General features: G+C 42.2%; 1 protein-coding gene and 1 pseudogene across 2 annotated transcripts; both read right to left on the bottom strand.

Moving 5' to 3' along the window:
- Positions 1–37,557: 37,557 nt before the first annotated feature.
- Positions 37,558–47,925, bottom strand: LOC100997485 (aldo-keto reductase family 1 member C15-like). Of its 2 annotated transcripts, XM_031652549.1 has the most exons (4): positions 45,997–47,925; positions 40,761–40,870; positions 39,807–39,972; positions 37,558–37,933 (listed from the first exon to the last, which is right to left on the bottom strand). In XM_031652549.1, exons 1-4 carry the CDS (start codon positions 46,165–46,167, stop codon positions 37,847–37,849), a joined length of 534 nt encoding a protein of 177 aa, XP_031508409.1. In that variant the 5' UTR covers positions 46,168–47,925; the 3' UTR covers positions 37,558–37,846. The 2 variants fall into 2 exon arrangements, with proteins under 2 accessions (XP_031508409.1, XP_031508408.1); XM_031652548.1 differs by lacking the exon at positions 37,558–37,933 and having other exon boundaries at positions 37,941–39,972.
- Positions 47,926–65,886: 17,961 nt separating this feature from the next.
- On the bottom strand, positions 65,887–69,563 carry LOC110744067 (annotated as a pseudogene).
- Positions 69,564–72,089: the final 2,526 nt, after the last annotated feature.

Here is a 72,089-nt window from a genome sequence, read left to right as displayed (position 1 = left end):
CGGAATTAAAGAAACGATCAAGTAAAACCGGAAACTAAATAAAGAAATCCTAAAACTAAATCAATAATGCCAGCTAATCGTAATCCGGAAATCGTAATCCGGAAAACTAAATCGCGTAATCTGGCTCTAGAAATCAGCAATCAGGCTCAATCAATGAATGGGAACTGATAATGGAAACTAAATCTATGGCGTCATCGCATCGAAAGCCAAATCGAGATCGTCAGCCAATCGCGAGATCGGCATCGAAATGGGTCATCGAAAATCCCGAATCAGGCTCGGTCATCGTCTCGGGTCGTCAGAAAATGCGAAGTCATAAATCATCAAAACCAGGCTCATCGAAATCGAACAAAGTAAAGGAAAAGAAATCGAAACTAAAACAGACCATAAATCCCGTAAAACAAAGATCAAGAAAAAGAAAAACAAAAACTCGCTCATCAAACAACTCAAAAAACTTTCAATCATGGGGGAGAGCAGAGGAGGCAGGCATTGATCTGAGGAGGGAGGTGGTCGGAGGGAAGCGTGGGTCTGTGAAGGACATGGGCTTAAATGGATTAAATTTCTATTCCAAAAGCAAATCAATTGGCAGAATAGATTTTTTAAATATAGGATCAAACTATATAATCTAGAAGAAACTCAAAATTTTAGGACAAGTAGTTTAAAAGTAGATAGTCCATGGAAATATACAAACACACCAAAAAAAATAGTAACTGTGGATATGAAAGACAAAGCCACAGTCAAAGGAAAAACTGAAAATGGCAAAAGTCACATTTTCACTGTCACTAATTCAATCATGCATCACATCACACCTGGGCTCTCTTCTGAAAGAGGCTTTATTAGGCAATTACATCTCTCTTTGTACAAACATGAGGGAGTATAATTACATGAACCTGGATGGCATAGCTTACTATACATTAAAGGTATGATATAGAATATGGGGCCAGACACGGTGGTTCACGCCTGTAATCCCAGCACTTTGGGAGGCCGAGGCAAGCAGATCACTTGAGGTCAGGAGTTTGAGACCAGCCTGGCCAACATGGTGAAACCCTGTCTCTACTAAAAATACAAGAATTAGCCAGGCATGGTGATACATGCCTATAATCCCAGCTACTTGAGAGGCCGAGGCAGGAGAATTGCTTGAACCAGGGAGGTTGCAGTGAGCCAAGATGACACCTCTGCACTCCAGCCTGGGCAACAGAGCGAGACTCTGACTCAAAAAAGAAATTTGTAAAATAAAAATATGGGTCCCAGGCTACAGACCTGTACAGCACGGTCCTGCACTGAATACCATGGGCAAGTATAGCACAATGGATAGTATTTACATATCCAAATATATTTTAACATGGAAATGGTACAATAAAATAAGCTATTATGAAACTGCTGTTGTACATGTGATCTGTCATTGACCAAAATATTGTTATGTGTGCTGAGTAGGGAGGTGGGGCTGAGGCGGGTCCAGGTGAGGGCCGTGGGGCTGAGTGGGGAGGTGGGGCTGAGTGGGGAGATGGGGCTGAGGCGGGTCCAGGTGAGGGCCATGGGGCTGGTGGGGAGGTGGGGCTGAGTGGGGAGGTGGGGCTGAGGTGGGTCCAGGTGAGGGCCGTGGGGCCCAGAAGGCGGGTCTGAGTGGGGAGGCGGGGCTGAGATGGGAGGCGGGGCTAGGATGGGTCCAGGTGAGGGTTGAAATCAATTTCTTCCAAAACTGCCAATAACGTTAGTATTTGGCCCTCATCCCATGAATCGTAGATGTTTCTAATGGCATTAAACCCTCCCAGATTTTCAATTTACTTTGTCTACATTCTTTGTAGGAATCACTATGGCAGCTATAGCTTTATTAAATATATTTTGTGAACAGCAAGACTAGAAAAAAAATCAAAATTACCCCACAATCCGTGGGACGCAAAACGGATGTTGTGTTGGCAGGTAGAGGCACAACAGTAATCTCTGTATACATCTCCAACAAAGCTCTTGGGATATCAGGTGCACTGTCAACAAGCAACAAGCAATATTTTCATAGAAATCTGTATTTTCTGAGCAGTGGGTCTTAACAAAGGAATTAAAATATTCAGTGAGCTATTATTTAAAGAGATACACTGATATCCAAGCTTTCTTGCTCCATTTACAGAACACTTGCAGGATAGACTTAGCTTAAATCTTAAGGGCCCTAGGATTGGTGGAATGGTAAATGAGCACTGGCTTCTCCGAACATCACCATCTGCACTGTCTCCTAACAAGAGAGTCAGCCTGTCCTTTAAAGATTTGAAACCAGCTATTGACTTCTCTCTAGCTATAAAGGTCCTAGACGCCATCCTCTTTCAATAGAAGGGTATCTTTTCTACGCTGAGAATCTATAGTGTAGCTACATGATCTTGGTAAGTCTGGATAACTTGCTGCTTCACCTGTCATTTGTTATGGAGATGGCTTCTTTCCTTCAACCTCGTAAACCAATCTCTGCTAGATTCCATGTTTTCCTCTGCAGCTTCCTCATCTCTATCAACCTTCACACACTAGTAGAGTGTTAGGCTGTGCTCTGGATTAGGCTTGTGGTGGAAGAGAATGTTGTGGCTGGTTGACCCACACCATCAAAACTTTCTCCATATCAACAATAAGGCTGTGTTTTGTTGCTTTCTAATCATTTGTGTGTTTACTGAGGTAGTATTTGAATTTTCAAGAACGTTTCCTTTGCATTCATGATTTGGCTAAAAATTAGTGCAACAGACAGGGTGTGGTGGCTCACACCTGTAATCCCAGCACTTTGGGAGGCCAAGATGGGCAGATCACAAGGTCAGGAGTTCGAGACCAGCCTGACCAACATGGTGAAACCCTGTCTCTACTAAAAATATAAAAATTAGCTGGCTATGATGGTACGTGCCTGTAATCCCAGCTACCCAGGGCTTCAGAAGCAGAATTACTCCCGGACGCCGAGGCAAAAAGGTTGCAGTGAGCTGAGATCATACTGTACTCTAGCCTGGGAGACGGTAGGGCTGTCTCAAAGAAAAAAAAAGAATCTGGAAGCTCTGCCTGTTGCACTATCTCAACTGCTATACCTTCCTCAGTAAGCTTAATCATTTCTAGCTTTTTGTTTTCAAGCTAGAGATGTGCAATTCTCCTTTCACTTGAACACCTGAGGCTGTTTGTAGGATTGCCTAGTGGCCTAATTTCAATATTGTTGTTGTTTCTCAGGGAGCAGGGGAGGGAGGGCACAGTGCTGTGAAGAGAGAAAGAGACTGGAAAACCACCAGTCAGTGGAACATTCAGAAAATACTTATCGAATGTTCGTCATGTTATCTGGTCACAGTTCATGGCTCCCAAAAACAATTATAATAACATCAAAGATCGCTGATGACAGACCAGCAAAACAGGTAAAATAATAAAGTATGAAATATTGTAAGAATTAGCAAGATTTGACCCAAGGACATGAAGTGAGCGTGTGCTGCTGGAAAAATGCACCCGTGAACTTGCTGCAAAGGGATGTCACCAACCTTGAATTTGTAAAAAATGTAATATTTGCAAAAGTACAATAAAGTGAGGAATAAAATGAGGTAATCCTTTCTTGATAAATGGGTCAAATCATGAAAAATATAACATGTGTAATGGTTCATTTTAGGTGTCAACTGGATTGCATTAAGTAGTACCTCGACTGCTGGTAAAGCATTTTGTGGTGTATCTGAGGATAATCCTGGAAGATACTAGGATTTGAATCAGTGATTCAGGAAGTGCCACCACTATGGGCAGGCACAATCCTACTGGCTGAGGGCCCAGATAGAAGAAAGCAGAGGAAAGGTGAATTTGGTCTCTTTCTCTTTTATGGAGCTGGGACACCACTTTCTTTTCTCCCTTTTGACATCAGAGCCCCAATTTCAGTGGTCTTTGAACCCTAGGACGTTCACCAGTGGCTCCTGGGCTGCAGGCTTTCAGCTTCAGGCTGAGAGAATATATTGGCTCTCAGGGCTACATGTATGGACTGAGCCATGCTACTGCCTCCTGTTCTCCAGCTTGTAAATGGCATATGGTGGTACTTCTCAGCCTCTATAATTACACGAGCTAATGCTCCTGATAAATCCTCTCACATACACACACACACAGGTTCTGTTTTTCAGAACCCTAATAGATTTTGGTAACAGGAGTAGTTCTAGAGGAACAGGAATCTAAGTATAAGTTTTCTGAGCTGGTTGATTGGTTGTGGGGTTTCTAGATTTTCTCCCTAAGATTAGACTTGAAAACATTGAGGACTATTTTCAGTAATACAGAGAACAATGATAGTCCATGGCAATTATTTATAGAGATGTACAGGACATCTGCAATCACACTCTACTCAATGACCCATAGGTAGCGAGGAAATTGGTGACTCTGCATATGATACTTTTGAACATTAGTGGAAAACTAAAGAATATAATTAGTTGATTGGTGGCACCTAATATTGCCAGACAGTGTTAAGGAAAGAAAAGGATGAGCTCATGGGTGAAATTCCAGGATCAAGCAATGCATGGGTGTGTTGGGAGGGAGAATCTTATGTCCTGTAGCCCCAGGGCTAAAATTGCTGAAAATCAAACACAAGTGACACAAGAAGCACCACGAAAGGAGAAAAACGATAGATAAATTGGACTTCATAAAAATTGAAACATTTTTGCATCAAAAGAAACTACAAGGAGAATCAGAAAGCAACCCACAGAATGAGGAAAATATTTGCTAGTCCTATTTCTGATTAAGCCAAATTCGACGGAATTCCATAAAATAGTTTATTGGATTATATACATGGGAAGGCCAAGACATTAGACTTAATTCCAAGTTGTCTTCAAAAACGTCTTTGCTTGTATCTCTGCATTTTATAGCTTGCTTTATTTTTGTCCCAGCATTTACATTGGTAGAAAATATGACCATGGGACAGTTCAAGACTCAAGGTCATTAATACACGAAGTTCTCTAGACCTTCTGATATCCACTGAGTAGGGGGACTGAAAAGAACATTGACTGACACTGTTATGCTTTTATCTGCCTTTGGACCATCACGTGTCCAAAGGTATAAGAAACGGGTTGTCTACCCTGGGTCAAAACTGCAACCCAGTATTGCTGAACTTTAAGGTCAGGTAACCACTGCCTTTCCCAGTGAAAAGGAGCATTTCCACAAAGCAACATACAGGGGGCAGGAAAAAGTAACTTAAGTCAACTAGGAGACCCCATAAGAGATTGGTATTTATTAGTACATATAATAGATGCAAGGTGTTAGAATTGTCTTTAGAAGACAGGTTTATCTACGATTCCATATGTAAAACACTTTGCAAACACCAGTATCTGAATCATTGCACCACTTTCCTGATGAGGGTTTAATATCCCAGGCCTACATTTACCTGGGAATATGGCTATAGGTGGGGACATCGATTTGTGATGCTGGTAAAACCACCGCTTCAAGTAGTGTCGTTAGTCTGTTCCAAGTGTGTTATTGGCCCTTCGATTTCCCACAGTGGAGTCGAGTTTCAGATGTAGCTTTTAATAAGAATTTAAAGATAGTCAAGCCTATAATCCCAGCACTTTGGGAGGCCGAGACGGGCGGATGCGAGTCAGAGATCCCGAGAGACCATCCTGGCTGCAGTGAAACCGGAAATCTCTACTAAAATACAAATAAAACTAGCGGGCAGGTGGTAGCCTGTAGTCCCAGCTACTCCGGAGGCTGGAGACAGGAGAATGGCCCTAAACCTGGGGCCGGAGCTTGCAGTGAGAGCTGAGATCGGCCACTGCACTCCCAGCTACAAGGTGACAGAGCCAGACTCCGTCTCAAAACAAATAAATAAATAAATAAAATAAAAATAAAAATAAAAAAAAGAATTTAAAGATAGTTTGGAGAATCACAAAGTAAGAACAAACCAGAAAAAGAACTTAAAACTACCCAATGTGGCCATGCTCAGAGCTCAGTTTCCCTCACTTCACAAATATTTACTGAGCACTGACTATGCATTAGGTAGTGCATTAATTTAATGGGTGAGCAATTGGGTGGAAGTGACCTGTCTTGGCCTACTGCACTGAGTGCTTGAGGACATGTTTCAACAGACGGTTGGGGTTAGTGTGTGTCATCCCATTCAGTGGGGAGTTAAGAAGGCAGGATTGCCTTGCTGGAGCTGTGTGGTCTTCAAGTGAGAGTTGCAGGCAATAGAACTACTTTCCTTTTTGTGAAAAAGGAGGAATTCATTTTCAGCAGCCATAAGAAAAGCAGGTTTTTTGTTTTAGTTTTCCAGGGTGGCTGGCAAAATGGCCGAATAGTAACAGCTCCAGTCTGGAGCTCCCAGTGAGATCAACGCACAAGGCGGGTGATTTCCACATTCCCAGCTGAGGTACGTGGCTCATCTCATCGGACTGGTTGAACCCACAGTGGAGTTGCAGCCCACAGAGGAGGCAAGCCAAGCGGGGTGGAGTTGTGCCTCCCTTACACCAGGAGTGCAAAGTCAAGTGAACTCCGCTTCCTAGCCAAAGGGAAGCGGGAGGACTGTACTGTGAAGAATGGTACATTCTGGCCCAGATACTACACTTTTCCCATGGTCTTTGCAACCCACAGACCAGGAGATTCTCTTGGGTGCCTACCACACTAGGGCCCAGGGTTTCAAGCACAGTCCTGGGCAGCCAATTGGGCAGACATCAAACTAGCTGCCGTTTTTTTCATACCTCAGTGGTGCCTACAACACCAGCGAGACCGAACCAGTTCACTCCTCTGGAAAGGGGGCTGAAGACAGGGAGCCAAGTGGTCTACCTCAGCAGATCCCACCCCCTGCCAAGAGCCCAACAAGCCACTGGCTTGAAATTCTTACTGCCAGCACAGCAGTCTGAAGTCAACCTAGGAAGCTCTGGTGGAAGGAGGGGCATCCACCATTACTGAGGCTTGAGTAGGCAGTTAACCCCTCACAGTGTAAACAAAGCCACTGGGAAGTTTGAACTGGACAGAGCCCACCACAGCTCAGCAAAGCCACTAGAGCCAGACTGCCTCTCTAAGATTGCTCCTCTCTGGGTAGGGCATCTCTGAAAGGCAGCAACCCAGTTAGGGAGCTCATAGATAAACTCCCATCTCCCCACTGGGAGACAGAGACCCTGAGGAAAGGGGCAGTTGTGAGCACAGTTTCAGCAGACTTAAAAGTTCCTGCCTGCCAGCTCTGAAGAGAGCAGATCTCCCAGCACAGCGCTTGAGCTCTAAGGGTCAGAGACTGCCTCCTCGAGTGGGTCCCTGACTCCTGGTGCCTCCTGACTGGGAGACACCTCCCAGCAGAGGCTAACAAACACCTCATACAGGAAGAGCTCTGGCTGGCATCTGGTGGGTGCCCCTCTGGGACGAAGCTTCCAGAGGAAGGAACAGGCAGCAATCTTTGCTGTTCTGCAGCCTATGCTGGTGAAACCCGGCAAACAGGGTCTGGATTAGACCCTCCAGCAGACCTGCAGCAGAGCATTCTGACTGTTAGAAGAAAAACTAGCAAACAGAAGGGAATAGCATCAACATCAACAAAAAGGATGCCCACACAAAAACCCCATCCAAAAGTCACCAGCATCAAAGACCAAAGACAGATAAATCCACAAAGATGAGTAACAAAGAAAAAAAAAAACAGAGCAAAAAGACTAAAAATTTCATAAACCAGAATGCCTCTTCTCCTCCAGAGGAACACAACCCCTTGCCAGCAAATGAACAAAACTGGATGGAGAATGAGTTTGATGAATTAACAGAAGTAGGCATCAGAAGGTGCGTAATAGAAAACTCCTCCAAGCTAAAGGAACATGTTCTAACCCAACACAAGGAAGCTAAGAATCTTGGAAAAAGGTTAGAGGAATTGCTAACTAGAACAGTTTAGAGGAGAACATAAATAACCTCATGGAGCTGAAAAACAGCATGAGAACTTCATGAAGCATATACAAGTATCAATAGCTGAATTGATCAAGCAGAGGAAAGGATATCAGGGATTGAAGATCAACGTCATGAAATAAAGTGTGAAGACAAGATTAGAGAAAAAATGAAAAGGAACAAAGCCTCCAAGAAATATGGGATCATGTGAAAGACCAAACCTAGGTTTGATTGGTATGCCTGAAAGTGACTGGCAGAATGGAAACAAGTTAGAAAACATTCTTCAGGATATTATCCAGGAGAGTCTCCAGCCTAGCAAGACAGGCCAACATTCAAATTCAGGAAATACAGAGAACACCACAAAGATACTCCTTGAGAAGAACAAGCCTGAGACATAATCATCAGATTCATCCAGGTTGAAACTAAAGAAAAAATGTTAAGGGCAGCCATAGAGAAAGGCCAGGTTACCCACAAAGGGAAGCTCATCAAAACTAACAGTGGATCTCTCTGCAGAAACCCTACAAGCCAGAAGAGACTGGGGGCCAATATTCAACATTCTTAAAGCAAAGAATTTTCAACCCTGAATTTCATATCCCGCCAAACTAAGCTTCATAAGTTAAGGAGAAATAAAATTGTTTACAGAGAAGCAAATGCTGAGATTTTGTCACTGCCAGGCCTGCCTTACAAGAGCTCCTGAAGGAAGCACTAAATATGGAAAGGAAAAACCAGTACACCAGTCACTGCAGAAACATACCAGATTGTAAAGACCACCAATACTATGAAGAAACTGCATCAACTAATGGGCAAAATAACCAGCTAGCATTATAATGACAGGATGAAATTCACACATAATAATATTAACCTTAAATGTAAACAGGCTAAATGCATGAATTGAAAGAAAGAACACAGAGTGTAAATTGGATAAAAGAGTCAAAGACCTATCAATTGTACTGTATTCAGAAGACCCATCTCAAGTGCAAAGACACACATAGGCTCAAAATAAAGAGATGGAAGAATATTTACCAAGCAAATGAAAAGAAAAAAAAAAAAAAAAGGAGCAGGGGTTGCAATCATAGCCTCTAATAAACGAGACTTTAAACCAATAAAAATCAAAAAAGACAAATAAGGGCATTACATAGTGTTCAAGGGATCAATGCAACAAGAACTAACTATCCTAAATATATAGGCACCCAATACAGGAGCACCCGGATCCATAAAACAAGCTCTTAGAGACCATCAAAGAGACTTAAGACTCACACACAATAATAATGGGAGACTTTAACACCCCACTGTCAATATTAGACAGATCGACGAGACAGAAAATTAACAAGGATATTCAGGACTTGAACTCAGTTCTGGACCAAGCAGACCTAATACACATCTACCAAACTCTCTACCCCAAATCAACAGAATATACATTCTTCTCAGCACCATATCATGTTTATTCTAAAATTGACCACATAACCGGAAATAAAAGACTCTCAGTAAATGCAAAAGAATGGAAATCATAACAGTCTCTCAGACCACGAATTTAATCAAATTACAACTCAGGACTAAAACTCCTCCAAAACTGCTTTTAACTACGCCAGAGTAAACAACCTGTTTCTGGTGACTGCTAGATTAAATAATAACGAAATTAAGGCTAAAATAAATTAAGTTCTTTGAAACCTATGTGAATGAAGACACAATGTACCAGAATCTCTGGGACACAGCTAAAAGCAATCTTCAGAGGCAGATTTATAGCACTAAATGACCACAGAAGCAGGAAAGATCTAAAATTGACACCATAACATCACAATTCAAAGAACTAGAAGAAACAAACAAATTTAAAAGCTATGAAGACAAGAAATAAGATTAGGCAGAACTGACAGAGGACGGGGACAAGAAAACTGCCCCACCTGAAAGCAAATTACAGAAAAACAAACAAAAATGAATCGGAGCTGCTTTTGAAAAGATCCAACAAAATAGACAACTAGCCAAACTAATAAGAAAAATCAGATAGATACAATAAAAAATGACCAAGGATATACTTACACTGATCCCACAGAAATACAAACTACCATCAGAGAATACGATAAACACTTCTATGCAAACTAGAAAACCTAGAAGAAATGAATAAATTTCTGGACGTACACACCCTCCCAAGACCAAACAAGAAAGAAATTGAACCCCTGAATAGACCAGTAAGTTCTGAAATTGAGGCAATAATAGCCTACCAACCAAAAAAAGACCAGGACAAGACAGATTCACAGCCAAGTTCTACCAGAGGAACAAAGAGGAACTGGCACCATTCCTTCTGAAACTATTCCAAACAGTAGAGAAAGAGGGACTCCTCCCTAATTCATTTTAGGAGGCCAGCATCATGCTGATACCAAAACCTGGCAGAGACATGACAAAAAATTCAGGCCAATATCCCTGATGAACATCGATGCAAAAATCCTCAATAAAACACTGGCAAACCAAATTCAGCAGCACATCAAAAAGCTTATCCACCACGATCAAGTTGGCTTCATCCCTGAAATACAAGACTGGTTTAACATATGCAAATCAATAAACGTAATCCATCAAATAAACAACCAATGACAAAAACCACATTTTCATCTCAAATAGATGCAGAAAAGGCCTTCAATAAAATTCAAGAGTGCTGCATGCTAAAAACTCTCACTAAACTGGGTATTGATGGAACATCTCAAAATAATAAGAGCTATTTATGACAAACCCACAGCCAATATCACACTGAATGGGCAAAAGCTGGAAGCATTCCTTTTGAAAACTGGCACAAGACAAGGATCCCTTCTCTCACCACTCCTGTTCAACATAGTATTGGAAGTTCTGGCCAGGGCAATCAGGCAAGAGAAAGCAGTCAAGGATATTCAAATAGGAAGAGGGGAAGTCAAATTATCTGTTTGCTGCTGACATGATTTATATTAAGAAAAGCCATTGTCTCGCCCAAAATCTCCTTAAGCTGATAAGCAACTTCAGCAAAGTCTCAGGATACAAAATCAATGTGCAGAAATCACAAGCATTCTTATACACCAATAATAGGCAGAGCCAAATCATGAGTGAACTCCCATTCATAATTGATACAAAGAATAAAATACATAGGAATACATTTAAAAGGGATGTGAGAGACCTCTTCAAGGAGAACTACAAACCACTGCTCAAAGGAAATCAGAAGGGCTGGCCTTAAACAAATGGAAAAACATTCCATGCTCATGGATAGGAAGAATCAGTATCATGAAAATGTCCACACTGCCCAAAGTAATTTATAGATTCACTGCTATCCCCATCAAGCTACCACTGACTTTCTTCACAGAATTAGAAAAAACTACTTTAAATTTCATATGGAACCAAAAAAGAGCCTGTATAGCCAAGACAATCCTAAGCAAAAAGAACAAAGCTGGAGGCATCACACTACCTGACTTCAAACTATACAAGGCTACAGTAAGTAAAACAGCATGGTACTGGTATCAAAACATATATAGACCAAAGGAACAGAACAGAGGCCTGAGAAATAACACCACACATCTACAATCATCTGGTCTTTGACAAACCTGACAAAAAGAAGTGGGGAAAGGAATCCCTATTTAATAAATGGTGTTGGGAAAACTGGCTATATGCAGAAAACAAACTGGACCCCTTCCTTATACCTTATACAAAAATTAACTCAAGATGGATTAAAGACTTAAACATAAGACCTAAAACCATACAACTCTAGAAGAAAACCTAGGCAATACCATTCAGGAGAGGCACAGGCAAACACTTCGTGACTAAAACACCAAAAGCAATGGCAACAAAAGCCAAAATTGACAAATAAGATCCGATTAAACTAAAGAGCTTCTGCACAGCCAGAGAAACTATCAGAGTGAACTAGCGACCTGCAGAATAGGAGAAAATTTTTGTGATCTATCCATCTGACAAAGGGCTAATACCCAGAATCTACAAGGAACTTAAATTTACAAGAAAAAAAAAGTCATCAAAAAGTGGACAAAGGATATGAACGGACATTTCTCAAAAGACTACATTTATGCAGTCAAACATGAAAAAAAGCTCAACAATACTCATTAGAGATATGCAAATCAAAACCACAATGAGATGCCATCTCATGCCAGTTAGAATGGCAATCATTAAAGTCAGGAAATCACAGATGATGGAGAGGATGTGGAGAAATAGAAATGCTTTTACACTGTTGGTGGTAGTGTAAATTAGTTCAACCATTGTGGAAGACAGTGTGACGATTCATCGAGGATCCAGAACCAGAAATACCATTTGACTCAGCAATCCCATTACCAAGTATATACCTGAAAGATTGTAAATCATTCTAAGACGCATGCACACGTATGTTTTACTGTGGCACTATTCACAATAGCAAAGACTTGGAACCAACCCAAATGTCCATCAGTGATAGACCGGATAAAGAAAATGTGGCACATATACATCATGGAATACTATGCAGCCATAAAAAGGATGAGTTCACGTCCTTTGCAGGGACATGGATAAAGCTGGAAACCATCATTCTGAGCAAAACATTGCAAGGACAGAAAAACCAACCACCACATGTTCTCACTCATAGGTGGGAATTGAACAATGAGAACACATGGACACAAGGCGGGGAACATCACACACCAGGACCTGTTGTAGGGTGGGGGGCTGGAGAAGGGATAGCATTAGGAGAAATACATAATGTAGATGGATTGATGGGACAGCAAAACCACCATGGCACTTGTATATCTATGTATCAAATCTGCACGTTCAGAACGCATATCCCAGAACTTAAATTTTTAAAAATGTGGTTTTCGCATTGTTGGAATTTGCTGTGTGATACTAGAATACATTGTTAAATATTATGTATCATTTTAATGCGCATTTCTCACTATGTATTTTACTAGTGACTTACTACTTGCTGTTTATTTTGTTTTAGACTAGAAATTATATTAGTCAAAAAGCAAATTCAAGTGATTTTCTTATTCAAATATAAAATGGTTTGTAAAGCAGCAGAAACACACAACATCAAAACTCATTTAGCCCAGGAACTGATAACTAATATACAGTGCAGTGGTGGTTTAAGAAGTTCTGCAAAGACAAGAGTCTTGGAGATGTAGTGGCCGGCCATCAGAAGCCGACAACTACCAATTGAGAGCAATCAAAGCTGATCGTCTTACAAGAAGTTGCCAAAGAACTCAACATCGACCATTCTACAGACATTTAGCATTTGAAGCAAATTGAAAAGGTGAAATAAGTGGTACCTCATGAGCTGAGCAAAAACTCAAAAGAACCATGATTTTGAAGTTTCGTTTTCTCTTATCCTATGCAACAACAATGAACCATTTCATGATTTGATTGTGACATGCAACAAAAAGTGAGGGTTTTTTTTGATATTTTTTTTTTGTATGCTTTTCTTTTTTATTATACTTTAAGTTCTAGGGTACATGTGTATAATGTGCAGGTTTGTTACATATGTATACTTGTGCCATGTTGGTGTAACGCACATCAAACCTGTCGCGCCCATCAACTCATCATTTACATCAGGTATAACTCCCAATACCAATCCCTCCCCCTCCTCCTCCCGTGATAGGCCCCAGTGTGTGATGTTCCCCTTCCAGTCCAAAGTGATCTCATTGTTCCAGTTCCATTATGGTGAGGAATATGCAGTGTTGGTTCTGTTCTTGCGATAGTTTGCTGAGAATGATGGTTTCCAGCTGCATCCATGTTCCACCACAAAGGACACAAACTCATCCTTTTTATGGCTGCATAGTATTCCATGAATTATTGCCAATATTGCCACATTTCTTAATCCAGTCTGTCACTGATGGACATTTGGGTTGATTCCAAGTCTTGCTATTGTGAATAATAGTGCTGCATGGTACTGGCGCAAAACAGAGATACAGACCAATGGAACAGAACAAGAGTCCTCAGAAATAATACCACATCTACAGCCATCTGATCTTTGATAAACCACAAGGAAAACAAGAAATGGGGAAGGATTCCTTATTTAATAAGTAGTTGCTGGAAAATCGGCTAACCATGAAGTAGAAAGCTGAAACTGGTCCTTTCCTTACTCCTTACTCTGAAAATTAATTCAAGATGGATTACAGACTTAAATGTTAGACCTAATACCATAAAACCCTAGATGAAAACCTAAGGTAATACCATTCAGGACATAGGCATGGGCAAGGACTTCATGTCTAAACACAAAAGCAATGGCAACAAAAGTCAAAATTGACAAATGGGATCTAATTAAACTAAAAGAGCTTCTCCCACAGCAAAAGAAACTATCCAGAGTGAACAGGCAGCCTACAGAATGGGGAAAATTTTTGCAATCTACTCATCTGACAAAGGGCTAATATCCAGAATCTACAAAGAACTCAAACAGATTTACAGGAAAAAACAAGCAACCCCACCAAAAGTGGGCAAAGGATATGAACAGACATTTTCTCAAAAGAGGACATTCATACAGCAGCCAACAGACAGGGTGAAAAAATGCTCATCATCACTGGCCATCAGAAATGCAAATCAAAACCACAATGAGATACCATCTCATACCAGTTAGAATGGCAATCATTAAAAGTCAGGAAACAACAGGTGCTGGAGAGGATGTTGGAGAAATAGGAACTGCACACACTGTTGGTGGGATTGTAAACTAGTTCAACCATTATGGAGAAAACAGTATGGCGATTCCTCAAGGATCTAGAACTAGAAGTACCATATGACCCAACCATCCCATTGCTGGGTATATACCAAAGAGTTATAAATCATGCTGCTATAAAGACACATGCATTATGTTTTAAAGTGAGTTTACGACAACTGACGAGGACCAGCTCAATGGTTGGACCGAGAAGCTCAAAGCACTTCCCAAGCCAATTTGCACCAAAAGGTCGTGGTCACTGTTTGGTAGTCTGCTGCTGGTCTGATCCTACAGCTTTCTGAATCCCAGCAAAACCATCACATCTGAGAAGTATGTGCTCAACAGACCTATGAGATCTTCAAGAAACTGCAATGCCTATAGCGAGGGCACTGGTCAGCAAAGAAATGGCCCATTTTTTCTCCACGTGCTCAATGCATACGTCGCTACAACCAGCACTTCAAAATGTAGAGATTGTGCTAGGTTTTGATTCATTAGCCATATTCACCTGACTTCGCCAACCAACGAGCACTTTTGGGCGTCTTGACAACTTTTGCGGAAAAATGCTTCCACAACCAGCTTGATACAGAAAATGCTTTCCACGAGTTCACAGAATCCTGAAGCATGGATTTTTATGTTACAGGAACAAACGTATTTCTCATTGGCAAAAATGTGTTGGTTGTAATTGTTCCTCTTTTGATTAACAAGAGGTGTTTAATACTAGAATTTTCTCGAAATTGTGGTAGTTTAGTTAGAGTTGGAAAAGTCAGAAACTAGTTATGAAAACACTATGAAATAAGTAGATAAATCAAATAATTACTAATGGTGACGAATTCTTAGAAATGAAACAAAAGGGTTGACAAGGGGAGCAGATAATGGGGACAGGAGGCGTGAACAAAGAGTGACACAGGGATGAAGACCTCATAAAGATGAGACTGAAGCTAAGAACTAAATGATGAGATAGAGGGGGTGACATGGTGCTCTAGGGAACTTCTGCTCAGACAGGTACAATCCTTGGTGTGACTCAAGTACTTTCCTAAAGGAGAACTTGGCAAGGACATGGTCATATTGTTGTGGGGGGAGGGGGAGTGAGTCTCAGGAGACCCCATTTAGGGCAGTGGCACTCCTGTGGACTCCACAGGGACACGGGAGAATGATAAAACAGGGAGGCAGGGCAGGCAGTGTGACTGGGTGCCCATGCTCTTAACCATGACACCTGCTTCTGGTTCCAGAAATGTAGTGTCACACTTAAATGTGCTCGCCCCCTATACATTACACCTAAAAACAGTAAAAGTCCCCTACCATTACACTTGCCAGGCACTGGTCAACAGAAATGGCCCATTTTTCTCCACAATGCTCAATGCTTACGTGCTGTGTACTTCAAAAATGTAAGGAATTGTGCTACAAAGTTTGATTCATTAGCCATATTCACCTGACTTCTAGAAAACCAGCAGAGCACTTTTGAGCGTCTTGACAACTTTTTGCAGGAAAAATGCTTCCATAACCAACATTTGAAAATGCTTTCCACAGTTCACAGATCCTGAAGCATAGATTTTTATGTTACAGGAACAAACGTATTTCTCATTGGCAAAAATGTGTTGGTTGTAATTGTTCCTCTTTTGATTAACAAAGAGTGTGTTTATTACTAGGGAGCTTTTCTCGGTGTGGTAGTTAGAGTTGGAAGAATTAGAAACTAATTATGAAAACACACTATGAAATAAGTGAATAAATCAAATAATTACTAATAGTGACAATTCTTAAACTGAAACAAAGGGTTGACAAGGAGACAGATAATGGGGACTGGGAAGCTACGTTGAACAGAGTGACAGGGATGAAGACCTCACAAAGATGAGACTGAAGCTAAGAACCAAATGATAGAGGGGGTGACATGGTGCTCTGAGACCTCTGCTCAGACGATTTCAATCCTTGGTATGACTCAGAATTACTTTCCTAAGAGGAACTTGCTTGAGACATGGTCATATTGTTGTGGGGGGAGGGGGAGTGAGTCTCAGGAGACCCCATTTGGAGCCAGTGCCTCTGCTGGACTTCTCCCAGGACCTGGGAGAAGTAATCCAGAGCCAAGAGATGAGACTTAGCAGTGTGACTTAGATTTGCCCACCCTCTTAACCATGACACCTGCTTCTGGTTCCAGAAATGTAGTGTAACACTTAAATGTGCTCCCCCTCTACACATTACATCTAAAAACAGTAAAAGTCTGAAATGTTGAGAAAAGAAAGTAAGTTGTCTAGGGACCTAGACCCCAGGACTCAGGAGATGACTAGGCAGTGAGTCCTCTGGATCTTTTTGCCTCCTGTGTGTCCTGGACTGGGAACTGAGGAGGCTCATGACCTAGAAACCACGGTGGGCACAGTCAGCAAAACAAAGCAAACAAAGGTGGAAAAACAGGATGAGGTGGCTCTCTCTGGGCAGGAGTCATCAAACATGGTTAATGAAAAATGTAAGATGGTGCAGCCACATTGAAAAACAGTGAGGCAGTTTAACAAGTTAAACATACATTTATCCTAGGTTCCAGAAGTTGCATTCCTAGACAACTATCCAAAAGAAAACTGTAGGTTCACAGAGACTCCTACACAAGTGTTCATTGTACCATTGCTACTCATAGTAGCCAAAAACTAGAAACAATCTAAATTCCATTTACTGGTGGAAAAACAGAATGTGGTACATCCATACAATGGAATAAATACTTCTCAATAAGAAGGAGCAAACTATTGGTACAGGCAGGAACAAAACTTAACCACAAATATTTTATCAAAGTGAAAGTCAAATATTTAAAAAATTGTTTGACTGGATTTTTATAAGATTTCTGGAAGAGGTGAAGCTTTATAGACAAAGTAGGTTAGAGGTTACTTAGAGCTGGTATTGGGAGCAGGGATTGCCTGCAGATGGGCAGAATTTTTTTTGGGGTGATGAAAGTGTTTCAAAACGAGATTGTGGTTATAGGGCCAAAAAGGGAAACCTTACCTCTTTATCCTTTGAAGTTTCGCTAAAAATGAACAACAAAAACACACTATGAGAGAAAAGGGATATAAATTTATTTTATGTGTATAGCATGGAAGAATTGCAGAAGAATCATGACCCAATAACCCAGGTGAGGTCCAGGTGCTTATACACCTCACTTCACGGGAGAAAGGGAGCTGGGGAAATAGGCGGTATGGGAGTCAATGGTTTTCAGGACCTGGGAGGCAGAGACCATCCTGTAGTCTCTTTACTTTGGATGTTGGGAGCACAGAACAAATAACAATTTGGGACTAAGTTGGTTTAGGCTGTAGATGTTGGTGTTTAAGTTTCAGTCTCTTCCTCTGTCTATTCTGCGTGGTCCGAATCTCCTTTGTTAATGAGGTACAGGGGAGATTGAGAAGCAGTGGGTTCCTCTTTGTGAGTCTAGTTTCTAGGTAGATTAGGAAACTTCAGAAAAGAGCCTAATCCTGCACTTTCTTGGGAGACAAAGGAAGGAGAGGTGGGAGGGAGACAGAAGGAGAGGTGGGAGGAGGAGAGGGGTACGGTAGGGGAGACCCTGAGGCTGCTGTCTGAGTTCCAGCTGTCAAAGCACCCTACCTTGGGGTATCATTTTCCACTTTGTAAGATTTTCTGAGCCTTAACATAGGGATGATTGCAGAACTCTACACATTTGCTAAAACTCATTGAACTGTATGTTAAAACTTGAAGTTCATGATATGTAAATTGCTTCAGTAAAGCTGCTGGCAAACAGCAGTAAGTATTCTTGTTATTGTTCCAATAGCCTCAGCATTTGTCTAACTTCCTGCGGCATGAAAACCAGGAATGCAGATAATTTTAGGCATGAGGAGCTGCATGGCAGATTTCATTCGGTCTCGGGGATAGGGGTTGGGGGTGGAGGGTGCCCTGGGGCTGAGAGAAGGATCTGCTCATGTCTTGAGTGGGTCCCAATTACTCCCAACTGCTCTCTTGGATGCTAGGTGTCTCCTCTTTTCCTACAGTTCACACACTTAGAACACCCAAGGTTAGGAGAGGAGAAAACTAGGGGTGCTGGCAGTGAGCTTTTCAGTATTAAAGGGCAGCTGTGTTCTCTGAAGTTGGAGTATCTTCAGCTGTGGCTTATCCCCCTTCAGCAAGCACAGGTCCCATGGCATGGATTCTGAGGAAGACCTTGGTGAAGAATGCACACTCCTAGCTCAGGCCAAACTCTGCAACCTTAGCAAAGCTGGATATTCAATCTCTTGCACTCTTCTCATGTGTTACAACCTACAAATGGCAGAGCTGTTGGCACTCAAACACCTGATGATTTTCCCTGGTGTAATCCATGCCCCAGACAGGAAATTCTCCCTTGGACTTCTAGGCCAGTTTGGGAAGCCGTTTACCCCTGGGACCAGGGTCTTCACAATTCAGCAATAATTACTGATATAATTTCGATATTTGTGCATTCCAAATCCCAGGCAGAAATGTCATCCCCAGTGCTGGAGGCAGGGCCTGGTGGAAGGTGATTGGGTCATGGATGGGATCCCTCATTAATGGCTCAGCCATCCCCTTGTGATTAGTTCTCGCTGTGAGTTCATGGGCAATCTGGCTATGTCAAGTGTGGCACATGCCCCCTCACTCTGTCTTGCTCCCACTCTTGTGGTGTGAGACACGGGCTCCCCCCTTACCTTCCGCTATCACTGTAAGCTCCCTGTGGCCCTCCCAAATGATACCAGCACCGTAGCTGTGTCAACCTGCAGACCATGGGCCAATTGAACCCCCTTTTTTAATCAATTACCCAAGTCTCAGGTATTCTTTCATCATGATGCAATTACCCTAACTGCATCACTCCCATGTCCTAGTTTCCAAAACTGCTCTTTAGTCCCAGCCCAGGGAAACATGTGAAGATATAGCCTCACAAAGTCAATGTGAACTCTTACTTATTCTTACATGCCTGACTTAAAAAAAAGTGTAAAAAGTAAAGTTTCCTCTTCAAAGTTTTCCTTGTGAAATAAATCATAAATGTTAGAAATGATAGTTTCTTTTAAAGACTAACTTCCTTCAAGCCTACTTGCTTTATGCTAATAACTTTAAGCCCTATGCTCTACAGCTGTTAGACATGCTCACAGGCATGTAATACATCCTATGTCTTGTACCTTAACCAAGATATGTGTGTTGGACATGCTCATAGGCATGTCAAGCTCTGTATTTGGGAATATTATTACTTTTCTATCTATTTTTAAAAGTTTGAAATTAGCCAATCAGGTTTTAATTCAGATTGTGAGGTCTGGCTCCAGCCAGTGGAGAAAGGATACAGCAATAGGAACCTCATGCATAAGGAATAAATATTCTGATGTCTCTTTATTCTACGTGTGCCGCCCTCACCATTGTTCCATCCGCCAAGGGGTACCCTTTCTGCAGAAGTAAAAATTGCCCTGCTGAGAACACTTTGGTCTGAATACTGATTTTTCCTTGCGGCATGAAAGAACAAAACATTTTGCATTTCTAACACTAGGACACTGATTTCCACATAAAGGATACTCAGTAAATATTTCTGGAACTGAATTTCAGGTAGGTGGTAATCTAACCTCTGGCAAAGGTGAGAAACTCAATCTTGTGAATGCTTAAGCCTTAATGAGATTTAAGAATTTTCCCAGGAACAAATACTGTTTTTCATGTGTTCAGTTTCCGCCTCAGTGAACACCATGACAATTACATAACCCAGCGTTCCGCCCCATCAGCCTGAACTACAGAAGGCTGTGGATTTCATTCATAGCCCACCGAGGACGGGGGCCAGGATCAGCCTGACAAACTCTTGTCTGCTCAGTGCCCCTCCTGCTCTGCTGTAGAGCCCAGGAGGGCAGCCCTCTTCAGCCCTGGGTACTGCCTTCTCACCTGCTGCCTTCCAGCTGGGCTTGACTACTTTGAGGCACTGCTGAGAGCAGAAAGGGAAGCTGGAGTCTGCGTGCCTTTCTTCCCTTCTCTGGGGGACACAGCAGCTTCCATCCCTGCAGTCATCCTGGCTGCCTCTCTCAGGCCCTCCATAGTTGCTGCTTCCTCCAGGGTGCCCGGGCTCTGCCCCCAGCACTCTCTGCCTCTAGCTACCTGGGAGGGGAGCGGCTTCCTGGGTTTAAAAGCCTCTGGGTTGCTTCATTGTTCCCTACTGGCTTCGAGGTATTCCCACCATCTGATGACACATCTTCTGTTCGAATAAGAAGCATGGATATTTATATCCTGGTTCATGACTGATGCTGTTCCCCTCAAGATGTCTAGTCACCTCTGAACTCTCAGGGCTGCCACCCTGCACCTGTACCCAAGCGACCAAGCATGAACTCTCCCTGTGGCCACCCTGCCGGCCTGCTGTGTTCTGTAACTAGAGTGTTTGTCACTCAGCTGGGCATAGCTATACTCTGCTGAGGAAGGCCCTGCTGTTAGTCCCAGCCCCAAGGGGATGGATGACGAATGCTTTGCTGCTGTTTGAGTGCCAGCATGGGCCTCTCAGTTTCCCCACTGCAAAAACAGTTTTGGATGCAACTTTAATAAGGATTTAGAAACAGTTTGGAAATCACAGAAAGTAACAGCACAGAAGAACTTAAAAACCCCACTGTGTCCATGCTTAGAGCTCAATTTCATTCATTCCACAAATATTTATTGAGCACTGACCACGTACTAGGGAGCTTTTCTAGGTGTGGTGATTGGTGTTGGAAGCCAGTCAATAAATATGAAAATACACCACAAATGGTGAACATTCAGGCAATTGCTCTGGTCTGGTGTTCTGAAGAAACTAAAACAGAGGGTGAGATGGAGAGACAGTGGGGGACAGGAGCTGCAGTGGGAGTGACACAGGGACAAGACATCACCAGAAGGTGAGACTGAAGTCAAAGCAATGATGACAGAGGGGGTGACAGGAGGCTCTGGACAACCTCTACAGGTAGGTACAAGTCTATGTGACTCTCACATTTTCTAAGAAGAACGACAAGGACGTGGCCATCTTGTTACAGGGGCAGGAGTGAGCCTCCAGGAGAGATCTCAGTTGAGTCTGCACCTTTGCTTGGGATGCAGGACCTGGGAGAGGTGGCTCAGAGCAACATGAGCCTTGGCCAGCAGGGGCTGTGAGGGCAGGCCTGGAAGTGAGGCGGTGAGCAGCCCAGAACACTGACTATTATGAGAATGATGACCCGCTGCTATGGCCTCCCTTTGCCCCATGCAATGGATGGGATCTTACATCCCCATCAAAACCATATATGAAGCCTTAACCTCAAGGTAATGCTGTTTGGTGGTGGGGTCCTGTGGATGTGGGGTGGGTCGTGAGGGTGGAACCCTCATGAATGAATTAAACCCCTCTTAGTCCATTTGTGTTGCTATAAAAGAGAACTTGAAGCACAGGTAATTTCTAGAAAAGTATATTCAGCTCACAGTTCTGCTGGCACAAGTTTCAGGTTTGGAAGCTTCTGGTGAGGGCCTCAGGCTGCTTTGAAGCATGGAAGGTGGTGAAGGGAGCTGGTGTGTGCAGAGATGGCGTGGTGAGAGGGGAAGCAGGAAGGAGGGAGGGGCCAGGTTCTGTTTAACAACCAGCTCTCTTGAGACTAATAAGAGTAAAGACCTTACCCCTCCCCAGAGAGGGGCATTCATGTATTCATGATTAACCCATGACTAAACCTCCCATTAGACTCCACCTCCAACAATGCAGCTCATACCTCAACATGGAATTTGGAAAGGACAAACATCCAAACTATACTAGTGCTTCTGATAAAATAGCCCCAGGAGATCTCATGCTTGTTTCACCACATGAGGACAGTGAGAGGACAGCTGTCTATGACACAGGATGCAGGCCCCTGCCAGACCCTGAATCTGCCAGCACCTTGATCTTGGACTTTTATCCTCCAGATCTGTGAGATGTTTTTTGTTTTTAAGACACCCAGTCTGCAGTACTTTGTCATAGCAGCATTAATGAACTGGTTTAGTCAGAGGTGGTAGTAACCAGCCACAGGGGGCATTTGAGAACCCTGAAGGTGATCTTTTTGGCTCCCCACTTGTGTGAAGTGGTAGAGGAGGGTGGTATGTCCTAGTGAATCCAGCAGCATTTCTCTTTGTTGCTTGACAATGGACTTTCCCTTATTCAGGGAGGATTGTATGGGTGTCTTAGTCTGTTTTCTGTTACAGAATTACCTGAGGCTGAGTGACTCAAAGAAAATAGGTTATTTAGTGCAGTCTTGGAGGCTTGAAAGTCCCGGTGCATGGGGCCCACACCTGGTGAGGACATTTGTGCTGTGTCATCCCATGGCAGAAGGCAGGGGGTGGGAAGCAGGGGTAAGAGGATAAGTGAACAAGAGGGCCGAAATGACCTTTACAATAAACCCCCTCATGATAATGGACCCATTTCCATAATGTCAGTGATGAGAACAGGGACTTTATGATCTAGTGACCTCTTAGAGGGCACATCTCTTTACACTGTTGCCTTGGAGATTATACTTTCAACACATGGACTTTGGGGGATACATTCAAACCACAGCAAGGTGCTTGGCATTTTATTCTCATGCAATGTTAACATTGCTGATAGCGGTCTGGTTCCAAGATGGTCTAATAGGAACAGCTGCAGTCTACAGCTCCCAGCATATGCGGTGCAGAGGCAATTTGATTTCTGCATTTCCAACTGAAGTACGGGTTCATCTCACTGGGGCTTGTTGGACAGTGGGTACAGCCCATGGAGTGTGAGCTGAAGCAGGGCTGGACATCTCCTCACCTAGAAAGCACAAGGGGTTGGAGAATTCCCTTTCCTAGCCAAGGGAAGTCGTGACAGATGGTACCTGGAAAATCGGGACACTCCCACCCTAATACTGTGCTTTTCCAATGGTCTTAGCAAACAGCACATCAGAAGACTACATCGCACGCCTGGCTTGGAGAGTCCCACGCCCACAGAGCTTCACTCCTTGCTAGCACAGCAGTCTGAGATCGAACTGCAAGGTGGCAGCAAGGCGGGGGAAGGTGTGTCCACCAGTGCTGAGGCTTGAGTAGGTAAATAAAGCAGCTGGGAAGCTCAAACGGTGTGATGCATGCACAAGTTTCAGTAGCTGATTCGATCAAGTGGAAGAAAGGGTATCAGTGATTGAAGATCAAATGAATGAAATGAAGCAAGAAGAAGTGTAGAGAAAAAAAAGAAGTAAAAGAGGTGAACAAAAGCCTCCAAGAAATATGGGACTATGGGAAAGACCAAATCACGTCTGATTGGGTATACCTGAAAGTGGCGAGGGAGGAATGAAAACAAGTTGGGAAACACTCTGTAGGATATTATCCAGGAGAACTTCCCCAACCTAGCAAGGCAGGCCAACATTCAAATTCAGAAAATACAGAGAATGCCACAGAGATATTCCTTGAGAAGAGCAACTCTAAGACACATAATTGTAGATTCACCAAAGTTGAAATGAACAAAAAAAATATTAAGGGCAGCCAGAGAGAAAGGTTGGGCTACCCACAAGGGAAGCCCATCAGACTAACAGTGGATCTCTGCAGAAACTCTACAAGCCAGAAGAGAGTGGGGGCCAATATTCAACATTCTTAAAGAATTTAACCTAGAATTTCATATCCATCCAAACTAAGCATCAAAAGTGGAGAAATAAAATCCTTTACACACAAGCAAATGCTTAGAGATTTTGTCACCACCAGGCCTGCCACCTTAGGAGTCTCTGAAGGAAGCACTAAGCATGGAAAGAACAACCAGTACCAGCCACTGCAAAACTTGTGCCAAATTGTAAAAGAGGAGTTGATGCTAGGAAGAAACTGCATCAACTAATGAGCAAATAACCAGCTAACATCATAATGACGGATCAAATTCACACATACCAATATTAACCTTAAATGTAAATGGGTTACATGCTCAATTAAAAGACACAGACTGGCAAATTGGATAAAGTCAAGACCATCAGTGTACTGTATTCAGGGAAACCATCTCATGTGCAGAGACACACATAGGCTCAAAATAAAGGGATAGAGGAGATCTACCAAGCAAATGGAAAACAAAAGCAGGGGTTGCAATCTAGTCTGATAAAACAGACTTTTAAACCTTAAAGATCAAAAGAGACAAGAGGCCATTACATAAAGGGATCAATTCAACAAAAGAAAGAGCTAACTTGTCCTAAATATATATGCACCAATAGAGCACCCAGATTGATAAAACAAGATCCTTAAAGGACCTACAGAGGACAGACTCCCACCCAATAATAATGGGAGAATTTAACACCCCACTGTCAACATTAGATCAATGAGACAAAGTTAACAGGAATATCCAGGAATTGAACTCAAACCGCACAAGTGGACCTAATAGATATCTACAGAACTCTCCACCCCAAATCAACAGAATATGCATTTACCTGAAAGCACATCACACTTATTCCAAAATTGACCACATAGTTGGAAGTATAGTATTCCTCAGCAAATGTAAACAGATATTATAAACTTTGTCTCTCAAGACCACGAATTGCAATCAAACTAGAATTCAGGATTAAGAAACTCAATCAAAACCACTCAACTACATGGAAACTGAACAACCTGCTCCTGAATGACTACTGGGTACATAATGAAATGAAGGCAGAAATAAAGATGTTCTTTGAAACCAATGAGAATGAAGACAACATACCAGATCTCTGGGACACATCTAAAGCAGTGTGTAGAGGGAAATGTATAGCACTAAATGCCCACAAGAGAAAGCAGGAAAGATCTAAAATTGACACCCTATCACAATTAAAAGAACTAGAGAAGCAAGAGCAAACACCTTCAAAAGCTAGCAGAAAGCAAGAAATAACTAAGAGCAGAAGTGAAGGAGAAAGAGACACAAAAAACCCTTAAAAAAAAAAATGAATCTAGGAGCTGGCTTTTTCAAAAGATCAACAAAATTGATAGACCACTAGCAAGACTAATAAAGAGAAAAATCAAATAAACACAATAAAAAATGATAAAGGGGATATCACCACTGATTTCACAGAAATACAAACTACCGTCAGAGAATACTATAAACACCTCTACACAAATAAACTAGAAAATCTAGAAGAAATGGATAAATTCCTGGACACATACACCCTCCCAAGGCGAAACTAGGAAGAAGTTGAATCTGTGAATAGAACAACAGGCTCTGAAATTGAGGCAATAATTAATGGCCTACCAATCAAAAAAAGTCCAGGACCAGACAGATTCACAGCCAAATTCTACCAGAGGTACAAAGAGGAACTGGTACCATTCCTTCTGAAATTATTCCAATCAATAGAAATAGAGGGAATCCTCCCTAACTCATTTTATGAGGCCAGCATCATCCTGATACCAAAGCCTGGCAGAGACAGAACAAAAAAATGGAATTTTAGATCAATATCCCTGATGAACATTGAGGCAAATATCCGCAATAAAATATTGGCAAACCGAATCCAGCAGCACATCAAAGTTTATCCACCATGATCAAGTAGGATTCATCCCTGGGATGCAAGCTGGTTCAACATATGTAAATCAATAAACATAATCCATCATATAAACAGAATCAAAGACAAAAACCACATGATTATCTCAATAGATGCAGAAAAGGCCTTTGACAAAATTCAACAGTGCTTCATGCTAAAATCTCTCAAACTAGGTATTGATGGGACGTATCTCAAAATAATAAGAGCTATTTATGACAAACCCACAGCCAATATCATACTGAATGGGCAAAAACTGGAAGCATTCCCTTTGAAAACTGGCACAAGACAGTGATGCCTTCTCTCACCACTCCTATTCAACATAGTGTTGGAAGTTCTGGCTAAGGCAATCAGACAAGAGAAAGAAAGGGTATTCAATTATGAGAAGAGGACGTCAAATTGTCCCTGTTTGCAGATGACATGATTGTATATTTAGAAAACCCCATCATCTCAGCCCCAAATCTCCTTAAGCTGATAAGCAACTTCAGCAAAGTCTCAGGATACAAAATCAGTATTACTAAAATCACCAAGCATTTTTATACACCAATAACAGACAGAGCCAAATCATGAGCTCCTATCCACAAGTGCTTCAAAGACAGTAAGATACCCAGGAATCCATCTTACAAGGGATGTGAAGGACCTCTTCAAGAACTACAAAACCACTCAATGAAATAGAAAGGACACAAATGGAAGAACATTCCATGCTCATGGATAGGAAGAATCATTATTGTGAAAATGGCCATATTGCCAGTAATTTATAGACTTAATGCCATCCCCATCAAACTGCCAATGACTTTCTTCACAGAATTGGAAAAAAAAAACTTTAAAAGTTCATATGGAACCAAAAAGAGTCCACATAGCCAAGACAATCCCTAAGCACAAGAACAAAGCTAGAGGCATCACTACCTGACTTGAACTAAACTACAAATACAGTAACAAAACAGCATGGTACTGGTACAAAACAGAGATATAGATCAATAGAACAGAACAGAGCCCTCAAATATCACACATCTACCACCATATGATCCTTGGCAAACCTGGCAAAAATAAGAAACAGGGAGAGGATTCCCTATTTAATAAATGGTGCTGGGAAAACTGGCTGGCCATATGTAGCTAGCCAAAACTGGATCCTTCATACACATTATATACAAAATTTAAAAGATGGATTAAAAGACTTAAATGTTAGACCCTAAAACCACTAAAACCTAGAAGAAAACCTAGGCAATACCATTCAGGGACCTTAGGCATGGGCAAAGGACTTCATGACTAACACACAAAAAGCAATGGCAACAAAAGCCAAAATTGACAAGCAGGATCTAAAGATTAAACTAAAGAGCTTCTGCACAGCCAAAGAAACTACCATCAGAGTGAACAGGTAACCTACAGGAATGGGAGAAAAAGTTGTAATCTTACCATCTGACAAAGGGCTAATAACCAGAATCTACAAGGACTTAAATTTACAAGAAAAAATCAACCCCATCAAAAAGTGGGTGAAGGACATGAACAGACACTTCACACCTCAAAAGAAGATTTATGCAGCCAACAGACACATGAAAAAAGTGCTCATCATCACTGGTCGGAAGTAAATCAAGGCCACAATGAGAGCCATCTCTCACTTTTAGTTAAGGGTATCATTAGAGGTCAGGAAACAGGTGCTGGAAGGATGTGGAGAAATAAAGGAACAGTTTTACACTGTTGGTGGGACTGTAAACTAAGTTCAATCATTGTGGAAGACAGTGTGGTAATTCCTCAAGGATCTATAACAGAAATACCATTTGACCCAGCCATCCCATTGTGGGTATATACCCAAAGGATTATATATCAATGCTGCTATAAAGACACAATGCCACCATTATGTTTCTTGTGGCACTATTCACAATAGCAAGACTTGGAACCAACCCAAATGTCCAGCAATGATAGACAGGATTAAAGAAAATGTGGCACATATACCATGGAATACTATGCAGCCATAAAAAAAAGGATGAGTTCATGTGCTTTGTAGGGACATGGATGAAGCTGGAAACCATCATTCTGAGCAAACTGTCACAAGGACAGAAAAACCAAACTCCACATGTTCTCACTCATAGGTGGGAATTGAACAATGAGAACACTTGGACACTGGGTTGGGAACATCACACACACTGGGGCCACAATAGGTAGGGTGTAAGGGGGATGGGGGAGGAGGCATTAGGAATATAGCTAATGTAAATGATGAGTTATTGGGTGCGAAAAGCACACCAACGGGAACACATGTATACATATGTAACAAACCTGCACATTGTGCACATATACCCTAGAACTTAAAATTTAAAAGATTAGTTATAGAAAAGTTGAAAGAGTAAAGGAGGCAATGAATGCTTATTGTTGGCCTATTATCACGTTTTAAGCACTGCTTGTTTTATTGAAACTTAATAAAAGTGCGAACATCTTGATTTTCCTAGGCACCATCTCCTATGGATGGAGGCTTGCTACCCTACATAAGCACAATACTATTATCACACCTTTGAAAACTAACAATTGCCTAATATTGTCTAATAAACAACCCATGTTCAGATTTCCCCAGTTGTTCCCAAAATGTCCTTTAGCTTTTAAAGAAGAATCAACTCAGAATCCAACCAAGGTTCAAGAATTGGTTGTGTCTCTTTGGTCCTTTTAAATCTAGAACAATTCCTCCTTTTTGGGTGTGTATGTTTCATGTCATTGACCTTTCTGAAGGATCTAGCACAGCTGTCTTGCTGACTGTGAAGCATCCTACATTTGTTTCCTTGTCTGCTTTTTTTGGGGTTTTTTTTTCAGTGAATATTTTGAAATATACAGCAAAGAAATGTGCTTAAGACCGCCAATAGGTGGGTTTGTGAAAGCTTACTTTTCAGCCCCTGGAATTTTAAACTTTTGGCTACTTTGCAAACCCTCATCTCTGTACTTCATTCCTCCATTGCCTCTAGAGAATGCCTATTGCCAAGACAATTTCCTGGCACTTTCCTACAGATGAGATTTTAAAATTAGGCGGCATCAATTTAAACAGTTCCATTGTACGCGCCTCAGATCCCCACCAGGGTTTCGGTTAAAGTCGTGCATTCGGTTCCTTCACAAAAATGTTACATTATGTAATTATCCTGGCTTTAGGAGATTTAGGTTTTTATACCATGTGGTGAATGGTGTGGCTATCAGGAAAGTCTTTTTCAAGCTTTTAGTGATCTAAAAATTCAATTGTTAAAGAGCACAAGCACGGCAGCTAGGTTGTAGGAGCAATATAATTAGGTCGTTGAATAATGTTGTTTTATTCAATGTCTTTTTGTTACAATGTTGATGAGACAAAAAATCAATTCCTGGCTGGGGCCACTGTCAGTGGAGTTCACACTTTGTCCCCCAGCCAGCGTGGGTTTTCTCTGGATACTGCACTTTGCTCCTACATTCCAAGGATGTGCCTTGTGAGTAGTTAGCTTTAGATCCCATTCTCACAGGTGACTGTGGGCGCAGGTGTGAAATTACACCCGTGGGACAGTGTCCTGTCCAGGTGTGGTTCCTACCTTGTGCCTGGAGCTGCTGGGATGGGTTCTGGCCACCCTTGGTCCCGAACTGTAGTCAACAGGTTGGGAAAGGAATGAATGAATAAATGCAAGTTATTGTAAAATAAAAATTTGTAAGGTCTACAATAATCCTACAAATGCATGACAAGAATGTGGTATGAAAGTATTAAAAAAAAAAAAAAACACCTTTCTGATAAACCTGAGTGCCTTTTCCTCATGAATTGCAGAGTCCTTACTGAACTTTGTTCTGTTTGGTTAAATTCCCTATCAGAGTTTAAACTCTATCCCACTCCTCATGGTTTTTCTGTAAAATAACTTTCTTCCATTCAGCAAAATATTTTAAAACAAATACTGCCTTTTCTCAGTTTATACTTTTACATGGAAGGGCTCAAACATCTTTTTCTGGGAAGTAACTCACTTGGTGCAGGAAAGAAATTCATTATCCTCTCATCCCATCTGGTGGTTCCTGCTAGAGAAAAGCTGCCAGGATTTCCTTCAGTGCAGGAAGAAGGGTGACTCGAGAGTTGAGATTTGCTGAGAGGGCAACTCTTGCTCAGTTCTTTAAGGTCTCAGCTACCCATATTTCGCCACATAGATTAGCAGCTGTTACTGTTTAGTTTGGCTTTCATGAGATGTAAAAGAGGGAGTGAGTGAGGTGGAGAAACAGTCCAGCAATATCCAGAAACATGGAAAACGGGCAGCAAAGGTGCTCAAAGAAATTAGAAGTGTTATCATACAGATCAAGAATATCACCAGAACGGCTCACACTCCAGGGAAGGTCACCAGGTTGCCGACTTCTCTAGGTCTAGAGAGATTTCATGTGTCTCGTCACTTCCCAGCTCCTGTTGCTTTATCTAACTGGTTCCCCTCCAGCTAAAACAAGAGCTGGCTTTTGAACATGGAATCTTACATTTCCTTCCAGGACAGAATAGGCTAGAAACTACTGAGCAGTGGCATTGGCTCAAGCCTGTAATCCCAGCACTTTGGGAGGCTGAGACAGTGGGATCGCGAGGTCAGGAGATGAAGACCATCCTGGCTAACGGTGAAACCTAAGTCTCTGCACTAAACACACTAGCGAGGCTGAGGTGGCCGGCCTGTAGTCCCAGCTACTTTCGGGAGGCTGAGGCAGGAGGAATGGCATAAGCCGGGAGGCAGAGCTTGCAGTGAGCTGAGATCTGGCAGCTGCATCCAACCTGAAGCGTGAGAACTCTGTCTCAAAAAAAGAAAAAAAAGAAAAAGAAAAAAACTACAAAAGTATCATTCTCCAGAGACTACTCAGGGAAAAAAGGTGAAATAAAATAAGCATAAAGGAACAGTATCATATATCTACTTTTGTAGCTATTAAAGATGGTACCAAGTTATAAGTAAGGAACCCATTGTGCTGGGCCCCTATTAACCTACGGGGCTTAGTTGGGGGTTACTTACAGGGTGATCCGGCGTCAGCAGACTGGACGGGAAAACTGTAATCACTTGCCAAAAAAGCATGCAGTTTATATATAGCACCATCACTGAACTCCTCCCAACAGCGACCTCCACGTGGCAACCCTCATTTCTTAGGATAAGTTTGCTGCCATGTGCGCCTGCCTCATGGAATGCCTAAGTTATTGTTGTCAGGTGACTCTACCCTGCAGGTTATGCCCCTCGTTATTGCTGCCAGGTGAGTCTGCCTTACAGGGGATGCCTACATTAGTGCTGACAGGTGCATCTGCCTTACAGGGTATGTCCACATTATTGCTGACAGGTGCATCTGCCTTACAGCGTATGCCTAAGTTATTTCTAACAAGTGTGTCTACTATACGTGGAATGCCTACGTTATTGTTGTCAGGTGACTCTACCCTGCAGGTTATGCCTACGTTATTGCTGCCAGGTGAGTCTACCTTACAGGGTATGCCTCAGTTATTGTTGTCAGGTGAGTCTGCCTTACAGGGTATGCCCACATTATTGCTGACAGGTGCATCTGCCTTACAGGGTATGCCTAAGTTATTTCTATCAGGTGTGTCTACCATACAGGTTATGCCTAAGTTATTGCTGCCAGGTGAGTCTGCCTCACAGGGTCTGCCTCATTATTGTTGTCAGGTGAGTTTACCCTACGGGGATGCCTACGTTATTGCTGACAGGTGCATCTGCCTTACAGCGTATACCTACGTTATTGCTGACAGGTGTGACTACCCTACAAGGTATGCCGTCCACACAGCACCAAAGACAATGGAACAAATCCAAGGAGAGAAATGGATCAGGCCTCCAATTCATGAAGAGCAATGCAAAGAGAAGATGCCAAGACAGCAACTCTGGCAGCAAATTCAGAAGACAGGAGAGGTTCCTCAAGTATGAGCTGCATGAGGATTCAGGACAGGGGTCTTCATAATCTTCTGCTTTGCAAACATTCCCTTGGCCAACAATTGATGACTTTAGGAAACTGACACTGGTGTGTGGGTGTCATGGTGGTGATGAGAATGGCCAATGCTTGGGTTCGTGAATCTGACAGTCAGAAACAGAACCAGATGACCAAGCGGGGTTTGAAAGGAATTGGGCCCAGGCAGGTAAAAGGACCACAGGAAACATCAAGAACTGAAAAATAGTCCTAGCTTTCGCATCACAGCAAGCACAATGGAGAAATCTGGAGGTGGCATCCATATCAGAAAAGGTTCCCTGAAACCATACAGTGCAGAGAGAGGGAGAAAAGGGGACAGAGGAACAACACAAGATCCGTGAGGGAGCTGTCCCCAGGTGTCCCTGGTGTATCACAGGCATTTGGATTAGGATGTACAGCGGGTAGTGCATGAAGATTGTTGCCCAGAGGAATGAATGTCCACTCCCAAGAACCCAAGGAGGGGTTCTTACCGGGGCAGCTCCCCTGAGGAGCTTCCAAGAATGCAAATGCCTGGGCCTAACCCTGGGAGATGCTGAATCAGGAAGCCAGAGGTAGGGTCTTTATTTTTAAACAAAATCAATAAAAACTGAAGGAAACCAAAGTATTTCAGTCTAATATGGGTCTTTCTTTGACAGCATATTTTGAGGTGGCCTAAAGGGACTGCCAACAGAAACAGCTCTGCAAAGCTGGCTTGGGCAGGGGAGAGTTGCATCTGGATAAGATCCTTTTCGATGCAGCCTGAAGCTCATGGAGCCTCCCCTTGAACCCTAGGGTTAACTGAGAGTCTGATACCTTTATAGACCTGAAACCTTCACCTCTTCTCTCTGAGCGCTGCTCCCTGTGAGGTTTCAGCTACACAACAAGACCACCTTTGCTAGCCAGACTTCCTTTTCTCTTCCTCTCATAACTTATTTCCCCACCAGAGCCTGTTTTGTGCCATGCTCTCAACTCCCATTCTTTTGGTAACCGTAAGATACTACATACACTTCTGAACCCAGTTGAGGGAGGGGTTGGGGTAATCAGCCTGATTCTGTCCTTTGCACATTAATACCTTTGTACACCTGTTCTCTTATTAATCTGCCTTTTGCCAGTTAATTTTCCAGGAAGCCTTTTTCAGAGACAAAGAGGATGGTTTCCCTTGGTCCCTACAAAACCAACAAACACAAAAACGTGTGCCATTTTGACCTGTTGTCAGGGTTTCAACCTTGCATTAGAGTTTTGGTAAACCCATTTTTTCTTTTCTAGGATTCCTAGACCCTGTGCTTGTGCTAACTTCAAGTTCCTTCGGTGGATTTTAGTTCATCTCAGCTGTGCTGAAGGAGAAACAAGGCCACGCAATCTTGTCACCTCTGCTCCATGTGTGGACAGCGTGGAGATCATCAGGTCAATGCAAGATGAGGACTTGGGCCAGGAAGCACAGAGAATGCTGGGCCGCTGTTCTTTTCTTCACGGGAGGGTGTTTAGAGAGCATTCTCTGGTGACAAGGACTCTCTTCTTGCCCCAACCCTAGTCAGGCTCCCCTGAGCTCCTTTTTCAGTGAGGCCCCATTTTGGGGTATGTCCCAAGACCCCAGTTTTAGCAAGAATCCTATTACCTCAGTTAGTAGCCAGAATCCCCCACCCTTGATGTCTGTCACCCTCAGCCTCAATATCTGGCCAGGTTCCTTGTCCCTCACCATCCCCAAGGAATTTCTGGCCGCGCTGGACTGGCGGAATCGTACGGTGGGATCAGGGCCGACGCTGCGGTCATTGCGCTGGAACACCGAGCGGCGAACGGCGGCTGCGTCGGGCGCTGGCGTCGCGCTGAACGGTTTGGGCTGGTTTATCGTCGCGCATGGGGCAGCTGGTGGCAGATCATCCGCTGCGTTGGTCCGCGTGCGGTCATAACCTGTTTCAGCACCTGACTGAGATTATTCAAATCAAGTAAACTCTTTACCTGAACTTCAAATGTTCATAAAAGCCTCTAGCCATTTCCCTGCTGCAACAGGATAATTTTTTTTTTCCACTGAAGAAAATCTGTGATTTTTCTTAGTCTGAACATGAGGCATGTGAAGAGAAATACTTACGGAAATGTTTGGCGATAAGATTAATTTGCATCATTTTTTTCCCCAGGAAGAATTTTGTTGGACTGAGCTATGCAGAGCAAAGGGCTATTCACTTGCCCAGTGGGTCCCCTGAGTCCCCCAGCGAGTGTTGAGTAGCTGTTTCTCATGGAGAGGAGAGGGTTGGTAGATTCCTGGTCACAGAATTTTATCTTGGCTGTCAGTGGAGAAGACCAAGAAGCAGAGAAGGAAGAATAATGTCTCTGCCAAGAAAAGAATGGGTCAAACCGAAACTGGGCTGGATTTTCTTGTGTTGCTTGTTACAAGGTTGTTCTAGTGGCAAACGTAATATCTGAGTTCTGAATTTCCCAATTCTCCTTGACTGTCTACATAACCCTTCATTCTTAAGAGACTGGCATCTGATCACTTTGTCCTGTTTTGAAAATACACTGTTTATTTTCTGGATGGATTTCTAAAGACAAAGGGAGAACATTAAAGTTTCATTTTTTGTACGTCTATCTGGGCTATCAATTTGATGTTTTTGAACATGCCCCATAGTAAAATGACAGATGCCTTTAACTGGCATCGCAACTCACCACAGTTTTAAATACCAAGTAGGTCAACAGTAAAGTATAGTGCTTGTTTGTGAGTCGATTTTTCCTCTAGTCCAGTAATTTTCTTCAATATATTTTCTAATTAGCTTAGGGATTGCAGTTTCAGATATACAAGTTATGTAAACATATATATAAACAGATATAAACATCTATATAAACATATGTACAAACATACATATATCATATATACATGAGATATATATCAGGTGGCCCAGAAAAGTTAAGACTGTAAGTGGTTTAACTGCTGTTACCTTTGCTTTGTAGTTAGTGTTGGAAGTTGAAAATATTTCCCACCTGTGCTAGTGACAATTTGCCTCAAGGTTAAACAGGTGAAGAGGAGCTTCCAGAGGCTAGCTTTTAGTGAAGGGCAGGACAGGCCCATCTGCTGTCAGAAACAGACATTTCTCCCTTGTCCCACTCTCATTTATGAACTCATGCCCACCACGGTGGATAATCCAAAAGTGATTCAATAGCGTGAAATCCACCCGCCCTCTCTGGACAATATCGCTGATTCACAGTGACCAAGGGGCTTTGATGGCATGGTAGAACTGTCAATCACCAACCTGGATCAGGGAATGTGCTCTGAGTTGCACAGGTTTTAGTACCAGCTAGTTGAAAGGAGGCTCCTAAAATGGGGCTATTAATTTTCCAGTCATTCCATGTACTGAAGTTCTCCAAGGAAAACACCAGGAAGCAAGTATGCCAACAGCACTGCCGTTCGGGGAATATTGTGTGACAAGGACTTTCCTGGCCTCCTGAGCTGCAGGTTTTCCCCCTGCATTTCAGTCATTTCTGGAGAGCTGAGGGAGGGTAAACTTCATGAACTTGACCTAGAGAAATGGCAGCGGCTCCTCTGAGGTATAGGCAAGGACAATGCCTCAATGTGAAGATCACAGTTTTTCTCTGACCTCCTCCTGCTGTTCTGTCTCCCGTTCCCCCGAGGTGCCACAGAAGCTAGACTCCCTCCTCCTCGAAGTGGGTCGTAGAAGGCAGAGCCCCTTTCCCAAAGCCAGCCATGAAACAAAAATATTACTCTAACTTTGGGAGGCCAAGGCAGGTGGATCACCTGAGGTCAGGAATTCGAGACCACTTTGACCAACATGGTGAAACACCCTCTCTACTAAAAATACAAAATTAACTGGGCATGGTGGTGCATGCCTGTAATTCCAGCTACTTCGGAGGCTGAGGCAGGAGAATTGCTTAAACCCAGGAGGCGGAGGTTGCAGTGAGTCAAGATTGCACCATGGCGCCCCAGCCTGGGCAACAAGAGCGAGACTCCATCTCAAAAAAAATATTACTCTAACTTTCCCTCTGCTTTTCTGTGTAAATGCTGTCTATTAAATAATTATTTGCCCACCTTCTTTGACTGTAGGTCGTAAGAGCCCCATTCCACAGAGGGCCCTGCCCCACAGCAGCAAGGAGGGAGCGCTGCTCAGGGAGGCTGCGGAGAATCTAGATAGTCAGGCCTTGCTGGGGGCCCCGCTCTGTCCGTTAGCATTAGGTCAGGCCCTTCTTATCCCATCCTATTTCTACACAGCTGTCCATAGTTTGTTGAACCTAAGAATAAAGGTGTGTAATTTCCCCTGTATCTTTGGGTCTTCATTCTGAAGGTTTCTGTTTGTATATGTTAAATACATTTTTCCAAATAATCTGGTTTTTTTTGAGTTGAGTTTCCAGTGAAACTTCAAAGGGCCAAAGGGAGAGGATGAAAAGCAAATGACTATTTGAAAGGTAAAGAGGCTGAAACGGGTGGATCACCTGAGGTCAGGAGTTCGAGACCAGCCTGGCCAACATGGAGAAACCCATCTCTACTCAGGACCGAGGGCCATCAGAGTCAAGTCTCTTGTCTTTCCTTCCTCCCTTCCGTGTACCCCCAGCTGCACACAGCTGGACACAGGCCAGGGTTTGGTAAGAGCATCTGGTTAGGGAGGGTAGCTGGGAAACAATATGTGAGTTTGTGTGAATATGTTATGAATTGAGTTGAGAAAAATCTTTCCCTGAGCAAGTATATTTACTCGTGTGTGTGTGTGTATGTCTGTATGTATATGTATGTGTGTGTATATATATATATACACATGTGTATGTGTGTATGTGTGTGTGCATACACATACACAATTCACTCCTAGCCTGCCCTTGCTGCAGGGACTGCCCTTCAGGATCCCTCTGCCTGATGCCCTCTCCCCTCAGCTGTCAGCAAAGCTCACTTCCTCTGCTCCTTCAGGTCTTTTCTCAATGTCTCTGTCTCACTGAGGATTCCCTGCTTCTACTGTTTGTAATTTCATTTGTCCCTACACTCCTTCCATACTCTACCCCTTTCCGTGCTTTTTTTCCCCTTCACAGAGCTTCTTGTCATGCAACATGGTCCTCATTCTACATACTCATTAGTGTATTGTCTGTTTCTGTCTCCTGGAATGTAAGTTATATGAGGGCTTAGATTTTTATCTGTTTGGCTTTAGTGCCTTCAATAATATTTTGCACATTATAACTGCTCAACACATATTTATTGTTGAATGAAATATATTTCATATAATTCTGTAGCATGTTCCTCAGAGGCCATTGTAACATCTTTTCTGACACTCCTTCCACCCCATCTTCCAGGATTGCACGTGTCCTTCTGTCTCCTTGACTGTCATCCTGTATTATAATTGCCATTTGCACTCTCTCCCCTTGTGTTGGTTTTAAGCTGCTAAGGTTATAGTGATTTGTGTGCAGCCAGACAGAACTGAGCTAATGTCTCTGCTTGGATCCTCAATGCCCTGCAATGAAGGCACAACACATAGGCAGGGTGTCCCTGAAGTCTCAGTGGGGAATGAGCTCCTTCCAAGGTCATGGGATCCCTGGCAGAATCCAGCTGCTTCTGAGCTGTTGGAATGAAAGCCTCAGTTTCTCGCTGGCTGGTGGTCTGAGGCCCTGCTCAGTTCCTCTCCATGTGCACCCTTCAACAAGGTCTTTTTTTTTTTTTTTTGAACAGAGTCTCACTCTGTTGCCCAGGCTGGAGCGCAATGGCAGATCGTGAGGTCAGAAGTTCAAGACCAGACTGACCAACATGGTGAAACCCCGTCTCCACTAAAAATATGAAAATTAGCTGGGCGTGGTGGCACACGCCTATCATCCCAGCTGCTCAGGAGGCTGAGGCGGGAGAACTGCTTGAACCTGGGAGGCGGAGGTTGCAGTGAGCTGAGATCGTGTCACTGCACTCCAGCCTAAGCAATAGAGTAAGACTTTGTCTCTGAAAAAAAACAAAAAAAGTAGAAGAAGTGCATTCACAATGGTGCAGACATCAGCAGTTTCACTTACAGACTCACATTCCTGTTGGGTCAGAGATTGAGCCAAATGAGGACTCTAGGGAAGCTCCTGTTTCATACCTATTCCTGCAATCTGGCCTGCCCTCCTGATTTAGGGAAGATGTGTTCCTCTGTTTGCCTGCATATTACAGAAAATAGCCTGTGAAAGAATCTGCAAGCATGACTTACAATTGTAACTTAGCATATCGAAAATTTCTGTTGAGGCCATCAATGGCTTGCATGTCCTCTGGAGTCAACTCAAAGTCAAAAACCTGAAAGGAAGAAAACACATTAACCTGTCCCCAGGACAGCAGCTTCTTCCTGGGAATACAAGGCTTTCAGAGGGCAGAGGCAAGGATGGCAATATGGAAAGTATTTCTGTCCTCATTGGCCTCTAGGTGGGACCTCTTCCCCCTGAGACCTCTTCCCCCTGAGTTCTGCTACTTTTCCATCCCACCTCCCTCCTGCTCTGCTCCACTTCTAAAAGAAAGACAACTTATCAATCTTAGACATTTCTAGAGAATTGCTTGAGACAGAAAAAATAAATTCTTTATCCTAAACAAAGGCAAATCTGGACAAAATACCTGCTTCCTTGACTTGACCACACTTGGTGAGGATTTCCCTTACTCACTTCCCCTGGAACTTGACCCAGTCTTTGACTGTACAAGCCTTGGAACACAGGACAACCTTGCTCCAAGAATCTGTTGGCCTTAGAAAAGCATTTCCTGATCAATTGTTCCACCATACCACTGGCTCATTGCAGGCCCTCAACTACTATTTCCAGCTACTACTAAATAGCACCAAATACTACTTCCTTACAACAACAACAAAAAAATAACTTTTTTGAATATATTTATCTTACTTAAGCCAAGAGTTGTTTTTATTTGAAAACATATAGACACATAACCCCTGATGAAGAATCCCTTAATAGCAAAGAAAAGAGATATTTGGTTTTAAAAAATTAAGTTCATTATTTCATGCAGAAAACAGAAAACTCAGAGCCCTATCTATCCATCCATCTATGATCTACATATCTATCTAATGTCTCTCTCTCTCTCTCTACCTATATCTGCCCATTATCTACCTATCCACCCATACATTTACCCATCAGTGATTCATCCTAAAATATACTCCAGAAGTGACATGGTTGTCACAGGGATATGTACTAACATGTTAAGTTAAATTGAAAAATAAAATACAGTAAGATTTTTTTCTATATTGTAGCAAGATTTAGATTTGCCTATTTGATTTTAGTATAACTTTAAAAATTTAGAGCTACAAAGTTGTGAAGCAAATACACTAGAAAATATGCTTCAAATATCATCCTTTGTAATAACTAAACTCATGTTGATTTTTCCAGCTGCCATCTTTACATGGACAACAGCATACATAGTCTTTAAAAATTCTTTTAGAATTCAAAACAAAGTAAATTAAAGACCACTGATTGATCTAACGGATTGGAGTGTATATGAGGAAGTCTTCAGGTAAAATCTTTACTCATTGATTTACTATTAATAATTTGGTCAGTCTATGAAATTATACCTAGCTTCCCACCTGCCTGGGGCACTGCCAGGGGAAAGGTGATAAAAGATGACCCAGAAGGAGTCACTGCATTTAGGGTCTCACAGTCCAGAGAGCACACTGACATCTTAGAGAAAAACAATATTAAGTTAAAAGGGAAAAGACTCACTAACAGAACCACGCCAGGCACTATTGTGGTGAAAAATGTGCTATGTTGTTCCAATGGTTATGTATGTATGATATGTAACAAAGCAGGTAATCCTGTTTGAGTTTGATCATAAAATACAAATGGAGATTTGTCAGATAGAGATGGTGAAGGAGAGAAATGAGGGTTCTTAAAGTTATTTACCATGTAGAACTCCTGAAACTCATAAAAATGGTGGAGTTGAAATTTGCTTAGTGTCACACAACTAGTGAGTGGCAAAGTCAGTCCTAGAGGTGATAAACTTTAGAACTGTGAATCCAGTGATCTCTCTTCACACTCTTCCATCCTGTCCCTCTCCCTTAGCACACAGAGGAGAGAAGCACGGGCATGAATGACATGTGGCACATTCCCCCGTGGAAGAGAGATGGCCCAGAGCAGCGACCGTGGCTCACTTTGGAGCAAAACCACTTGACCTGTACCTGGAAGTTCTCTTTGATTCTCTTCTCAGAGAAGCTCTTGGCCAGGACCACCACCCCCCACTGCAGCTGGTAGCGCAGGGCGACCTGGCCTGGGCTTCTACTGTGTTTCTTGGCAATGGATTTCAAGGTTGGCTCCTCCAAGAGATATGGGCTATCTGGGTCCATCCTAGAGAAAAACAACAGATATGAAGAGTGTAGATGAAAACTCTAGAGTGTGCTACCCCTTTTGCCCAAAGCCCCGGACAACGAGAGGAGAAGATACAATATAGTATGTTTCGAAGTGTCTCATAAATATTCATAGAGATTCATTTGCAATTGTGGCAAACTGGAAACAACTAAACTACCCATCAATAGGTGAATGGATAAACAACTTGTGGTGTGCATGTCCATACAATGGAATATTTTACAGCAGTAAAATGGAAAGAACAGACACATGCAACTACAGGAATGAATCTCACAGACAGGTTGAGCAAAAGAAGCTACACAAAAGAATATATATGACTTCTTTACATAAAGTACTACAGCAGACAAAAGTAGTCTACGACTGAAAACATTATGAACATAGTTGCCTAGAGGTGGGGAGGAATTGTCTCAGAAGGAACACAAATTAACATTTTTGGGAGAAAGTTTCTATATCATGACAATAATGTGGATTACAAAGTACATTCATTTATCAAAATTGTACAGCTAACATATATGCATTACAGTCTATGTAAATTTCACTTTCAAATCACTTTGAAATTGTATTTGGAGTGGGGCTGGGAGAAGGCAGATATACAAATGAAACAGGAGGGAAGGAATGTTGGTGACATTGAAGCTCAGTGGTGTTACATGGGAATTCACTACACTGTTGTGTTCACTGTTCTATGTTTGACTTTATCCATAATGAAATGCTAAAAGTTTCTTAATCGGTAGAGTTGCTGATATAAATTAACTCTTTGATACTCTTCTTACCAGTTTGGGTCTCTGTGAGATGCCAGGGCACTGTAGGCGACTAGAACAATGTTCTTGGACTTGCAGAACTCCAGGAGTTTGCTCTGGTTGAGGTAAGGGTGACATTCCACCTGTAATTTTTCAAGACCAAAAGGTGTCAGAATACATGAGCCAATAACCACATGTAAATTTTAAAATGCTTTGAAGGAATATCTAGCACTATATTAATATATGTACCATGTATTTCAGATTGGTCATTTTCCCCATGCACCTTCTGAAATGCCTTCAAATTCCATCAGCGGTCGTACTAATACGATAACTTACGTATTCTTTTTTAATTAGTGTTTTTAAATGATTAAAATATCTTGTGCCCAAATTATAGTCTCTACATGACATTTCTACTCAGAGAAACCAAGATTTCTTAGAAAAATGGCTAATTCCATTTCTGACTGGGGAAGCTACAAGTTCAGCCTAGAACAGCTTACATTCTAAATGGCAAAGAACATAAAAAAAATGAGGCAAGTCAAAGGACCAAGAAGCTCATTTGAAAAGTCTCCTGCTGGTCAAAATGATGGCAAGGTGAGCATCAAAAAGAATAGTAACTACAATGGTTGGGAAAATGACATATTTGTTAAAATTCACGAGTTCAAATGACATTAACCAAATGTGATCAAATCTTTAGCTCTAACTTTCAATTTACAGAAAGTACAAAAGGAACATGTTAAATTGTATCACATCACTGGATCAACCAGTATATCCTATACTGAGGAAAACTTTACAGGAATAAAGCCTTAAGTTTTCATTAGTAAATTGAAGGAAAGAAAGAGGCAGAGTGAGAATGAGAGCCACGGAAGAAGAGGAGGAAGAGAAGGTAGAAGAGCAGGAGGAGAAGGAGGAAGAGAAGAAACAGAAGAAGACAGAGGAGGGAGAAGAGGAAGAGGAGGAGGGAAGTAAAAAAAAAAAAAAAAAAAGAGCAAACTTATTAATAGAGTGATTTGGCCGGCCTCAGTGGCTCAGACCTGTAATCCCAGCACATTAGGAGGCCAAAGCGGGCAGACTATGAGGTCAGGAGTTTGAGACCAGCCTGACCAACATGGTGAAACCCCATCTCTACTAAAAATACAAAAATTAGCCAGGCGTAGCGGTATATGCCTGTAATCCCAGCTACTCAGGAGGCTGAGGTAGGAGAATTGCTTGAACCTGGGAGGTGGAGGTTGCAGTGAGCTGAGATCATGCCACTGCACTCCAGCCTGGAAGACAGAGTGAGACTAGGTCTCAAAAAAAAAAAAGAGTGATTTATGAGACATATCATCCAATTGCAATGTATGGGCCTTATTTCCACACCAATTTAAATGAATCAACTGTAAAAATATGATAAAATTATATTTCAGCACTCATGATATTTAGTAATAACAAGAAATTATTGCTACCATTTCAAGTGGTATAAAAAGATTCTGGCAATTTTTAAAGATTTAGAGATTTTTTTAAATATTTTCAGATAAAATGATATAATGTCTGCTTCAAAATAATACGGAGGTAGAATTATCTATGTAATATGTTTGGTTGTGAGATAATTATTGCTTAAGTGTGAGGATGGGTACATAAAAAGAAAATGATTATAACGTGAGGGGATATTCAAAAAATTGATTGAAAATGTGCATTATATAGAAACTATACATGGATTTCAAAAAAAATGTGCCAAAATAAACTTGTACTAACTTGTTATGACATGTCTAAACAGGATCTAGTTTGAGGTATTGAGAAAGATAAGACAACTCCCCTATCAGAGAAACATGAATTCTGCTAAATTGAAGAACAAAAATCAAATTTATTGTGAAGCATGGGTGGAAGAATGGTGAAATTATTGACTCTTTACACAAAATTTATGGGCAAAATCCCCTAAAGAAATCAGAAGTTCACAAATGAATAATTGATTTTAAGAAGGAACAAGATGATGTTGAAGATGAAGCCCACAATGGCATACCATTCACATCAATTTTCAGGAAAAAAAATGTATCTTACTAGTGCCCTAATTAAAGAAGACCAATGATTAACAGCAGAAATGATAACCAACACCATAGATATCTCAACTGGTTCAGTTTACACGATAGTGACTGAAATATTTAAGTTGAGTGAACTTTCCAATTCATGGGTGATGAAACTGTTGTGGCCAGATCAGTTACAGACAGGAGCAAAGCTTTCCAAGGAAATTTTAGGTAAGTGAGATCAAGATCCTGAAGCATCTTCAAAGAATTGTAAAATGAGGTGAAACATGGCTTTGCCAGTACAATCCTGAAGACAAAGCAAAATCAAAGCAATTGCTACCAAGATGTGGAAATGGTCCAGCCAAAGCAAAAGGAGATTGGTCAAGAAAAAAGGTCATAGCAAGTTTTTTGGGATGCTTGGGGCATTTTGCTTATTGACTCTCCAGAGGGCTAAAGAAGAATAACAACTGTTTTGAGAAAATTAGCCAGTTTTAGTATGAAAATACCCACAAAAATCTTCACCAGGGCCAGGCGCGGTGGCTCACGCCTGTAATCCCAGAACTTTGGGAGGCCAAGGTGGGCTGATCACAAGTCAGGAGATCAAGACCATCGTGGCTAACACGGTGAAACCCTGTCTCTACTAAAAATACACAAAATTAGCAGGATGTGGTGGTGGTCGCCTGTAATCCCAGCTACTTGGGAGGCTTAGGCAGGAGAATGGCTTGAACCCAGAAGTTGGAGTTTGCAGTGAGCCGAGATCGCACCACTGCACTACAGCCTGGGTGACAGAGCGAGACTCCATCTCAAAACAAAACAAAACAAAAAAGCTTCACCAAAGATTACTTTTCACCATACCAATACTCCTACTCATTTTTTTCATCAAGCAAGGGCAATTTTGCAAGAATTCTGACAGAAAAATCATTAGTCATCCACATTACAGTCCTGATTTGGCTCTTTCTGAGTTCTTTTTGTGTCTGAATCTTTAAGAATCTTTAACAGAGACTTTTTATTACAGTTAATAATGTAAAAAATAAAGAATACATTGACATGGTTAAATTACCAGGTCTCTCAGTTATTTAGAGATGAACTAAATGGCTACTATTTGCTATTAGTTCACATACTTAGTTCATATACTCATAAGCATATAGTTATGCTTTAAAAACTATACTGAATTTGGTAAAGCTTGTGTTGAAAAATAGTTGATATCTTTATTAACATCTTTTAATTCCATTTTTCCATGAACTTTTTGAACTCATATTCTCTATATCTTTTTTAAAATTTTACAAAAATAAAAACTTTTAAAAGTAATAAAAGAAATATTTTCATGTTAGATATAGGAAAAAATACCAGATCACCTAGACTTTTACCAGAACCACGTAGCAACCTCTAATCATTTTGTATGCTTAATTTTAGTCATTTTTGTTGTTCTTAAGATGTTAAATAATTTAAAATTAACATATATATTGAATAGTATAGATTAACATATTTTATAAGAATCCTGATTTTATTCATTTATTCTCCCTTCCTCCATATTCAGCTTCTGTGCCCCAGAAGAAGCCAGTTACACATTTGTGTCATACACTTACTTTCTCTTACATTCATTGGTTTATGAAAGGTACATTGCAGTGTTCAAGCCAATGACACATGGGAAAAAAATTGGTAGAAAACTTCTGTGAAAATTATTCTTCTGTCTTTAGAAACAGCCCCAGAAAACCCTCTCTGCTGTGCTGAACATGAATGAGGAGACCTATCCCCCACCTGCCACGAGGAGCCATTCCGAAGCTATAAAACATGGAGCACAGACAAGAGGAGATCTATCCCCCAACTGCCATGAGGAGCCATTCCGAAGCTATAAAACATGGAGCACAGACAAAATATGTTCATTTCAAGAAAGTATCTTACAGCTTCTAGTGCAACCAAGACCCAAACTTTCTATAAGTGAATCAACTTTAAGCCTGTTTGAATTGAGTTTTCTGTTTCTTTTGGCTTAAAAGCATCCTGAAAAACAGAATAGCATATAATTCTCTGATATGCTTTTGATATAGTATTACAAGCTTTCCCTCTTTGCTATTAGTCTTCATAATATCCTCTCAAAGGTCTCTATGAAGCCATCAGAACTTTATTTCCTCATTTGTGGAAATTCAAAATTCTAAGTATTTGGTTTTAGAAATTATATATATATATATGTTAATATATATTATATTACTATATAATATAGATGGGAGTTTTTAACATATTTTGATTGTCTACAAATATCCCTAGAAATATAAAACTAAGACAAAGAGTATACATTTTTGAACTGCTTTTTGTATAATTATCAAAATGGTCTACACAAAGCTTTACTTAAGGTCAGGAGATTGAGACCATCCTGGCTAACACAGTGAAACCCCGTCTCTACTAAAAAAATACAAAAAAGTAGCCGGGCGAGGTGGCGGCGCCTGTAGTCCCAGCTACTCGGGAGGCTGAGGCAGGAGAATGGCGTGAACCTGGGAGGCGGAGCTTGCAGTGAGCTGAGATCCGGCCACTGCACTCCAGCCTGGGCTGCAGAGCGAGACTACGTCTCAAAAAAAAAAAAAAAAAATCATGTTTTAATTATAATTTATATACCTCCTCTTTCTCATTCCTTTCCTCTGATCTGGCTTCAGTGCTCACCACTCTGAAGCAGGCCCTGCATGGCTTCCCATAACCTCTATGCCACCAAATCCAGCCCCCTTTATCCTTCCCTCTTGGAGTATTTGCTCACAGTAGGATCCACCTATGTCTGACTCAAGCCACTTCAATGCTCTTTCTTTGGCCCCTGATGCCACAGTCTCCTGGTTGTCTCCACCTGTCTGGCAGCTCCTGTTCAATCTCCTTGCCAGTGCCTCTCTGCCTCACCCTCTGCTGTGAACTTTCCTGCCTGTTCCTTTTCATTCCATGAACTTTCCCTAGGAGAGCTAATCCTTGTCTGTGAGTTGTTACCATCTATAAAGCAATGATTCCAAACATCTGTATCTCCACCTAGACCACCCCCTGAGCTCCAGACCAAAGCGACCACCTCCCAACTCTGCCTCCAGTTGGCTGTCTCATAGGAACTTCACAGCCAGCCCCAAAGAACTGAAGTCAGGCTCTTCTGCTCCACTCAAACTGCTTTTTCTCTAGTATTTTCTCTTTCTGTGAAAGGAACGGTCATCTACACAGGTGATATAAAGCCAGAAACTTGGCAGCATGATTAAGTGGCAAGTGTGTGAAGAACACAAAGTCAGAGAAGGCCCTGTGGGCTAAGGGCTCACCTGGTTGCAGGTGGGCTTATACTTGAGCCCCGGCTTGTTGAGGATGAGTTCCAGCAGCTTGCGATTGAAATTAGACACCCCAATGGACTTGGTTAGTCCTGCGTCTTTGCACTTCTCCAGGGCCTGGGAAGGAAGGAAATGGATGGTAGACCTTTGCTGTAGTTTGTCCATTTCATTTGTCACTGACTTTTTATAAACTGAAAATCTGACTTATGATATATTACAATTATAATGAATCAAACAGTTTTATCACTTGAATAAATTAATTTTGAATGCCCTTTCTTGTTCCGTATACATATTCGTCTCCTTAATTCTATTACATGCACACTCGGGACACCAAATAAACATAAAGCTGCTTTTCCATTTCCTCTTACCTGTCCCACTCACTTCTATGGTACCTATTTTGCTGTTAGGATGCAATAGTTAACAAACTACACCACAGTCAAGGGCAAAAGAAACTCTCAACCTTTCCTGTAGTAAAGGGTCTGTTGCTGCCTCTTTCTACAATGATAAAAACAAATGAATGGTATAGGTGCTGCAAGGGCAGGATCACTGTCCTGCTCCTTCCACCCTCCTGCTGAGTCAGGCCGCAGCTGTTCTCCTCTGTGATGTGTTTCTGTCTGGGATAAAGTGCTGACTCCTTTTCTGCTTCTCTATACTGACTCCTCTTTAGGGTTCATGTCCTCAACCTGATCTCAAGGGTAAAGCTGCTTCCATGTCTATGAAGAGCCATAGAAGTTAAAATTAAACATGGACCATAGGGGTCATCTCATTCCACTCCCTCACTTCACCGATGAGAACTCGGAGGCGCAGAGAAGTTCCATGTCTGAGGTCAGAGAACTGCTGGAGTGAAAACCGCATCTCTTCTGACCCCTCCTTCTGTGATTCCAACCTCACCACACAGTGCCGCCTGGTGTCTGCAGCAGAACATACCTCCCATGTGTCACGAAGGTCCACAGTGTCAAAAATAATGTTTCCACTGGCATCCCTAGGCAGCAATTCCTCCCCAGATTGGAAAACAGAGAAAACAGAGGATAAAGAAGAAGGTTTTGTATGAAAATTCCCTTTCTGGTGCTTAAGGAGCTTAACCACACCACTTTCAGGAGGCTGATTATTAATCTGAGCATGCATGTGTGCATGTGTGTGGATGCGTGTGCTTGTGTGTCTGCATGCGCAGATGTGTGTATGCATGCGTGCATGTGTGTGTGCCTGTGTGCATATGTGTGTATGCGTGAGTGCATGTGTGTAGATAAGGATAGGTGTGGATGTGCATGTGCGTGTGTGGAGCGGGTCGGTAAGAGACGACATGGGAAAAAAGAAAGATGAGAACAATCTGAGAGACGGTAGCAAAACACTTTTTCTCCACAGTTATCTGCAGGCTCCTTCCTCCGTACACCCCCACACTTCACTAAGAATGCTGTCCCTACAGTTGAAATTTATTTCATTTCCGAAGGACAGGCTGGTGTGGAGGACACAGCTTACCGTAACTATTGATCAGTGTGTTTAGCCTCAGTTTATGCTCACCCAACTCAGATAATGAGGACATCAGATGTGCTTAGTCAATGTCCACTGTGATGAGAGGTTGGATCAGTGAAGCCCAAAGGAGTCCAGTTGTGCCACATGTGCCACCCCGGGTACCTCTCTCTCCTGGGGGCTGAGGGGTACATATGGGAGAAACCCTCACCATAAAGAGGTGGAGATTTCACGTTGTATCTCTGTAGTCTGTAGTAACCTAATAGCTCAGAACCTACACTCAGGAACATAATCATTAAGAAATTCAGGGCAGTGCCCTCATCTTTCTAGCCCAGAGGAAGTGAGATCATCGAACCTGCATCTCGCTTAAGGCTGGGGGATGAGCACAGACAGAAAATTTCAATGTCACTCGGCTGTGAAGGAGACTCGTGAACGATTTAGCAATTCTATGCAATTCACTCAAACCTACCTCTCTCAGAAAGAACCCAGGAAATCAAGCTGGAATGAGACAATGGAGGTGCTAATAACAGTGATAAAACTGTCTGGGGCATAAGAAGGGAAAAACAAAAGCTGACCTTCATAGCCAATGGATTGTGGATAATGAAGAGATCGACATAGTCCAGTTGAAGTTTCTTCAGTGACCTTTCCAAGGCTGGGCGAACTAATTCTAGCCTAAAGACAGTTGTCCAAAGCTGCAGTGAACAAAAGAAAAAGTAGCGTATGATTTCACATATGTGGGGACCAAAATTAAACATAACAGTTAGAAATTGACACGTGAGTAACAAAACACCACGGTCTAAAACTAAAAGAGCTGGGGCTACGTTTGTGTTATTCAGGGTAAATTACATCCTTGATGAGATGCTGAGATTTACTTGAAAGACTGCAATGTAAGAAAACTGTGAATAAAACTTAGATGGAGCAGGAAAATCAACTTTAATGCATCAAGGGTTAACGGCATCATCCTCTGAGAGCAGTCAAGAAATGTCAGGACAGGGGGAATGGAATCTACTGTCCTGTATAATGAATTCCTCAAAACAATTCTGCTGAGAAACGCATCCTAACAACAGGTTGTCATCGGTGTAAACAGGTATAGGATATATCTCCAGAAACCAAAGCTTTGTTTACATTGGAAGAAAGGTTTTCCACACTAGGAAAATGTTATAACATTCAGGAAACTCAATGCCAAGTTGAAAAAGAAAAAAGTATTTCCTAGTCTGGCTCCCTTTTCTGAACAATATCCCAACCTCACTTGATATGTCCTGAGAACAATTACTGAAGAAATAATGGAGTGGCCCCAGAGTGCCTTGGGTAATCGTATAACAATGACTTAAGTATTATCAATATCATTTTATATAGGAATAATATCTACTGCTCAGAGACATTGAAGAACTGTGTCCCACCTTTCACACATTTCAGAGCAAAACTACAGCCTCTTCTATATTTTGATGATGTGCCTTCACAATATTAGGTAATAAATACACTGTTCCTATGTTTTGATAATGTGCCTTCACAATATTAGGGAAATACATTGGTCAAACTGAGATCACATTGTTTTTCTAAATAATACATCTGAACTGACGGTGGCCTCTGGCCACTGCACACACAGAACTGTCACCTTGGTAGTGTAGAAAATGTCCTCTCTCTTCACAGTGCCATTAGCAATCTTCTCTCGAATGGCCTTTCCGACCTCCTTCTCGTTTTGGTAGAAGAACGCTGCATCAATGTGACGGAAGCCTACATCAATAGCCACTTTGGTGGCTTCACCAGCCTTGCTCTTGGGGGTCTATAAAACAGGAGTAAGAGGAGTCAATGATCTGCCTGACTCAGAGAAAATCAATAGATTTCCACAGTGGCATTTTCTTTTTCTTTTTTATTTATTTATTTTTTTTTTTTTTGATCTTTTACTTTGGGTTCAGGGCACACGTGCAGCTTTGTTATATGGATAAACTGTGTGTCACAGGGGTTTGGTATACAGATTATTTTGTCAGCTGGGTAATAAGCATAGTACCTGATAAATATTTTTTCTGATTCCCTCCTTCCACCCACCCTCCAACTTCAAATAGGCTCCGGTGTCTGTCATTCCCCTCCCAGTATCCCTGGGTGTTGTTCAGCTCCTACATGTAAGTGAGAACGTGCAGTATTTGGTTTTCTGTTTCTGTGTTAGTTTGCTTAGGATAAGGGCCTCAAACTTCATCCATGTTGCTGCAAAGGACATGATCTAGTTCTTTTTTGTGGCTTCACAGTATTCCATGGTGTTTATGTACCACATTTTCTTTATCTGGTCTACCATGGACGGGCATTTAGGTTGAGCCCATGTCTTTGCTACCCAATAGCATCTTCACTATCTGCTGGCCTCCTGCTCCCCTTTGGATCACGTGGGTTTCCATGATAGACCTGCACACTCCGAGGACAGCAACTAACCTCCTGTAAGTTTCTACTCCCAAATAAATTAGTGGAATGGGCTTTACCCTGGAGCATGGAAAAATCACGTCTCATTCCATAGGAATCAATTGTACAAGAACAACCAACAGGAAAACTTCTGATACTGGGAGAAATTTTCTAAGTCACTCAGTAGGAAGGACAGGTCAATTGATGCACACACACACACACACACACACAACACATATATACAGCTGACCCTTGAACAACACAGGTTTAAACTGCACAGTCCCACTTATACATGATTTTTTTTCAATCAAAAGTACAAAGTGTGCCTGCTTCTCCTGCCTCCCTTCCCGCTCCTTCACCTCTTCTGCCTCTGCCACCCCAGAGATAGCAACCCCAACCCTTCCTCTTCCTCCTCCTCCTCAGCCTACACAGTGTGCAGATGACAAGGATGAAGACCTTTGTAACAAGCTACTTCCACTTAATGAATAGCAAATATATCATCTCTTCCTTATGAGTTTCTTAATAAGAGTTTCTTTTCTCTAGCTTACTTTTCTCTAGCTTACTGTATTAGAAGAATACAGTCTATCATACATATAACATGCAAAATATGTTTGTGTTATTAGTAAGGGTTTCAGTCAATAGTTGGCCTGGTTTCACCCAGGACGCAGATGTCACCTCACCAAGCTGGCGTTGCAACGTTTGGACAATAATATGTACACGCTCTGCCTCAAATTTCAAACAGCGGATAGTTTAATGGCTAAATCTGAGATTCTGCCCTAGCAAGCTTCCTAAAACAGCAGGACAAAAGACAGAGAACACACATGCAGGAAAAAAACTTCTCATTCCTGCAGCGACTTAAGGTAAAAACACCAATTAGAGAATTAAGGAAGCTTCTTTTTCACTTAGTGCATTTAAAACGTCTGAATATTAAGCATATGCATGTAGTACAATTTATTACGGTAAACGAGGGGGTTATGGGGAATTTTGTTCTATTCTCTACGGCACTTTTCTGTCTTTTCTAAGAGTAATAAACATTACATAAAACATATATAAGACACACATTGTGCCTAATGGATGAAATGGATAATTATGCCATTGGAAACCTACTGACCCTTTCTGGCAGCTGTTATCTAGTGATATCTCATGACAGAGTTCTACCAAGATTGAGCCCATCCATTGGTCTCTCATTTTGGGGGTAATCCCTCCAAAGCAACCCCAAAGCTGCCCTTACATTACTGTGACCAGAGTGTGACACTTCAAGTTCTCTGCCATGAACTGAGTGGGTGGCTGTATGGTGTGAACTGAGTGGATGACTGTACGGTGTGAACTGAGTGGATGACTGTATGGCGTGAACTGAGTGGATGACTGTATGGTGTGAACTGAGTGGGTGGCTGTATGGTGTGAACTGAGTGGATGACTGTACCCCCTAAGTCTTCCCATCAAATTACCTAATGTTTCAAATCACAGTGTCTTCTTACATGACAAAAGGTTTGGATGGTCGAAACTCCCTGGCAAATACTTCCAGCCCCAACAACCTCACAGCAAAGCTGCCAGCAAGCATTCTTGCTGGCTTCCGCTTCCCCCAGGCCCTTGGCCCTTCACATTTCTAAGCAAGAGTGGAGCCAAGAGTGTGGCCCTTCACATTTCTAAGCAAGAGTGGAGCCAAGAGTGTGGCCCTTCACATTTCTAAGCAAGAGTGGAGTTCAACCTCCGAACTCTCAGAGTCAACAGCTTATCATCCTCTTAGTGCAAAAAAATATAAGACCCCTCAGCCTCCAGAGGTCCACTTACATGATCAGGAGCATAAGTGCCAAATCCCAGCATCGGCATGAGGTGTCCATCATTCAGCCTCACAGAATGGCTTTGCTTCAGCTCCATCACCACCCACAGCCCAGCTAATCTGACTCTGCCTTTCCTTCCGTATCCTCACTGAGAGCCCAGTAGGAAACAAGGCTGCCGCGTTCTTTATTTCCATCAAATACAAGATGGGCGGGGCGGAGATTACAGCTGCCTATAATTTCAAAATGAAGTTGAAATCAATCCATTGACTTTGTTCTGATTCTTCCGTGTCTCTACAGGCCTGTCTTACAGGAAAATCATACAGAAATATTTGCATGTTAGAAGAGTTTGAATTTTCTCTTCAGCATTGTACACACTTGATTTCTAAGTTAAAAAATTAAACATGCTGAAAGAAACTATCAACAGAGTAAATAGACAACCTATGAAGTGGGAGATTTTTGCAAACTATGCATCTGACAAAGGTCTAATATCCAGCATCTATAAGGAACTTAAACAAATTTACATGAATGAAACAAACAACCCCAATAAAAAGTGGGCAAAGGACATGAATGGACACTTCTCAAGAGGAGGCAAACATGCAGCTAACAAACATGAAAAATGCTCAACATCACAGATCATTAGAGAAATGCGAATCAAAACCACAATGAGACACCAACTCACACCAGTCAGATGGCTATTATTAAAAAGTCAAAAAAAATGACAGACGCTGGCAAAGTTGTGGAGAGGAGTGAATGCTTATATACGGTTGGTGGGAGTATAGATTAGATCAGCCATTGTGAAAGACAGTGTGGTGATTCCTCAAAGACCTAAAGTCAGAAGTACCATTCAACCTAGCAATCCCATAAGTGGGCATATACCCAAAGGAATAAAAATTTTTATGTTATAAAGATGCATGCGTGTGTATGTTCGTTGCAGCACTATTCACAATAGCAAGGACATGAAATCAACCCAAATGCCCATCGATGATGGGCTGGATAAACAGGATGTGGTGCATGTACACCATGGAATACTATGCAGCCATAAAAAAGAATTAGAACACACACTTTGCAGGAATATGGATGGAGATAGTAGCTGTTATCCTTAGCAAACTAATGCAGGAACAGAAAACCAAATACTGTATGTTCTCACTTACAAGTGGGAGCTAAATGATGAGAACACATACAGGGGAACAACACACACTGGGGCCTATTAGAAGGTGGAGGGTGGGAGGAGGGAGAAGATCAGGAAAAATAACTAATGAGTACTGGGCTTAATACCTGGGTGATGAACTAATTAGTACAACAAACCCCCATGACACAGGTTTACATATGTAACAAACCTGGACATCCTGAACATGTACCCCTGAACTTAAAATAAAAGTTTTTAAAAAAGCATGCAAATATGTCTTTGATAATTGCACCAGACTTATTTTACAAGGTATAAAGCTATCGTCAGGCTAGTGATTCTAAACACTGATTTTCCCAGAGGACCTAAGTTAACTTCCTCACCATTCCTTTCATCATAAATCCCATAACAATACTTTGCTGAAAATTTCTTGAACAAAGCCTGACACCTGGTCCCAAGCACACATGTAACAACATTTCTTAGGAAGACTTACTCCTACTTTCATTATCTTTGTCTTCTGTACCAAGGCCCATTTCATGTTTTGATTCTCATTGTCTTGTTTTCTTGAATCCTTTTGGTGTGAAAAACTTGTCTGAAATCATGGATAAATGTCTGTATTCTTGCCTTTCCTTCAGCCATTGCCTCTTTCTGGAACAGCTTTCTCTAACCCACCTAGTTTTCAGCAGTTTAATGACTTCTTACTTATCCAAAATGCACCTCCTCCAACCACACATCCTTTATGACTCCTTCTATGACCTCCCTAGATGAAGTTGATACCCTTCTCTGCATACCCTTTATTATTATAGCTTCTACCATCCAGACCAAGAAACCACATCATTCAAATTACATTCTCAACTAATAAGGAACTTCTGCTAGATAAAACCCCTAACTCATGTTTTCTTTAATGCTTCTATTATGTTGTGCTTCTTGCAACCTGTATTTGTGCCATTGGTATTTTACAGCCAATTGTGAAACATACAATTATAATTTATCTTACTTTCAACTCATCCTCTGGCTGGTCAAGGTCAGGACTCTGTCTGATTCCATGAGTCCAATTGGTTGCATTTATCTCAACATTGTGTTTGCTATAAATTTGATGAGAATATCCTTTTATATTCCATTGCTAAAGCTTTTGCACTAAACAGAGATGTTCTGTATCAAGTCACAAGAAAATTCTGTCTTCATTGATGTGAATTCTCTGGAGTCCACAATTCAACAGGCTAAAAAATTTGTCTAACATTCCTCCAATATTTATCTGTATTTTGCACTAAATGCTTGGCTAATGTAAAAAAACACTGTTTCTCCCCTACTTTTGATTCAGGAATCTATGAACTTAGTAGTGAAAGAAAATGGGCCAGTTTCATTCTTAGTGAAGCCATAGCAGGACTTCGTGCTCCCTGGCCCTATTCTCATTACACTTGCATTAAACATTATCCTAAAACATTGCTAGATTTGATGTCATGCCTTATGGTATATCGTTTTCAGAATCCATCTTCCCTTTGTAATTGGAAAGATGATTGTCTCTGGTTTCCCAGCACTTTTTTATTTTCTAAGATTTCTAGAAGACTACTAACGAGACAGGATGGAGCTCCTTGTCTCATGAACCGAGGGAGCTCATTGTTCATGAGACAGGAAGTGGGCAGATGGCAAGACGTTCCACTAGATCCCTGCCTCCTGGTACTCATGCCCTTGGGTAAACCTCTCTTCTTGAGTATGGCTGGTACTTGTGTCTTTATTCTAACCAATAGAATACTGTAACTCCAAAAAAAGTACTCTTTCCATCGTTAGGAAAGACAGGATTGCCACTTCAATCATGCTAACCAACTCAGCAGTCTTCTCAGCTTGCAGGCTTTGATAAAATGAGTGGCTTTGTTGGAGAGGCACACATGGAGAGGAACTGAGGCTGGCCTCAGCCCACAAGCCAGCTAAAAACTGAGGACTTCAAGAACTGAGCAAGTTTGTTCTCCCCTCAGAGCAAGTCTCAGCTATCAGCACCACCCTTTTAGCTGCACTGAAGGAAATCCTGGTGGGTTTTCTCTAGTGGGGATCACCAGATAGGATGATGAGGGGATAAAAATTTCTTCTTTCCCACACCAAGTGAGTTATTTATCAGAGGAATAAAGGATGTTTGAGCCCTTCCATATCAAGTATCATCTTGTTTTAAAACATTTTGCTGGACGGCAAGAAAAGTCATTGTTTACACCAAAGCGACAAAGAGTTGGATAGAGTCCCAAAACTCTGATAGGAGATTTAACCATACAGAACAAGAGTTCAGCAAGCACGCTGCAATTCACGAGGAAAGGGTAACCCGGGGTTGCGAGAGAAATGTGAACATGGCATGGCGATAAAACGCCAAACACCTCGCTGTGGTTTGAATGTGTCTGTGTTGAAAGTATAATCCCCAATGCAGAGTGTAAAGAGATGTGCCCTCTAAGAGGTCACTAGGGCATAACGGCCCTGCTCTCACGAAGCATTGACCTCATTATTGCGAAAATGGGTCCATTATCATGAGAGTGGGTTACTGTAAAAGTCATTTCAGCCCTCTCTTGTTCTGTCATCCTCTTACCCCTGCTTTCGCGCTCCCTGCCTTCTGCCATGGGATGACACAGCACAGATGTCCTCACCAGATGTGAGTCCTGTGATCTGGGACTTTCAAGCCTCCAAGACTGAGCCAAATAACTTTCTATTTTTTATGAGTCACTCAGTCTCAGCTATTCTGTTACAGCAACAGGAAACAGACTAAGACACACCCATATAATCCTCTCTGAATAAAAGGGAGTCCATTGTCAAGCAACCAAGAGAAATGCAGCCCGACTCACTGGAAAAACACACCTCACCCCTCCTTTACCACCCCACACAAGCAGGGAGCCAAAGAGATCACCTTTCAGAGTTCTCAAAATGCCCTCTGAAAAGTCTGGTTCAGACCATGCCTTCTGACTGGGAGTCTGGTTCGTTAAGGCTGCTGTGACAAAGTACTGTACACTGGGTGGGTTATAAACAAAACACATAGATATCTCACGGTTCTGAAAGCTAAAAGTCCAAGATCAAGGTGCTGGCAGACTCAGGGTCTGGCAGGGGCCTGCGTCCTGCGTCACGGACAGCTGTCCTTTCACTGTCCTCATATGGCGAAATGGGCATGAGATCTCCTGGGGGCTATTTTATCAGAAGCACTGGTGTAGTTTGGACGTTTGTCCCTTCCAAATCCCATGTTGAGGTATGAGCCGCATTGTTGGAGGTGGAGTCTAATGGGAGGTTTGGGGTCATGGGGTTGGCCCCTCATGAATACATGAATGCCCTCTCTGGGGAGGGGTCAGGTCTTACTCTATTAGTTCCCAAGAGAGCTGGTTGTTAAACAGAACCTGGCCCCTCCCCTCCTTCCTGCTTCCCCTCTCACCAGGCCATCTCTGCACACACCAGCTCCCCTTCACCACCTTCCATGCTTCAAAGCAGCCTGAGGCCCTCACCAGAAGCCCAAACCTGAAACTTCCAGCCAGCAGAACTGTGAGCTGAATATACTTTTCTCTAGAAATTACCCAGCTTCAAGTTCTCCTTTATAGCAACAATAAATGGACTAAGAGGGGCTCTAATCTCATTCATGAGGGTTCCACCCTCATGACCCAATCACATCCACAGGACCCACCACCAAACAGCATTACCTTGGGGGTTAAGGCTTCATATATGGTTTTGATGGGGATGTAAAGATCCCATCCATTGCATGGGGCAAAGGGAGGCCATAGCAGCGGGTCATTCTCATAATAGTCAGTGTTCTGGGGCTGCTCACCGCCCCTCACTTCCAGGCCTGCCCCCGCCCCCCAAGGCCAAGGCCTTCATGGCTGCTCTGAGCCACCTCTCCCAGGTCCTGCATCCCAAGCAAAGGTGCAGACTCAACTGAGATCTCCTGAGGCTCACTCCCTGCCCCTGTAACAAGATGGCCACGTCCTTGTCAAGTTCTTCTCTAGGAAAATGTGGGAGTCACATAGAGACTTGTACCTACCTGTGTAGAGGTTGTCCAGAGCCTCCTGTCACCCCCTCTGTCATCATTGGTTTTTGGCTTCAGTCTCACCTTCTTGGTGATGTCTTTGTCCCTGTGTCACTCTAATCAAAGTAGCTCCCCAGTCCCCCACTGTGTCTCTCCATCTCACTCCTCTGTTTTAGTTTCTTCAGAACAATTGTGACCAGAGCAATTGCCTGAATTATTCACTCATTTTGTGGTGTGTTTTCATATTTATTGACCGACTTCTCCAACACTAATCACCACACCTAGAAGAGCTCCCTAGTACGTGGTCAGTGCTCAATAAATATTTGTGGAGTGAATGAAATTGAGCTCTAAGCATAGGAACAGTGGGGTTTTTAGGTTTTTCTGTGCTCTGTTCTTATTTTCTGCCATCTCCAAACTGTTTCTAAATCCTTATTAAAGGTTGCATCCAACACTGTTTTTTGCAGTGGGAAACTGAGAGGCCCACGTTGCACTCAAACAGAGCAGCAAAGCAATCGTCATCCCTCCCCTTGGGGCTGGGACTAACAGCAGAGCCTTCCTCAGCAGAGTACAGCTATGCCCATCTGAGTGACAAATGCTCTAGTCACAGAACACAGCAGCACAGCAGGCCGGCAGGGGGGGCACAGGGAGAGTTCACGCTTGGCCGTTTGTGGACAGGTGCAGGGTGGCAGCCCTGAGGCGGTTCAGAGGTGACCAGGGACATCTTAAGGGAACAGCATCAGTCATGAACCAGGATAGAAAAATCCATGCTTCTTATTTGAACAGAAGATGTGTCATCAGACGATGGGAGTATCTACAAAGAAGCCAGTCAGGCAACAAGCAACCCAGAGGCTTTTAAACCCAGGAAGCCGCTACCCTCCTAGGCTAGAGAAGCAGAGGCAGTGCTGGGGGCAGAGCCCGGGCACCCTGGAAGCAGCAGCAACCACGGAGGGCCTGAGGGAGGCAGCCAGGATGACTAGGGGGATGGACGCTGCTGTGTCCCCCACAGAAGGGAGGTGTGGCACTGGGACTCCGGCTTCCCTTTCTGCTCTTAGCAGCGCCTCACAGTGGCCAAGCCCAGCTGGAAGGCAGCAGGCAGAGAAGGCAGTACCCAGGACTAAAGAGGCTGCCCTCCTGGGCTCTACAGCAGAGCAGGAGAGGGAGGAGGAGGGGCACTGAGCAGACAGGAGTGTCAGTCAATCAGGCTGACCCTGGCCCTGCCTCCTCAATGGGATATCAATGAAATGCCGCCTTCTCCGGTAGTTGAAGCTGATGGGGCAGGAATGCTGGGTTATGTAAAGTGTCACAGTGTTCACTGAGGTGGATAACATGAAAACTTATTTGTTCCTGGGAAAAATTCTTAAATCTCATTAAGGCTTCTTAAGCATTCACAAAACTGAAGCCACCTTTCCCAGATGTTAGGATTAACAGGTGAGGCTAGATAGCCTACCTGAAATTCAGTTCCAGAAATATTTACTGAGTGTCTTTTACGTGTAACTGTTCCTAGTGTTTGTTTGTTTGTTTGTTTGTTTTTTAAGTCAGGCATGTTAAGAATAAGTCCAAGAGTTCCACATTCAATTTTGTGAGGCTATATCTTCACGTTTCCCTGGGCTGGGGTTAAAACAACAGCTTTCCTTGAAACTAGGACATGGGAGTGATGGTATTAGGGCAATTGCATCATGATGAAAGAATACCAGAGACTGGGTCATTGATAAAGAAAAAGGATTCAATTGGCCCATGGTCTGTAGGCTGGACATGAAGCATGGTTGTGGCATCTGCTTCTGGGGAGGGCCACAGGGAGCTTACAGTGATAGCAGAAGGTAAGGGAGGAGCCCGTGTCTCACATCACAAGAGTGGGAGCAAGAGAGAGCAAGGGGGGCAATGCCACACACTTGACACAACTGGATCTCCCAGAAACTCACAGTGAGAACTAACTTATCACAAGGGGATGGCGCTGAACCATTAATGAGGGATCCCATCCATGATCCAATCACCTTCCACCAGGCCCTGCCTCCAGCACTGGGGATTACATTTCTGCATGGGATTTGGAATGCACAAATATCCAAAACAGATCAGTAATTATTGCTGAATTTTGAAGCCCCTGGTCCCAGGGGTAAACACCTTCCCAAACTGGCCTAGAAGACAAAGGAAAGATATCCTATCTCTCTGGGGCATGGATTACACCAGGGATAAACATCAGGTGTTTGAGTGCCAACGGCTCTGCCATTTGTAGGTTGTAACACATGATCAGAAGAACATAACAGATTGAATAGTTTGCTAAGGTTGCAGAGTTTGGCCTGAGCTAGGAGTGTGCATTCTTCACCAAGGTCTTCCTCAGAATCCATGCCAAGGGACCTGTGCTTGCTGACGGGGGATAAGCCACAGCTGAAGACACTCCAACTTCAGAGAACACAGCTGCCCTTTAATACTGAAAAGCTCACTGCCTTCAGCACCCCGAGTTTTCTCCCAACCTTGGATGCTCTACATGCGTGAACTGCAGGAAAAGAGGAGACACCCAGCATCCAAGAGAGCAGTCGGGAGTAACGGCCATTAGGAAGAATTGTTGGAGGTTCCTCAAAGAGCTAAAAATAAAACTACCGCTTGATCCAGCAATGCCACTACTGGGTATGTATCCAAAGAAATGAAATCAGCATGTCAGAGAGGTATCTGCCCTCCACAGGAGCCAAGATATGGGACCAACCTAAGTGTTGATGAACAGATGAATACATAAAGAAAACATGTTATATATATACACCATGGAATATTATATTGTTTCTTTTTCAACCAATTTGTTATGGGCATATGGAAATGCAACTGAGTTTTGTATGTTGATTTGGCATGCAGCACCTAATTCCCCAGCTCCCTTCTCCTGTCGCAGAGCCTCAGGTTGGCATACCAAAATAACATATCCGCCCGAGTCCCAGAATGTCCACCTAGAGCAAAGCCCTGGACACTATGAATGACAGACAGAAGTTCATTTTGTTAAGCTGGTGAGATTTGGAAGTTGTTACTTCAGCGTAATTTAATCTATCCAAATACTCCAACCTTGACTCAGTTGCCTGCAACCATGTTTGGTTTCAAACACTGTATTAGCTGGAGCTCAGTGCCAGAAACAGAAACTGTTCTATGCCTTATAAGCAGAAATGAGACAAAGAATTTTGGTTGCTTAGAAAACACTGGTAAGGCCTGGAAATGGAAGCTTAACATGATCTCTAGGAACTGCTCCAAGAACTGTGCGTACCTGACCCCACACAGGAGAGTCTGCACCTGCCCCATCAGGAAGGCTACCTTGGAAATCCTTGCATTCAAGAACATACCTCCATCTACAGCTATGATGGCCAGAATCGGGAAGCCCGAGCCACACAGTGCCCCGGACATAGGAGCCCAGTAACCACTGCACAGCAGGTGGTGTGGTGAGTGTAGCCACCCCACATCTACCTGGGGTCACCTTGGAAGCCAGAGGCTGTGCCTGCCACCTCTTTTGCTTTCACTGCCAGCAGAAAACACCAAATGCCCTAGGACTGTGGCTGTTGCTTCTTTCTGCCTTCCAAGTCTTGTGTGAGTGCTTCAAAATTGCAGAACCTAATAAGCATATAGAAGTCGTATTTGCAATGTCTTTCTACACTGTCTTAACCTCTTTGTGCTTGGCCAATTTTGCCAATGTGCCTGTGTTTATTCAGTTTGATATATCCTAATCTCATGATTCCAGAGAATGGAATTCATTTGACTTTCTATAGGTTATACTGTATTTCATTAATTGCACATTTTTTCACATAAAATGAAATCAGGATGCATCTTAAAGTTGATAGCATGACAGAAGTTAGTTGGCAGAGTTTTTTCTTTCTTAGGTAGTGTATAAAATAATAATGCATCTTACAATTGTCAGCATCTTATATTTGAAGAACCCACATACCCAAGAGGGAATGTAGCTCTGCCAACACCTCAATTTCAGACTTCAGAACTGTGAGAGAATAAGTTTCCATAGTTTTAAGCCACCCAGTTTTGGTCAATGTGTTAGAGCAGTTCTAGGAAACTGATATAAGTGTACATGAGGTAGACAGGAAAGATTATGCCAGAGAGAGATTACTGTGAACGAAGCAACAGGATGTGAAATAACTGGTGTTTTCGAAACACTGAGACAAATTTAGTGTGGCCGGCATGAGGCAACCAAGAGTGGAATGGGTGTGGACAAGGGCTCCATCATGAGGACAGCCTGTGCTTTTCAAGAGATAGCAAGGCAGGCCTGACCCCAGCTGCCTTCACTGGGAGGGAGGGAGGCCTCAGAGGGCAACCACAAATGTTCCACCAGGTTCAAAGCCAAGCCACAGGGAGGCATCAGCCTGACAAAGAAAGGAAGGGGGGAGTAATCGGGAAGAAGCAGAAGGCTGTTCCTACCAAACGCGACACTCACAGGACAACAGGTTCATCATTGCTGGAAAATCAACCAGGAAGAAAGTCATCAATGATGGGCAATGGAGCACAGTTGAAGACATACTGGCTGCAGATTCCACAGATTCCAGGGCTCTTCACTTAAGCTTATCTTTCTTTCTTTTCAATATTTGTGGGAGACATACCTCACCCGAAAGACACATGAATATCACAGGCATTTTAGTCTGCAGATTTAATATTTGTGGATGAAGCCGTCTTTCACAACCTCAACATGTATACTGGACTATGGTTCTGCCAGGTCAGTCCTGCAGCCACAAAAAAGAGGACCAGGAAAGAGGTTAGGGGAAGGAGGCATCCCAGGCATGCAAAGGCAAAAGATATTCTTAGACTGTGGGTCCCAGGAGCTGCACAGTGAAGGCGTGACCAGCTGGGTTAATAATCTGCTCTAGAAACTTGTCAGCTTCTTTCTTGAGGTTTATAGGAGAGATCTTTAACATACACACATGCACACGTACACATATGCACACACATGCATACATATACACCCACATACACATACATATATGCACATACATACATACACTCAAACACACATATACATACATGCACACACATATACACATATACACATGCATGCATATACACACACATACACTTATACACACTGTGATAGTTAATTTTTTTTTTTTTTTTTTTTTTTTTTTTTTGAGAGAGAGTTTCACTCTTGTTGCCCAGGCTGAAGTGCAATGATGCCATCTCGGCTCACAACAACCTTCGCCTCACAGATTCAAGCAATTTTCCTGCCTCAGCCTCCGGAGTAGCCGGGATTACAGGCATGCGCCACCACGCTCGGCTAATTTTGTATTTTTAGTAGACACAGGGTTTCTCCACGTTGGTCAGGCTGGTCTCAAACTCCCGACCTCAGGTGATCAGCCCACCTCGGCCTCCCAAAGTGCTGGGATTACAGGCATGAGCCACCATGCCCGGCCAATAGTTAATTTTAAATGTCAACTTGACCAGGCTAAAGGATGCCCGGATAGCTGGTAAAACATTATTTCTGGGTATGTCTGTGAGGGTGTTTCCAGAGACATTAGTACTTTACTTGAATTGACTGAACCAAATTTTGAATCCATGAACTGAGTAGAAAAAAATCACCCTTACCGATTTGGAAGGGCATCATCCAATCCAAGGGCCCACATAGAAAAAAAAAGGCAGAAGAGGGGCTGACTCGCTCTCTTCTGGGAGCAGGATACCCACCTTCTCCAGCCTTTGGCTGCTGGCACTCCTGGTTCTCCGACCTTCATATGGACCAGGACTCACACTGGCAACTCTCCTGGCCCACAGGCCTGGGTTTGGACCACATTGCACCACCAGCTTTCCTGCTTCTCCCACCCACAGATGGCAATTCGCAGGAATTCTCAGCACCCCTAATCCTGTGAGCCAATCTCTCATAGTAACTCTCTTTCTACACGTGTAACTAGGTCTCCTGTTGGTTCTGTTTCTCTGGCGAACCCTGACTAACACGTGCCCTAGAGTGGCATTCACCTGCCTACAAATGCCTACTCTCTTCTGTTCCCTGCAGTTCTCCAGCGTTCGTAGGCCACTGCTCAGAGACCACAGGCAGCACCACTGCCCAGGCACAAAACACGTCTGCTCAGTTATGGGAACTCCTTCACAAACTCATCAATCAGATGGTGATCAGTCCTTTCGCTGCACCCTCGATAAGCCAACAATTTATTCCTTCAAAGAGATTAAAGCAAAACAGTGGGTTTATTACTTGTCTGTAAGTATTTCAGCTCTCCTTGCCAAAGAGGGTTTAGAGACTAGCTTTTGTTGTTATTTCCTTTGGAGTTTTTTTTTAGTTTTTTTTTTTTTTCTGTTTTATTTATACTGTTTACAAATCAAGAACTGACTTTCAGTAGATCACAGCAAGGGAGCTGCTCTGCTACGTATAAAGCCCTGACCCTGAAGTAGGTTGTCTACAAATGATTTAGGTTCACCATGAACGTGCATTGTGTGACGGGCCAGAGTTTCGACTATTGTTAGAGAATTCTTAAACATCTGTGTCACTGTCTCATGTTTATGTACAGATCTGTCTTTTGTCTCTTCACCACAATCTCCCTGAGAAGAAAGCAAGCCTCTCACCCAAGTTCTCGAGATAGATAATTTCTCTCTTCCTCAATTAGAACTATAACAAATCAGCTCTCTTGGGCTGTTCTTGGGCTGTTTTTGGAAAACAATTTCCTCAGAAAGTCCAAGTAGACTGTCCCTCTATTGTTCTGGCCATTTAATATTTTAAACAAGGTCCCCTTTCTCTGCTAACACAGAGTGATCAAGGCAAGAATAGCTTGGAACGTGTTTAAGTTTGCGGTATCACTCCACATGACTAACAATTGTTTGTTTGTTTTTTTGTTAATGTTGTTGGAGTTTTTCTGAGACAGGGTCTCATTCTGTTGCCCAGGCTGAAGTACACTGGCATGATTATAGCTCACTGCAGCCCCAATCTCCTGGGCTCAAGCAATCCTCCCACCTCAGGCTCCTGACTAGCTAGGAATACAGTCATGCACCACCATGCCTGGCTGATTTTTTAAAATTTTTAGTAGAGATGAGGTCTCACAGTGTTGCACAGGCTGGCCTAAATCCTGAGCTCAAGTGATCCTTCCGCCTCAGCCTCCCAAAATGCTGGGATTAGAGGCATGAGCCACTATGCCTGGCCATGAATAATAGTTGTATCTCTTCAGGGTTCACAGTGTCATTAACTTTTGTATTTTGTGGAAATTTAACAAGTCCTGACAGGCATAGCAGTATGCAAGATTGTAAATTATCTGAAACAATCATGAGGTTTTGTAGATTACAGAAAATCTGACGACGTTAACCTATCATGATCTATAAAATATGCTAGCTTTTGATTACCCTGGAAGATATTTTATTTTATTCCTCATTCTATTGCTGTGCCAATGGGTGAAAGTCTTATTCATCCTTTGCTCCTGTTAGTCTGTGTGTGTCTTCTTCCTGCATTTTGGTGACGTTTTCTCTTTACCAGTATCTTGATAGACGCCCACCTCCTCATCCTTTTGCCAGTAAGTTAAATACAGTCTTCTTTGCATCCATCCCACATTCAGGGCAATTGCACAAAAGCAGGCAGTGATGGAAGCAAATACAGCAAATATCAAAGCCATAACTCCTGCTTACCTTATCAATTGCTCTGAGTAACAGTCGTGTACTCCTCAGAGAAATCCTACTCATCACTGGAAAGTGTCCTAACAAACCCTATTGGTTCAGAACATTGTGTACCTACCCCTGAGTCATTGAGAACAGGATGCTTTCTTACCAAAGAAACCTATAAAGTTCAATTACACTCTTTCCGGTGCTACCAAATCCATTCATCTGAATTGTAATGGGTCCTGAGTATCACAGACAATTTCACTTAAGTTGAATGCACATTTATAGAACATTTTAAAGTGTACAAACCATTCTCAAAAACATGAACTCATTCATTGAAAGCATGCTTTCTAGAATCCAAATCATAGCTCTCTTCTTTTAAAATCCCTGGTGTTGTCTCTACATGAGATTGCTTTTCTTATGGAAAGTTGTAGAGCAAGACAGCTGGCAAGCCTTGTTGTCTGCTGCATTTGACCTTGCAGAAATCAATATTATTTTACAATATTGTCACAATATGACCACAAATTCATTTCTATACAGAAGACCCTGAATATATGTCATAGAAAAAATTTAATCCATAATTCGGATTGTTCTTATCACTAGGACTATGAAATTCCTCAGGTGGTAATAATTACAGTAGAAATTCAAGATGTTACATTTTATGCATATAATGCCTAATCAGATCCAGTAAAGGCTACATCCTTTTGAGAACATGTTGGACCAACTGAAACTTCAAAACTAAAATCTAGAAACTCAACTAAATTTGTTGTTAGTGTTTCAAAAGCTCATGGGCAACTGTCATATTATATTTGTGTAGTATTTGATGTCTTTAATTCTCCTTTGATTTTTCTGGAAACTAACAAATTTAGTAACCTAGCAATGACCACCTTCTATAAACCATCTCTACCATCCAAACAAAATTGGGATATCTTTACTTCCTTGCCAATTCCAGATATTGGCTACACTCTAATAGAATTTACCCTCATTTCCTTCAATCCTCTCATCATTTAAAGGAAATCCTCTAAAATGTCTCTGTTCAAACATCTCATAGATCTTTCAGTTTCCTTGCAGAATCATGTAGGACAGTTTACTGACCCCTGATTTGGTGAAAGCGTTTGTAGTCTTTTGGGTACTCTTGCTCCCATTAGTCATTTTCGGGAGTTGGTCTGGAAATGTCTGCCGTCCCTTCAGAGACAAGCAATATTGTCTGTGAGTTTAAAAGCCAAACTGTCTCTATAATAAATATGTCACATATTAATCAAGGAGCTGCCCAGTTTTTATTTATTTAGTTAGTTTTTAGAGATGGGGTCTCACTGTGTTACCCAGGCTAGACTCAAACTCTTGGGCTTAAATCATCCTTCCACCTCAGCCTCCCACATGGCTGGGACTATAGGAGTATACCACCACGCCTAGCTGCCCTATTTTCTTTTTTTTTTTTTTCTTTGAGATGGAGTCTCGCTCTGTTGCCTAGGCTGGAATGCAGTGGTGCAATCTCAGCTTACTGAAACCTCTGCCTCCCAGGTTCAAGTGATTCTCCTGCCTCAGCCTTCTGAGCAGCTAGGAGCCCTGAGCCCTTGAGGTCAAGACTGCAGTGAGTTGAGATCGTGCTACTGCACTCCAACCTGAAAAACAGAGCAAGACCCTGTCTCACACACACACACAAACACACACATACAAATTAAAAGTATTGTCCAATGTTGATGTCAATTTTCTAGAACTGTAGTGTGCAGAATTCACTTTATTAAACTGATATTTCAACAAACAATGAATGTACATTTGTCCACCAGTCTTATTCTACTCATGATTCTCTAAGGATCACTGACCACGGTTCAGCAACTTCTCCCCAGCTTAGGACCTGGAACAACTTCTATTCATTTCAGTCAACATTGACTGGATTTCTAACCTGAACCAAAGGATAAGTACATTTTTTGAACTCGAAGTCTGCTTTACAATCATGTCATCTAGTTTATCTTCTAATTTCCTTTCCCCTGCCCTTTTTAAAACCAAATTACTGTTTTAAAACCAATTATTTTCTTTGACGTATATTCAGGGCCTCCTGTATAGAATTGAATTTGTGGTCATATTGTGACAATATTGTAAAATAATATTGGTTTTGAACCAAATAAATTATATTATTGACTCAAATAAAATAATATTGATGAATATTGTCTTAAAACCAAATATTGATGAAAATATTGAAGATGAAAGGAAAACGGATGGCAGATTAGGCTTTGATGTATCACCATTTACTTTATGTGAAATTTTAAATCTCCATTTTCTCTCAACTGTGCTGGTTTTTATAAAATATGTTAAAGCCATTTTTGGCTTCAAGTATGAAAGCATGAGCTTGTTTAGCTTCCCTAGCAATGTGTGTTTGGCCATTGCTATGTTTTGAATGTTTGTGTCCCTCCAAAATTCATATGTTGAATCCTACCCTCAAGGTGATGGTATTAAGAAGTGGGGCTTTGGAGTTGATGAGGTCATGAGGATGGGGCCCTCATGAATGGGATTAGTGCCCTTAGAAAAGAGGCCCAAAGGAGCTTGTTTGCCCCTTCTGCCATGTGAGGACAGAGCGAGAACCAGGAAACAGACCCTAACCTGACACCAAACCTGCCTTAGCCTTGATCTTGGACTTCCCAGCCTCCAGAATATTGAGAAATAAATTTCTGCTGTTTATAAGTCACCCAGTGCATGGCATTTTTGTTAAAGAAGCATAAACAGACTGAGACAGCCATGATCACTCTAATTTTTTTTAAATCTTTTCCTTCACATTTGCACAATTCAAGAGCAGGTGCTGCCTGGGAGACCCTTCCCTTCCTTAGAGAACGGCGAGCTGCTTTTTCTGATTATGGAAGGGCTTATTTACCTGCCGTAGGATTTACAATCAAGAACATTACCTTCCCCAGGGGCAATTCTAACCCTCCCAGCCACCACACTACTTTTAAATCAAAATAGACCCTCTCTCTTTTCACCTATTGCTCACTTTCCTCTGATTAAAACAAAAAAGTAAAGGAGAACCAGTACAAGCCTACATACATGCACACACAGGCATGCACACATACCAGAAGAACACATTCATGCACCCATGCATACACACATGAACACGTACAAGCACACACACACACACACGTATGCATGCAGACACTTTTAACCTCTTCCTATACTACATCTGTGTTACATTATCCCCACCAGTTTTTTTTTTCAACTTTTAATGAAAGCTTGTATATAAGATTACTTTATTCCTGCATCTTCTCAATTGTTTTCTCCTTGTATTTGCCCTTTTCCTTTCCTACTTGGTGAGATTTGGCTTTCCGTGCAAGGATCTTTTTGCGGTCTTTGTCCAGTTTTAGTCTACTGATAACCCCCTTGCTGGGGGGAAAGTCTACACAGACAGTTGTGTCGTTAGCCTTTTCCTGCTGCATTCAATGTAGATGACATGTTTCTCTCTGTAAATCTGGACTACTTTGCCAATTTGCTGACCTTTATGGTGCCCTCACTCAACCTGAACTTCATCATCCTTTCAGATGGGCATGGATCAAATGCTGTACTTCTGTCTCAGCTCTTTGGAAAGAGGGGAGGACATAACAGTTCTGTGAATGTAGGAAGGCGCATTGAAATGCCTTTTGCAGTTACTGCTTCAGTCAGAAGTCACAAAGAGATTGAACTTCATTTCGGCCACTCCCACTTCAGTGATGGCCACAAAGGGCCCCACTGGTTATTAATGTCTTTTTTCAACTCAAACGTTTAAACTACATAGCCTGGCATATTGTAGAAGAGAACTGTGCAGCATTAAATATTAGCATCTCACCCTCACATGCACAGAAATATTCAGATTACAAAAACATACCAATTTATAAAGATTAATATTAACTCACTGTAATTTTTCAAAGACTCAGAATTATTTGATCAATTTCAGGAGAAACTATTATATATTTTTACAATGTTCATGCCAATTGCCTAAGACTAATCAGTTTCTCTTACTTTGTGACTGACTGATTCTATGAATATTCTGCCTCAGTATTTTAAAAAAATTCTCCTATAATAATTGGAAAGGTGAACAGAAGTGATTAGATTTGTCTTAGCAGTATCTCTCACTTTGTGAATCTTCATGTGAATCTTTAGTACCTCTTATTTTGTGAATCTTCATGAAAATCGGAAGTATTCCCATTACTTTTAGGAAAAGAACCAAATGCTTAACATGATCCACATAAGATCGCATAATGTATATACCTCTGTATGCTCACTTTGTATTTTATCATCAATATTTGCTGCAACAAAACAAAACCAACTTCCAAGATAAGGTCCAGCATATGTGGACTTCCCAGCAAATTTTAGTTAATGCTGCCCTCTAATGCCTGGCTCTGATATTACATCAGCTCAGGGTTTTGACCAAAAACAGACACAAATGAGGTCATCTAAGGAGACTTTAGCAATCATTTCCAGGTTCCCTTTGACTAGCTCATTCCACCGATGAGCAAACCGAAGCCCAAAAACTCAGGTGTTTCTCGCCAGATCACACAGCGAATGACCGTCAGAAGGAGTTAGAACACAAAATTGCTGTCTTTCCCCAGACAGGCCATGTGAGATGTGACCACAGGGCTCTAGGGTTGGTGCCTCACCCGTTAGGCTTTCTGAAAATTCACAAACTGCAAAGCATGACACTGCCCATAGGAATCTGTTACAGAAAACGAGAAAGGATTCTGACCTAGCTCAATTAAGAAGCAGCCAGAATTCATGCAGCCCAGGTCCTTGTAAGAGACAATTAGAATATTATACCAGAAAAGCTGGAGAGGTAGCAGAGACCAGGTGCTGTGCGGTTTTGTGTACTAAACTCAGGATTTCTAACTTAATCCTGATGATGACCAGCTATTAAAGGCCTCTAAGCAAATTGAAGAAGGTCACTGCGACTCAAGGGTATAGGGCGGGTCTGGAGACAGGAAGACCAGCAAAGCTTTACTTTGGCAGTCCAGGGTACCAACAATGAGGACTGCAGGACCCCTACTTTTCTAGTTTACAGAGTGTATTAGTCCGTTTTCATGCTGCTGATAAAACAAACATACTGGAGACTGGGCAATTTACAACAGAAAGAGGTTTAATTGGACTTACAGTTTCACCTGGCTGGGGAGGCCTCACAATCATGGCGGAAGGCAGAGAGGAGCAAGCCACATCTGTGAATGGAGGCAGGCAAAGAGAAAGAGCTTGTGCAGGGAGAGTCCCACTTATAAAACCATCAGATCTCATGAGACTTATTCACTATCAGGAGAACAGCACAGGAAAGACCCACCCCCATGGTTCAATTACCTCCCACCAGGTCCCTCCCACAGACGTGGGAATTCAAGATGAGATTTGGGTGGGGACACAGCCAAACCATATCACAGAACTAATGGGAAGATGGTATCATCGGGCTACAGGAGAAGGAGAAAGGGTTGTGAGGCCAGAGGAACAATCACTGTATGGACATGCTGACCTTGAAGGTCGTATACACAGATGTGAACCTGACAGCCAATCCTTCAAGATGGACCCCATGCAGCTAACCAGGCACAAATTTTAAATACAGCCAAGTAGGCGTTTGTTGACTGGAGGTCACACAAGCACCTGAGTTGCCCAAAACACACACCTCTGTTTAACTTTGGAACTTTCAGAGCTCACTTGAACCAACCAATCAGAGCTTACCTGAATCAACCAATTAGAGCTCACCTAAACCAACAAAGGCAAGCTTTCATCTGAACCAACCAATCAGAGTTCAGCTGTATCAACCAATCAGGGCTCAGGTGTGTTGACCAATCAGTTCAAATTTTCATTTGCATAATTGAACCTGATTGGGCAGAAACGTTTGCTATAAAACCTAGCCTCAGCTACTTGGGAAACTGAGGCAGGAGAATCACTTGAACCCAGGAGGTGGAGGTTGCAGTAAGACGAGATCATGCCACTGCACTCTAGCTTGGGTGACAGCAAGACTCCCTCCCTCAAATAAAAAATAAAAATAAAATAAAATTTTAAAAAACACCAAACCCTCCCTTTGTTCTCTGGAACACATCTTTGTTTACACCAGAGGCTGCATCTCCCTCGTTTGTCAGCTGTTTGCTGGAATAAAGTCTCTTTCCTCCAATTTCCTTCCCAGAGAACTTTTCGTTACAACCTCAGAAGACAGCCGGATGGAAATACTTAGTAGGTGTTGGAATATTAGGCTGAAGCTCAGGAGCAGGGGCAGATTTCAGTTACAGATTTTGCACCAAGATACATTTAATGTAATTTTGAAAATTGTCATAGTTACTATGTAATGAATTATGTAATAAAATTAAATAAGTTAAATAACTGAATAAATTAATTAAATAAAAATATGTAACAAAAGTATCCAATATAATTATGTAATGTAATATAAAATATAATTTTAAAATCCTAGTTGTTACACCGAGATAGGTCTGCCTTGGAGGCAGGTGGAGTTGCCCAGGAAGACCGTAGAATGAGAGGCCAGGAAGTCAATTGGAGAACCCACATGTTGGCGTCGGCAGAATCCACACAGGAAATGAAGGAAAGGCAGATCCACTAGAACGATATTGATAGGATCTCACATCGCAGTAGAGGGGAGCAGTTATGAGAAAAATATGTTCAACACTGACAAATGCTGGGGGGAAAATGTGTAACTCCACACTGCCAACTGAGGAAACAGCAAGAAGCTGTTGCTTAAAGCCACCAAAGCTCCTGGAACATTACAAGTTGCCCAAAGAAGAAGGGGCCAATACGAAGAAAGGCAGAAGGAACACAGGGACCCCTGAGGCTGCATCCCAACAGAAGAGGACCATTCTAGAGGAGAAGGAGCTGTCAATCCTCATTGTCACCGCAGCCTACTTTGTAGAGGGCACAGTCACTTTTCAACACGTGAGGTGGGAGGTTCGAGAGCTCTAAGTGGATATTCAAATCAATAGTACAATCTAAATTATAACCTGACTCTGATTTGGGAGTGTGGTGACTAATGTATTTGGGGAAGAAGATCATTGCTGCATATGCCAAATGACAAACAGATGACACAAGTTAGCAAAGTTTTTTGTTTTGTTTTTATTAAAGAAGACTTAGTGCTAATGAGGATATGGTGAAATAACTCTCTACTCAAGAATGAAAATTAATATTAACCTTTTGTACAACAATTTTGCAATATATATCAACATGTTTACATCATTTGATATAGTAATTCCGATTCTAAGATTTTTAATTAAGTAAATAATTTATAACATGGAGAAAGCTTTATGCTTATCTCAGGGTTATTTATAATAGGAAAAAACTAAATTCAAACTACATTTTTCATGACAGGGGAATTATTGAGTAAATTATGGTACACACTTCAAATGGAAAATCAGGCAAATGTTACAAATAATAACCGAAAGTTTTTAATAACTTGGAGAAATAGTAATTACATAACATTAAGTAGAAGAAATGATAAAAAATTTTATATGCATTATTACATCAGTTCTTTTTTAAGTCCATATAAAAAATTCACAAGATGCTAAGTATAATATTCTCTGCAAAGAAGAACTAAGATGATATATTTCCTTCTCTTTCAAGTTTTCCTTACTCATCCTGCAACATGTTTATAATCAGAAAAAGTCATCCGGGCATTCAGGGATGAGAGCTGTTAGAAGGATTCCAGGAGTCTCACAGGTTAAAGCAGCTGAGGAGGGCTTCATGAAAGTAGTGGGACTTGAATTAGGATCCGACGGGAAAAAAAATTATACACTGAAGAGGAGTGAACGTTCCCGGCATGTAGAATGGCGACAACATGAACAAGATGGGGTGGTGAGTTAGG

Source organism: Papio anubis, chromosome 11 (assembly GCF_008728515.1).
Source record: "Papio anubis isolate 15944 chromosome 11, Panubis1.0, whole genome shotgun sequence".
Classification (NCBI taxonomy): Eukaryota; Metazoa; Chordata; class Mammalia; order Primates; family Cercopithecidae; genus Papio; species Papio anubis.
Note: the sequence above shows the minus strand (reverse complement) of the source record. Positions and strands in the feature narration are given on the sequence as shown.

Coding starts and splice junctions, on each gene's coding strand:
- LOC100997485 (XM_031652548.1), bottom strand. CDS start 46,167: ATGGACAAACTACAGCAAAGGTCTACCATCCATTTCCTTCCTTCCCAG. Junction 40,871..45,996: donor ATAAGCCCACCTGCAACCAG/GTGAGCCCTTAG, acceptor GAAAAATTACAG/GTGGAATGTCACCCTTACCT. Junction 39,973..40,760: donor TCTCACAGAGACCCAAACTG/GTAAGAAGAGTA, acceptor GTTTTTCTCTAG/GATGGACCCAGATAGCCCAT.